Genomic DNA, 72,089 nt, shown 5'->3' on the forward strand with positions numbered 1-72,089 from the left:
AAAAATACGACAGTCGTGATTTTACGAATCTCAACTCAGAGATTCACTTCGACACGTCTGTCGCTCATAAGAATAGATCAATGACTGACTTTGTTTTGTTTGTTTGTCTAGTGTTGCCAAAATAGCAAACGTTGCCATAGAAATTTATTTTATTTTATTTATGTTCAGTGTTGCCGAATACAACTATTATTTTATTCTATTTTGACAGCATGTAAACAATACACATCAATCAGAAAGTGTGCAAAATTTGGTTGATTTTTATCCAATGCTAAAAAAGTTTTGCCCTTTTGAATATGTCGCATTAATTTCGTGTTCGCCCTTTACCTTATGAGGAAAATCATTCCAATTTAGATTAATTATCAAACTTTTAGATTCCTGGATTCTATACAATGCTAACGTTCGGGTAACAAATGAGTAAATTTCTTGATCATCATTTTTGGTAAGCCATTTCGGCCCACCAACAAAATTTTTCTGATTTATAACTCCGTTTTTTTTAAATATAATTCTAAAGATTTTTCACCACTAATGGGTAAAGCTGACCCATAAATCACAGGAGCATTTTGGAAATTCCAACTATAAGCGAGTCAGGATAAGGTTAATCTAACGGTATTTTAGCAAACACAAAAAAATAGGAAGCTCGAGATCTTCCGTTACAAATCGATTCGATAATTGGCAAACAAGGCGGTAGTGTCCAAATCGGTGATGATGATGGTGATCGGTCATCTTGGACGAGTTCTGATGACCCGGTTGCTGTCGGTAAGGCGCCTGGCCTCGACGCACGGCTCGAGTCGTGCGTCGTTCGTTTCTGGGCGGGCGACGCGACGTGCGCGGCCGATTATTGACAGATCACCCCCAAGAAGGGAGAGAACCGGAAGATGTCCATAAAAATTTCCTCGACACGACTCGACAGTCCAACGATCGATATTGTAAGAGAGCGGTAGCAGGCAAAACGGACAAAGCAGAAGAAAGCTAGACAAAATACCTACACACGACCGGATTTTATTTATTTTTGCTAAATCATTGAGATGGGCCTTTGGGATGCTGCTGCTGCCGTCAGGAGGAAACTGGGTGGTTTTGGTTTGACGAACCGATCTTCTGGGCTAGAATGGATTGTCCCGCCCGGATTAGAACGATCTGAACCAAATGGCGGTGAAGGCAGCTGAGGCGGATGATCATTAGGAAAGTGGTCCGTTTGATGGGCATTGATTCGCTTGTTTTGTCCATCAACGGTCGAACGGTCTATGAAAGTAGGTACCTGTTCTTCGTTCCATAAAATATCAATAAAAAAAGCCAAGTGGGGACACACAGAACACAACAAAAAGTGCAGAACATGGTATCGTAGTTTTCGTTTTACGATCTGCGACGTCCTGTGAGCTGGTGGTTGCTTTCGAAACCGGGATAGAAAACTAACCCCGGATGGGGCAGATGGATATAGATGGATGGATGACGGGCATCAAGAACTTAAGACAAGTGGAAGTTCATTTAGTCTGTGCCGAAGTGAAGAATAGCGAGCGACCTGCTGTTGGACGCAATGGTGATGATGACGAGAAAGAAAACCAAGCGACATGAGCAGCCAGCTAGCTGAACAACAAACGATGAGGCTTCATAAAAAAAGTAAATGTACAGTTAACCTGAGCTTTCGTCGTTGGGCTCTGACTTGTATGGTTGCGAAAACTCGTGGCATCTTCTTCAGATAAGTGCCGGATAAGAACCGGGGAAAAGAAATAGAACGGCTTAAGGTTGTCGCCGATTAATGATAGTTGTATCATCCATCACGACACCATAACTGGGCAGAGAGAAGTAACATAACAAGTTTTTGCCGAGCCAAGGTCACGTTCGATGCAATTACGTCAACATGTTCTGGAGATGAGCACAGACTCCCAGCTCAACAACTGCTAGATACTCTTGTTGCAAAGACAGACAGCTAGACGGAATACTTCTCGAAGAGAGATCAATTAAGTAAATGAACTCGGATTTCTTCTTATACTAATAACAATACTGTTAATAATAATGATTCTAAGATATTGTATATAAATTGAATTGATGGTAGCGGAGCAAAGGAAACGACCGCTAGATGAGTCCTTTACCCCAACAGCTTAAAAATATTTAGTTACTACATCCTTCGGAAAGGTTGCAGGTTTCTTTACCAATCTGTACTACTTATGTACTCTGTTCTACTTATGCCAAAAACGTGAAAAAACACGCTAAATAATGAAAACAAAATCTTTAAATCAGTTAGACCACCATTTCGTTTTGGCCATAAACCAATGTGAAAAAATTTGATCCCGAGTACTTAGTTTGTAATTTCACTACACGGAAAGAAGAAGTTTCAAATTCAATGCCGATCGGAGCTTACTATGTGCCAAAAATGAGCGCCAAAGATGGCATTAAGAATCGAGCTCTCGGACAAAATAAAGCTGAACCACAACATACAAATATTGAAACGGAACAAGAAAAGATGAAATAGAATTTTTGTCATTTTTGTCGTTATAGGTCTTTTTTTGTCATTTTTATCATTTTTATCATGTTTGATATTTTTGTCATTTTTATAATTTTTGTCATTTTGATCATTTTTGTCTTTTAAGTCACTTTTGTCACTTTTGTCATTTTTGCCTTTTTGTCATTTTTGTAACCTTTGTCGATTTTGTCATTTTTAAAAGTTTTTGTTATTTTTGTCATTTTCTTTTCGTAATCATTTTGGTATTTTTTGTCATTTTTGTCATTTTTGTCATTTTTGTCACTTTTGTGATTTTTGTAATTGTTGTCATTTTTGTCTTTTTTGTCATTATTATCATTTTTATCATTTTTGTCATTTGTGCTTTTTTTGTTTTTTTTTTACAAAATGTTTTTGCATTGTTGATGTCAGTTTTTTTGTTTTTTATTTTTGTTGATTTTGCAGTTTGATAAAACTTTTTAACAAAACCTTTTAAACATTTTTGTTTTTGTTTTCCTTGTTAGTAATTTTTGTCTTTCTAGCCTTTTATGTATTTTTACAATATATTTTTTGCATTGTTGTTAGTTTTTTAGTTGTTTTTCATTTTTGTTGGTTTTTTTTTAGTTTTATCATTTTGGACTTTTTTTTTTTGAATTTTGGTCTCTTGCACCATTTTGTACTTTTTAGTCATTAAATTCGTTGATTTTTTTTGTTAGTTTTGTAAATTTCCATTATTTTTGTCATTGTTATAGTGTTATAATTTTTTTCATTTTGGTAATTTCGACCATTTTTGTAATTCGGATAGTTGTCTAAATTTAGGTAATTTTTGTATTTTCCTATAACCGATTATATGTGATTTGGAGCAAGTTAAACTTTATTTGAGTAGTCAACTATAAAATATTTTAAACGAAGTCCTCGTTTACTCAAATAGTCCCGGACAGTCATTTTTGTGCATTTTTCTCTTCAAACCAATATTAGATCTCATTGTGTTATGATTTCAATGTCGTTTTCTCGAAACGAATGTATTTCTTCAAATCGGGTTTTATATTTTTTCAAGACTGCATTTTTTCGTAAACTTCAGCTTCATTTTCGGATACTTTAACTATGTTTGACAATTGAAACATGATCTCAAATGACTTTTTCAAGTCCGGTTGCATGTTTTACCAACAAAAAAAAAAGAAAAATGTTATGTCGTCATATCGCGTAAGTAGTTTGACATTTTTTTGTTTCCTTTCTGGAACTGAAAGTTGTTCTGCGCGTTTTACTTGTCGCGCACATTGCCAAAATCCTCGCTTTTTGCTTTCTGTGGCAGCTTTCGACCTGTAGACGGTGCTTTTTCATTTACTGTAGTTTATCGTTACCTTTTTTTGTGTGTTGTGTTGTTGCTCTTTTTCACTCCTTCTCTTGCGGTTGGATGAAAATTTCGTTGGGCCCGCGCTAAAAGTCAATAAACTCATAAACCGCGAATTAATCGAAAATTAACAAGATGCTTGCGGACGTGATAAGCTGCGGATGGACACCTCTTGTGGCCGGCCAAAAGCCTGGAGTGCTGGAGTAGATACCAGCACATGGGTATATGTTTCCAGTTTCACTTCCCCGGGACTCCAGGAGAAAAACCATGCACGCCGAAAAACACTGATGGATGGAATTCACCGAAAATACTGAAGGTAACAGATATTTAAACTAAGAAAAAACCTACTGCTTTGACAGACAATTTAAATTCATACAATCCTTTATTAAAATTGTCAAGCTTTTTCCCTGCGTGCTAAAAAGAAAACACTCTGTATTTTTTTTTTTAAATGGCGCTCTCCCCCTTGCTGCCCTCGTAAATTTTGGTGTTTTATTTTTTTCGAGAGCCGCCCGCGGTTTTCTTCTTGTTGTTTTATGGTTGCGATTCTTCCATTCCTCCGGGGACCGGGTGAGATTTCCAGGTGGCGCTTTGCCATTCCAAAATCCCGCTTTTTCGTAGAAAACGACGAAAGAAAAAAAACAACGCTAAATGATGAACGATCGTCTACTTCTGCCCATCACAACACTTTGTTGCGAAGGTGAAGGGGGGTTAAAATCATTTAAACGCGCCTTTTTACGAGTTTCTACTCTGGTCGTTATCGCGTGCATGAAGTCCCTTCGCCTAGTTGGTTGGTAGTTTGTCGACCGGCCGGCAGATTCCGTATGGAAATCAGCAAGAAGAAGGGAAAATAAACAGCTATTTGTTCGGTGATTTTTCAATCAAAATGTCCAAAAGGACAGGATTTCTAGGCAAATTTTCAATCAATTTCAGACACACGCATAGGGAATACTGATCGAAAAACAGGTGTAAGATGCTTGACAGGCAAGGGATGATGTCTCTGGAATGTTGATAAAAACCGTCTTGTAAATCCGGTCAGTAATGCGTGTTCCTGGACGTCTAATAGCTATAAAACACTCCATAAAATGGGACCTCATCCCATGAATGGCAAACGCCAATTCGATTTCGACTTTGGGTATGGCTTAAAATTCTAAATTGCTCCCATAAACATCCTCATTTACAAGGGAGTAACCCAGTTTTTATCATTTCTTATCTCAATAACATTTTGGAAGACTCAAGCTTAGACATCATCACTAAATTCGACTAAAAAAATCATCGGACTACACAGCAAAAATTATTTCCTGTAAAATTACGCAAATGTCCTGTAACAAAAAGGAGCAGGATATTTACCGTAATTTTACAGGTCGAAAACATGATTACGTGACATTCAATTTTTAAGTGTACAACTATTTTACAGGACATTTCTGCCGTGATATGACGAAGTGACGCATAACCATTTTTTCGATTTTGACTGTTTGGCGCTTTTTTGTGCGTTTTCCAATGAGCTTTCAAATGCTTTCAACAAATCTGGAATACGCCAAAAGTGCGATTTATACGCCGAAGTGACGCATATCCATGTATTTTTGAAAGGGATAAAAAACAATTTCAATAACTCGTATAATTATCAAGCAACATTTTTCAAATTTGGAATAAAATCATATTTTAACATGACAATCTGTTTAAAATAAAATAGAGAAGACCCCCTTCCCCCCTTTCTCAGAAGAAGAGGTCTCAAACAAAGAAGTTGTCGAGGCTGTTTGGTAAATAAATTTTGAATGCAAATGTCATCATCTACATTAATTTAAAACTTGAGAAATTATTTAACATTTCTGCAATAAAACTTATTTTTCATAAATTTTACGTTGTTTTCTATTACAAATAAATTTGTTTGTGTGATGAAATCAACAGTATTATTTATTTTTATAGCTGTACATTCGAATTTTATTAACGACCGGAAATTGTTTTTAATGTACAAAGAAATACATACATTGAGAAGTTTCTCAAATGGCATCACTCAAATTTTCATCCTCACTCGAATCCAACGTACTGGTCTTTTTTAACTAAAGAACGAAATTTGTTCCAATTGCACGACAAGATTATAAGTATAAATGTCACTCCGACGGAAAATCGTCAACTCAAAACAAACTTTTATACGCCGAACTGAAGCATATCCATTGGAAGCAATTGTACGAATTTTACGCAAAATGAAGAGTTGTGTTTCAAAAGGCTGCATTTGTCATCTATCTTTGCATAAATTCTACAGATCATATTTTATGAAAAGTTCCAGATAAACGAATAAAGTGGAAATAGAGAAAATCGCTCTTATTCGCTAAAAACCAAAATGTTTTATGCGTCACTTCGGCCCAACACGGCAGATTTGCTGTAATAATAAATGAATCTTCGTTGACTTTCAGCGACACGTACTAGTCAAAAATTTTTTTTGTGTAGTTTAGGCTCAGGAAAGTACAAATCAGTATCGAATGTCGACCTGTTCGTTTTTTTTCGATAGACACTAAAGAAAATTAGTTTTTAATCGTAAACAACAATCAAGCGTTCACCAAGGAAGAGAACAACTATTTTGCCTGACAACCACTCGTTCTAACACGCAGACAAGCGTCTCAGATGTCTTATCGGCTTCATCATTTGGCTTATCGTACATTAGGCCTAATGACCACTCGGTTTCACATGCTTTCGGTCTTGCGACCATTCGACCGCATTACCAATTCGGCCAAATACAAAAAAAAACAAAAGACTAAAGTGACAAAAAATAATTCAAAAATGATGGAGAATGACAAAAATAACAAATATGACAAAAAATAAACAATGCAAAAAAAACAAGAAAAATGCTAAATTATGTTGTCAAAATCGAAAGGGGTCTTGAGTCATAGTAAATGTTGATAAATGTGTCTTAGGGCACCCTTGAATCTAGTAGCAATTTTTTAGGACCCCTCTTGCATTGTAGCATTTGACGTTATAGTAATGATTTATTTTTATTTGATGTCTTGTTTTTGTTTTTCTAGTTCTTTGTTACAGTTTTTTTTTCTCTCGGGAGAGCTGGAGATCCTAAAGCGGGGGTCTTTTTGTCTGTTTTGTCTTTTTGTATTTTTTTAAACTTTTTTTTATTATTTTTGCTTTATTGTATTTGTCATATCAAACATTGTGTGTCGTTTAATATAATTTTTGAAATTTTGTCATTTTTATCACTATTCAGACCAATTTGTCAAGTCTATGCGTGTCACATGTGGGTTGTCTACTAGAGTGCCCCAAATGACCCGACATTTGAAAAAGCGTTGCGCTGCAGGCTTAAATTGATCCTAGGCCTAGCACAAGATCTCATGCCAAATCTGGGCCAGATCGCATCACGGGAAGAGGTCGCTCAACGAGCCTAAAGTTTGTATGGGATTTTGGGACATTTTGTTCGGGAGGAACACGAAAATCCCGTTTTTCATGAATAACTTTGAATTTCTTTTGAAAATGGTTTTTCTTAAAGACTAAACTATGACAAATATTTCATCCGAAGACTACATTTCGATTCAAGTTAAGACACAATAGTTATTAAGCTTCAAAAAATAGTTATCTATTTTAAGGGTGATATTCATCACTTTAAATAAGAGCCACTGTTTCGAATATTTTGACACAACATTAACAATGATGAACCCTTGAAGTTTAATTACATTTTCATCATAATTAGAATCGAAATGTAGTCTTTGGATGAAATATTTGACAAAGTTTAGGCTTTAAGAAAAACTTTTTTCAAAATATATCGGCCGAAGGGAACCAAAGTTTATCATGAAAAACTGGATTTTCATGTACCTCCCGAACAAAATGTCTCAAAATCCCATATAAACTTTAGGCTCGTTGAGCGACCTCTTTCCGTGATCCGATCTGGCCCATATTTGGCATGAGATCTTGTGCTAGGCCTAGGATCAATATGAGCCACAGGATCAATTTCACAAGCAAATTTCTCATACAAATTTGGGGCAGTCTAACTTAAAATTTTAAACTTGTGTTTTTTTTAACAGCTCACTGAACATTTCCCAGACTGAACATTTCTGATTGCTACAAATTGATTGAAGGTTAAAAAAAAATTCGGGGCACTCTCAGAGAAGGAAGTATAGGATATTTTATTAAAGAGCTCAATTCACTAATTTACGTCACTGCTCCGAGGTGCTTTCGGTTAGGAGTGAGTAAACGCGACACTTATTCCACAAGAAAAAAAGAAGGAAAAAGCTTTCTCAGCTACCTCTTGCAGCTAAAATCGGTGGTCTGCCAATATCATGGTTTTTCGTTATGTGATCTCGTTGTAAACTGTCAAAGAATTTTCTACGAAACCTTTCCCACTAAATTCAACTAAACAATCAAGTAGATTTTACTTAATTTTTAACATTAAATATTTGTCTATGAGAATTTTTCAAGCACTGGTTTCAGCATTGACATTTCGATGAGCAACTACTGGACTAATTCTATGCTATCTTCCTTCCAGCTGGAGATTTATTTTAATTGAATATTAACAGTTTCAGCTCAATATATTTATCAGCAGGCATACCGTTGTTTTTATCTACCATTCTATGCAAAGCAAATCCCATCCAGCTAAGTGAATTTTTGATCTAGAAAATCACTCATGTTCGCTGAATGAGACTAACAATGGACGGACAGGTTGAGCAGACTAGAACATAATTGCTTCGCGTAAGTGGGTTATCTATTTTCTCCTGTCTCCAGAAGCTCTCCACAATCCGAACTCATGAATGGCTTAGCCAAGCGTGTGAAAACCCCTCGACAGGCCTGCCTGGCTATTGGTCTTCTAAACGAATTGTTCAGTCCATCAGCCCCGGTGATCTGATTCAACAATCAACCCACGCCACTTCCGGAAGTTATTCTTGCTAGAGCAAACTACATACAGCCAGCCCATTAAGTCGGGTGCAATGTGTTTTTATTTTATTATAGGTTCGACGGTTTTTTGTTTGCACCTGAAGATTACTATTGTGGTGCTAAAATTTGACAGGTAAGACTGGTAGCAGAACAGCAGCAAAAAAAATAACGATAAATAGATCCATCATCTAGTTAGTGAAACATGACCGACCACCAGCGATGAGGACGAGAGATCGTCTTGCCATTAATCACAGAATTGTAGTGATCATCACTACTAGTGTAATGCAAGGTTGCTGATCTTCGCTCAGAATGGTTTTTCACCCCGATCCTAGTCACCAACGAGTTTACTCCTCAACATAGAAAGTCTGTTTTCTTTAGAAACGACGCTTTTCAGCATCGAACGACGCAAACCTAGTTTGTTTTTCTTCCCCTCTTTCGTGATTCGTTATTTTCTGAGTTACTATCGGTAACGATCAAACAATCATCATTCGCTTCTAATGAAAACATTGCGCGTAGACGGCGTCGAATTCTTCGACATCTACTCGACTCGCTGACGATCATGCTTCGCCGCGAACGCTTCATGAAGGAAAACGAGTTAAATCTTGGAACGCAAGAGATGCCCAAAAACCAAATTTATGCCAAAATGGCCTTATTTTTCTCTCAAGGTGTGTTAATTATTTTATAAAATATCGGTCTTAGTCTTTATCGCAGGAATTGATCCCAATTAGCATTCTTCCTTAAAGGTCTGATTTTGGGCATGAATCAACAGCATCGTCATCAACTCGCGCCGAATCAACTCGCAAACGAATTCATTCAGTAGCGAAGCGAATGATTGCTGGAGTAAACAATGACTAAAAATCGGAAGGAGAAAATCAACAAGGAACGCTAGGCAACGCAAACAGAACGAAAATTCATAGTACATGATTCACTAAGACGGCGTGCTTATGTTGTATGTTTTTATTCGTTCGCGAGTCAACGCTTAACAGCGTCGTTACTGTGGTTGCGTCGTAACAATTGGTAATTTTGAAGCAAACGAAGCGATTATCAGTAACCCTGGTGTAATGTAGAGCCCCACGATCATCATACCCACGTGTACTGCGACTGTGGACGAATCCTCGTGGAAAGAAGATTGTCTCAGACCCGGGGCAGGCCTGAAGGGGCAAATGAACAACACCCCACCACCACTTGAAACAGTTATAAATCAATCGAGCGTTGGCTAATGGTTACACTAAGTGGCACACGAATGCCTTCATTTGACCTGCTGATGATGATGAAGGTGTCTCTCTCTCTATTTTGCGTCCGACCCCAGAGGAAGATCGCCACTCCGATCGATCGATTGATCAATGAATGGGCCCGATGAGGAAGAAGGGCCCTCAAAATATCTGCCAAACCGTGCGGCCCGGTTGCAATTGCGCGGGAGTCTCCAGAGTTACAATTCATCGTCGTCATCGAACAGCATAGAAACAGTACCGAGAGGCAGCACATTTAGGTAATTGATGCCTTTCCGGTATTTTGCGTACGGGTAATGATCAATTGAAATCTCGTTTTTTTCCCGATGGTTTTTGGCCAGAAGGTACCCTTAGTGGTTTCTCTACGAACAAAAAATTTGAGGGCACACACTCGTAATGATCGGATGCCTTGAACCCTTTTTAATAGAAACTACTTCTTGAGGATTAATAGTTGCAAATTAAACGAAAACTGTATGTTTAGAGCGTAAGAGGGAGTTTGTTTTAAATCTACAATAAAACAACGGCTGGAAGGTATCAATTTCATGACCCATCTTCGGGAGGTTACCTTGAACCGGGAGGAGTGAATCACCGAAAAACTTATATTACATATTTACCGGTAGTCCCTTTAGGTTGGATAGATTGAAATTATTGAAGGGTAGCTCGTAACGGAACCGCATTCAAATCGATCAGTTGATGTTTTAGAAAACGTTATTTTTAGGTTCGTTAGGGAAAATTAAATATGTTGTTCTGAAAAATCAGCACCTTTCTTCTGTGGAACCGAGCCTGCTTATGTTTTTGGTGCCAATTTATAAATTCTTCAAAGGATATTTTCCGCTGAACAACTTCGTCCAAGACCGTTACTTCGAATTTTATTAGACATATGTTATTAGGTGTTGAATGGAGGCATGTCTTCGGGCATTGAAAAAACGATAAATTCAATTGACATCACTGCTTGGTACCTAGCGAGGTATTGCATAACTACTTTTCATGCGTTACCTCGCTAGGCACCAGCAGTGATGTTAATTGAATTTATTGTTTTGCAATGCCAAAATACATACCCCTGTTAAATAGCTCATAATTTTTTTTTTACCTAATAAGACACGAAGTAACGGTCTTGGACAAAGTCATGCAGCGGAAAATATCCTTTAGAGAATTTTTAAATTTTCCCCAAAAAACTTTAGCAGGCTCTGTTCCACAGAAATAACAAAAATGATGTTGATTTTCCAGTACAAAAAATTCAAATTTCCCATCCCATCCAACCTAAAAGTTCAAATTTACCCATGTAAACGTGACTTAAAAATTCTGCAAAAAAAAAATCATGGATGAATTTTGAGCCAAAACGAAGCTTTTTAGACCCCATGGTTTGAGAAATTCAATAATGATCCCAAATCGACTCAGTCTACGGGTCATGATGAATGTTTCAGGAAATACCACTACCGGTTCGGACACGTAGCCTCGCCATTCTGCCGGCCGGTGGTGACGCAGAGGAGACACCAGAATACGTGGTGTTTGTTTGTCCAATGTTCGAAGCGGCACCATACTTGCCACCTGTGGACCTGTCACAACGATTGATAAAATGGTACAGAGGGTGGGTACACTCGGATCATGATTGCCCTGCAAAGAAGCTGGAGTCAACGGCAGTCCGTGGACATGTGTAGGATACCCCACCGCAGGGGAGTATCCAGGAGTGTCGCTTCCTACGGGGGAATCTGCGAGGATAAGACAAGACCTAGATCGCTGCGGAAGGGGGATACCAACGGGTAGAGAGGCTCTCAATGCCAGACGAGCCTCTTGAGTCAGTGTCCAAGATGTCGTTTCGGTTGTTGAAAAAGTCCCAAACGACTGGCAGAAAGAAGCCGCGGGCCAAAAATCCTCGGGTCGCCGGCCAAAGGAAGAAACCCCATCGACGAGGGGCTGTCGAATAGAGTGCGTCCGAACCTGCGGTTTGAAGCTACAAAGATAAGGCAACATCTTCTGTGTAGTGGATGCCGTGGGAACGCCGAGTAGGATGCTTCACCTTTGCGATGTATCTAAGTAGTGCGATTCCCAATGATCGAAGCTGCGGGAATTAGACTATACCTTCTTCGCAGTGGAAACTGTTGGAAAAGGGTCATTCAACGATCGGGGAATGTGAGGGATCCTCGAGTCAATGCGAGCAGATTTCGGTTCTCGAGTCATTAGAGGGGAGTTCAGGCGTCAAATTGTAAAGAGGAGAGGTATTGCTGAAGGTTTTCCTTCAAGAGGTTAGTTGTTTCTTAATTGATCACACAAGCTGGATTCAATCAGAAGTTTGAAGGTTGTAGTTGAAATATCAGAATCAAAGAAGCAATAATATCGCAAAGGAGTCGTTATCGCCATAGCGCGTACTTCTTGGTTCAAAAGAAAGTCAGTCACGATTGCGCACTGCTCTTTCCGGAGCATAGATGGAATAGCGAGAAAGTATCCAAGACAGTCGATTTCATTTCGAAGAGCCTTCGCTACTAATAGGGCTTGACCAATGGAATGACGATCAGACAGCGGTTAAAGACCAAGTAGGGCACAACGTTGTGGATAAGACGTCAGGTTTAGAGGGTTCTTTCACGGTAGATCACGCAGAGCATAACGCACGAATTTACGTTTAATTGCTCAAAGCGTGCTGCCCATACAGATTCAAATAACCACTACACTAGATTTGCGGATTCCAATATTGAACGGACTAGGCAGGTGCACAGGGCTCTCAAGCAGACAGGATATGTAAATTCTTTGCTCAGACGTATGATAAATTCTAGCTTTCGCTTAGCCTATTCAAGTGTAGCACAATAATGACGCTTGAACGTCATATGACTATCCAAAACAACGCGGAAATCCTTTATTTCATTGACTCGCTGTAGAAGTTCGCCCAGGATATTACAGTCATGCAAAATTGGAAGTTCCTTGCGTTCAAATGTTATGATACAACACTTAGAAATAATCAAGGCCAGTAAGTTGATAGGCAACCAGTTCAAAACTGTATCAAGGAATCGTTGTAATATTTGTAAGCGTCAGATAACACTTTCATCGAGGATGTAGTGATTTGTGAGTAAATGTAGTTTTTAAATATTGCAGGGAGGGAAAATGATGGGTGATGGTTCAAAGCCGACGACAGCGCCACAAGCCACCTGTATGCAGCCAAGAAGCTTCAACACATAACAACCAGAGGGCCATTCACGGTAACCTGCGCTGCTTGGTAACCACCCGATCGGTAGCGAAGCCCGTCGAGTTGACGAAGGCGAAACGATCGTGTCCGCCATAATGGGAGATCAACGACCTGTACTCGCGGTTCAAAGACAGTCAAAGGCGACTACCTGATGCTGGCTTACTTCCAATAGTACCACAAAACTGCGAAGTACAAAGTGCACAACACATCCAACACATAAAGCCAGCTAAGTGTTAAAAGCAAGACACCAGATAAGCCTTCAGACGCCTAACCGCCATTTTGATCCCGCTGAAAGACGGAACACTTACGCCGGATTCTTACATACAGGATACAGGACCCCTAGGTCTTTGGCCAAAAGCAACCATTTCGATGGTTGTGGTCGATTCCGAACTACGAATCCTTCGAATCGACCAACCAGCCTTCCCAACTGGTTCCGCTGTCCTCGAAGCCGAGATTCCCGGAAAGATCCCGGTGGGAATATGACCGACTGAGCAGTTGGTCAGTAGCAGCGTCGCCCTCGTCGAAGCCTCGCCATCTTTAAAGGCAATCAGGGCTTAGCCCAAAAAGGTACCGTAACCATCTGGGGACTTTGTTAGTGGGTGGGGTGGTAGGTTTTAAACTTACATATTTGACAATCTGCTAAACTGTATATCGTCCGAAAATTTTTCAAGTCGTCCGCGTACAGGGGCGCTCCACATCCAGCAAGCAGCAAGTTTCTATCACTGCAGAACAGCGTAAACAGTAGAGGGCAAAAATTAGTACCCTGAGGTACCACTGAATTCGGAATAATATCTGGTACGTTTGATCGACTTATGATACATATATTCCATGTATAGTCTATCAGTAGAGTAGTAGGTTTAAAAGAGGCCCGTTATCCTGGGCCTATAGGCTTTGGTACAACCCCGAGTTTGAAATTGAAAGTTGGAGGTCACTTTAGCGTTTGTGCTCTTTCACGACCTTTCGTCTCAACTACTTTAAACCTGACCTCTCCACTATCGACCCTAGGACCTCAAGGGCGAGGCGTGGTTATGATTTGAGGTCCTCACTATGCTACCTGGAATCGACGGTACGACCTCAACGACCTGAAATCTACCATTCGCTCAACTAATATGATGATCACTTGAACCTAAACTTGGACATAAAACACTTGGCTGATTCCGTGCAGCTCACTGCATGCACTTGTATCGCATGGCGCGAAGTAAAGCCTTCCAATGGCCTGCGTTCGATGACCATGCACGGATAGCTAGCACCTTACTGGGTATTTGGAATTAGAAGGTTACCCGGCATATCGACCAACTCACTTCCACTCTACCAACATTAAGCGCTTTGACGAATGCACTCATCTTGCAGCAGCTGAGAATGCGCCACTTGTTTTCCGCTGTTGTTTGGACCAACTCTAAGCCGAAAGGTCAGCTCGAATCCCGATGTCCGTTATTTCATAGCACACCCGTTAAGTAAACTCCTTGTTGATGGCGGCTACGTCTACCCCATCTGTTCACTTCAGCAGTTGCGTTCGCTTTTTGGGGGCCTGGCCTGGTCTGGACCCGGACAAAACCTAGCTCAGGCGCAAATCGGCAACTGACTTTCCACTTTCCTATCCAGGGCACTCTCCTCACTCAGGCAGCATAGGGAATATCTGCTTCATAGAACATACTACGAAAAATCCGTGGTTATTTATATAAGATATAAGATCCAAGAAGCACTCGTGATTCAACGGATATTGACTTATACTACAGAGTAGGAACTTCATCCTGAACCACGGAATAGCGTAGCATATTTAGAGAACGATGCTATGAAGCAGAATTGCTATTCCTGAGCTCCCGAATAGTTCATCAAGCGGTTACTAACTAGTGCCGGAGTAATAGGTTTAGGGATTAGGAATAACTCAACAGAGATTTTGTGTCAAGGTAAATTTGAACCTTAGGGGTTATTTAAATCCTCTTTAAATAAACATACCACAACAACAACAACCTCATGGGCTGAAGTGTTTGTCAGGACGAAGAAGTCTACCATCGATCTTTTGAACAAGAACAGACAGCAGGTCGACATTTCTCCGAGATATCCCCTTGAACAACATATATTTACTGTCTTCGAGTTTTACAAACTTCTAACATTGTATGAAAACCAGTATACAGATAATGTACCTGAGCCAAATATGGTCGGAGCTGTGAGTCCAGGTTATAGATAATTTAAACTCTTCGTATTTAAGTTCTAATTGAGGTATTATAGCCAAACAAACATCCTGCGGGGAATAGAAAAAAAACTGTTGATCATTTTGAAGTTTTTGACGTTAAATAATGAGAAGCTTAGTTATGAGTCCTATTACTTTTCGCTCATAAGTCCCCCTTTACAAGGCTTTAAAGGAACAATTTTTAAAGGTATTTTGTGCAATTTAGACTGACCAAAAGCCGATTGAATGGAAAAATCACGATCGGTTATGATTACGTTTTTTTCCTCCTACCAACTATGTAGCTTACTCTCCAAAGAACCGCAGAATAAACGCTGAGTCGGCAAACCGTCCATTGAAATGGTAATTGTGTGTATTTTACCCATCTCCAGTATCCATCTATCCACATCCATCTATGGGGGCTAAACTATGTTCCTATAAATATCGGTGAAGATCGAGCATTCACCATTATTGTAATTGTTATTATTATTATTCCCCCTTCTTTTGTTGTAAATATTGCTGTTCTTGTGTGATGCTGTCGTTTTTTCTTCTCTTCTTAGCTGTCGCTATTCAGCCCATGTCGTTGTTCCTGCTGTTTACAGTGATTAATGGGTAATGGGTAATAGGAAGACCGGAGCGTATTCACCTGTTGTTTGGCGTATACTTCAACCCATTGTTGTTCCCATGCTCCTCGATTGCATGCGTCGTCTTGCATCTCTCGTCTTGCTCGATTGTTAGATTGTTTTCGCCGAACAAGCCCTTCGTCCTCATCTTGATCTTTTCTTCCCCTCGTCTTCGGCATCGTCACCCGCAATGAGGAAGTTCTTCAATCTCTAAACTAAACCTTCTGTTATCAGCAAACCTCCATCTAAGTTTGAGGTCCCATCGCATCATCATCATCATCGGGACGGGCGCTTCAATGCTGGCAAATAATCGAGAATGTGCGGTTTGGGCACCGAGAGAGAATGAATGTGTGTGGCGAAGGTGATTTGCTTGCAGTCCAATCCCCTTTCCCACCCTCAAGTGGACCCACCCACCCCTTTCTTCGCGTTGTTTTGTTTTGTTGCCGGAAAATGGACTCAACTCTCACCGAGGAATCTATCTATGTATGTAAGTAGGAAGTTGGTCGGTTTAGAACGGTTTCTGTTGGCAGCTCGTTAGCTCCTAAATTGGACCGATGGGAATTGTTCCTGAGGTCCGTCTGTCCCCTGACCACCTTACCCCACATCGTCGCTCTCTCTAACAAACTATTACATTTTTTTTGTTTTGCCCGTAGGCCTGCATGTGTGTGCTTTGTTTGCCCCTTCGAAGAATGGAAAGAGAGAAACGAAGGGCGGGAGGGCTCTTGGCCTGAGCTAGTTTTCCCTATGCTTAAACCCGGCAGGCAGACCGCTAGTTTTATGAATGACTAAATCTCAATGAAATCTGCATTGGTTTGGGGCTATTTGGTGTAAGTATGACGGGGTGCATGTGAGTGAGTGAGGCAGTCAGTCAGTCAGTAGTTGATGAAGACAGCAAGCAAATGAGAACAGGAGTATGGGAAATTTTTAGAATAAGCGAGATTGGAAAATCAGCTGGGAAAATTGCATTCCAGGGAACTGAAGAAGTTTTTTTTCATCCAGAATAACTGTTAACTAAAAGGCCGGGTGCAGTATTGTGTCCACTTCGAGGCAGAGACGTACACAAGAAAAGGGTGAAAATTTTACATATAATTTTGACAATTTTGACAATTCGGACAATTTTGACAATTTTGACAATTTTGACAATTTTGACTATTTGAAAATTTTGACAATTTTGTCAATTTTGACAATTTGACAATTTTGACAACTTGATAATTTTGACGATTTTGACACAAATAATGTGACAATTTTGAGAATTTTGACGATTTCGAAAATTTTGAAAATTTTGCCATTCTTGACAATTTTGAAAATTTTGAAAATGTTGCCATTCTTGACAATTTTGACAATTTTGTCAATTTTGACAATTTCGACAATTTTGACAATTTTGACAATTTGACAATTTTGACAATTGTGACAATTTGGGCAACTTTACAATTTTGACAATTTTAACAATATTGAGAAATTGGAGAATTTTGACAATTTTGACAATTTTGACAATTTTGAGAATTTTGACGATTTCGAAAATTTTGAAAATTTTGCCATTCTTGACAATTTTGAAAATTTTGTAAATGTTGCCATTCTTGACAATTTTGACAATTTTGTCAATTTCGACAATTTTGACAATTTTGACAATTTGACAATTTTGACAATTGTGACAATTTTGACAATTTTGACAATTTTGACAATTTTGACAATTTTGACAATTTGAATAATTTTGACAATTTTGACAATTTTGACAATTTTGACAATTTTGAAAATTTGACAATTCTAACAATTTTGACAATTTTGACAATTTTGACATTTTTTGACAATTTTGACAATTTGGACAACTTTACAATTTTGACAATTTTAACAATATTGAGAAGTTGGAGAATTTTGACAATTTTGACAATTTTGACAATTTTGACAATTTTGACAATTTTGACAATGTTGACAATTTTGACAATTTTGACAATTTTGACAATTTTGACAATTTTGACAATTTTGACAATTTGGACAACTTTGACAATTTGGACAACTTTGACAATTTTGAAAATTTTGACAATTTTTACAAATTTGACAATTTTGACAATTTTGACAATTTTGACAATTTTGACAATTTTGACAATTTTGACAATTTTGACAATTTTGACAATTTTGACAATTTTGACAATTTGACAATTTAGACAGTTTTGACAATTTTGACAATTTTGACAATTTTGACAATTTTGACAATTTTGACAATTTTGACAATTTTGACAATATCTACTATTGACAATTTTGACAAATTTGACGATTTTTTCCTCAATTAATTTATGTAAGTTATTTTAGAGGGACATAATTACTTCTAAACTTTCACACACTCCTCACAATAAGCCCTTCCACTAACAATCCCAGACTTACACGCGGGAATAAAGTTTAAAATCAATAGGAAAACACTCCGTTTCTGCAGCTACAGGGTTGCTATTCTTATTATGAAATATCAGTTATTCGTCTTTTGATAATTTGAAATTCTCCTGCTGGGTTCATATTATTAGCGGAAAAAAGTGTTTTTGCAGCTCTTATTTAGGGAACTACCCTCCAAAAAGCGGACGCTTCTGAGGGTCAGAAAATTATCATACACTTCAAACGAGAAAAAGATGGAGATAGCTGCTATCCGATGCGTATCCGATCGTCATCAGCAGAAAGATGTGCGAGCACTTGTGCTTGTGAGTTGTTCTTCGATCGTCGTCGGTCGGTGCAGATGGGAATTTCTGCAGCGATTTTTACTGTTATCTTCACATAGTTTATGCCACTTAACAACCTCAACCATGCGCCGAGTGTGTTGTCGTTGGCTTGCAGTTGAGGTAATATTAGCGACATGATGAACCTCTCCACCTTTTGGGTGGGAAGAGGCCGGGGACAGAACACAATATAAGTCAGCAGCAGCAAATCCTGAAGGTGTGGCGTGGCGTGGAAAGTTTGGAATTGTTTGCAGTAACTATGCAATGCGATGCGTATATGCGAGTAAAGTTTTGTAGCGGAAATGGTTTCTGGCTCATAAATACCACAAAATCATCTGGAGAAACAGCAGTTGAGCAACTGTGGATGGTTCTGTGTGGTCATCATCGCTCATCTGGTCGCTCATGATCGTTCCTTTCTTATTATTCTGATGTGGTTACTGCTAAACAGCAAGGGCACAAAACATTGCATCGTCGTGGTTGTCGAGTCTTTTCTATAATGATTGCACTTCCTCTCCCTCCCCCTCTCGTTGTTCATTCCTGGAATGGGTTTGCTGGAAACGGTGATTTCAGCGTTGCAACTCTTTCTTATCAACCTGCGCAATGGGAATTTGTCTTCTATTCAACGAAAATATGCACACGCATGCGGCAGGCAATAACAGCAACAACGATGACCTCAAGGCATTCAACGGATTTTCAATGGTTTAGACCAGACCATCGGAGAGTCCACAAATGAGTCACACACGATGGATTCTATGGGATGATCGGCTGAAACCTGTAGCCTCGCTGTTACTCCTAGATCCCAGTGAGGATAAATTTTCACAGCATCAGCAGCACAATTAGGAGCGTGTTAAGTTCTGCGATAATGGAATTTGACGGCTCATAGTCGGGTTTGTCACTAGAATGGATTGTGACCACCCGGCAGGGGGAATGCAATGATTGGCTTCAACTTAACCTATTAAAGACCTAGGTTCTAAGCATTGGCTGGAAGCGGCATCATAAGTATTATTTTTTGTTTTTTTACAGTCTTAGAGATGAAAGAAAATTACTCATTTTATTGTTCAGTTATGGCATAATATATATTATTTTATCATAACTATCAACTTGTTATATTTAGTTTTTAATTTTCTTTGCAAAGTTGTTTAAATGAAAGATGTACATACTTTCGTTGAACATCATAAGTACACCCACAGTTGATGATCTACTCCAATCGTGACATATCGGAATTTGCACGTAATTGGCACAGGATTTGAACATGAGTATGCTTTCTGCCACGGCTAACTTGTTAATTTTTGGAAATATTTTTTTTAGTGATAAATACGTAAGTTTCTCCAGAAACATAACGGAAATACGATCAAAAAGGCTCGAATTATATGTAACAGCCGGAAATCTGGAAACTAGACGAAGGAAAACTAGATAAACTTAGAGATGGAAAAATTAAGTGACCTCCAATGGTACTTTTGGAAACTAAACATGTTCATCCCCCGAAAATTTGAGCAGCAGATTCTCTGGCAGACTCCTTCATCATCCAGGATTGACATTTCAGGTGAGCCCGTTTCTAAATGTTACTTTTTTCATTTTTGTACACATTTCAACTATACTAGGAACGAGCGTATTGTGAGGTTTTACGAGGAAATCACAACCCAACCCAATTAAAATTTTGGGTTTTTTCAGTATTCAAAATAATGTATTTCATGATCTTCTAAAAAAAAAATTATCTTCAGACTTGCCGGGTTTATTTCATTCATAACCTTTATTTCCATTGAATTTTACGCGAAATCCATTGTTGCATTCCTATGAACGGTTTATTTAACTTTAAAATATATGCTAAAAATTTTTTTTAGAATTGCATCCTAGAACTCAAGAATTTGAAGGAACATCGGGGCATGATTTGTATTTTTTCGTAGTCGAAGACGGTATAATACCATAGAAAGCATATTTTTGCAAAACGAAGAGGGTTGTTGTTGGCATAGCACGTGCTTCTTGGTTCGAGAGAGCCAATTACTATTGCGCAAGGTTCTTTCTGGAGCATAAATAACACAGCGAGAAAGAAGCCAGGAACAGTCAAGCAGTCCGAAGAATTTTTGCCACGAGCAGAGATTGACCGATGATGGAACTATGATCCAACAGCGTATGAAGTCCAAGCAGGGCACAACGATGAGCGTATGGCGGTAAATTTGAAGGATTTTCCCAAGAAAGCTCACGAAGATTGAAACGCACGAACCGCCGTTGAATTGCTTCAAAACGTGCTGTCGATGAAGCTTCAAAAGGCCCCCATACTAAATAGGTTCTCAGATTCAAATATCGATCGCACCAGGCAGCAATTCAGAGCTCGCAAGCAGACTGGATGGGTGAATTCTTTACTCAAACATAAAATAAATACCAGCGTTTGGTTTCCCTTTTTAAGTACCACAGAGTAATGATGCTTAAAAGTCATATGACTGTCTAACAAAACGCCACGATCCTTTATCTCCTCAACACGATGCTACTGCTGGCAGAGAATATCGTAATTATGTATGAGAGGATTTTTCCTACAAGCAACGTAATAATACACAGGGTGTCGACTACCTGGAAAAACCTGGAAAATCAGGGAAAATCAGGGAATTCAATTTGCATCAGGGAAAATCAGGGAATATCAGGGAATTTTTCCACCAATCAGGGAAAAAATAAGGATTCAGATTTTATTTGAAAAAAATTGAAGCGTCATAGTTTATTATCTGCTTAAAATTTATTTCAGTGTAGGGTGACACCATCATCTACCATTCGAGATATTAACCAAACAGTAGCGCTACAAAGTGCTACATACAAGAGTTTAGAGAATTTGGGAAGCTTTTAGGAACAGGCATTAAATTTAAAGGAAATTAGCCCCTAATGTTATTTTTTAATGATTATTGGGCAAAATTTTGTCATGAGAAGGTACTTGCAAGACACGCTGACAGAAATACAAATGATTTTTGTACAAAAATCTCGAAAAATGTGCAAACAGTCCTCAAATAAGAGCAGACATTTCAGAAGTGCATTTTTCATAAATGAAATACAACTCTTCAATAAATCTATAAAATAATCTAAATCATTTTAAATCTTATTCCAGTACAAAAAACAACTCAAACACTCCGTTGATTCCAGAAAAAAACATCAAATTTGTTAATTTGGTTAACAGAAAACAGGATAAAATTCCAGTTTTTTCAACCAGGTTTTTTCCTCGTTAGAATGCTTTCCAAAACAGAACTTTCGTAAATTTAGCTTACAAATATCTCCAACAATTTTTTTGAATGAATGTTTTTGAGAAAATATCACTTTCATTCAAAAACTTTTCAAATACTTAGGTGTGTTTTCAATCGCAAGAAAAACACCAGTTTTTGAAACTCAATTTATCGCTTAGTAGCTATCAATATTTTTTCAAAAAATATTTAAAACACTAGATTAAGACCTTAAAGTTTATTCTACTTACTTTTTAAGAGATCTCTGAAGTAAAAAGCCGTAATAAAATGAGTTTTAAATTCATCGAAAATTTACACCCCTTTGTTTACCTTTTTTCCTAACTACAAAACGTCAAACATTTACCTGGCATCACGGATCGAAACACATTGTTCTCGGATATGACACTAAGAATGCTGGTGAAAAAATGTCCTAAGCTCAGCGAAAAGCAAGTTCTGCAATTCCGTATCGAATGCAAAATAATGCTGAAGGCAATTGTACTTAAGCTAATGAAGCGATCGCCATGAACTTATCCTCCAACCAATGCCGCCTCTTGCCTTGATCCGGCAGTTATCAGCAGCGATACCAAATTGGCCAAAAAACGATTTGAGAAGACTTTGACTATATTGATAGATACTGGACGCGTTAGTGGATCCTCGGCAGATTTAGCAGTACGGCAGTATTCCAGAGTGATTGCCAGAGGCGATAAATTTGATAATTATGACGGTAGAAAAGAAAGGCTGGATCATTTTTAGAGTGGAGTGCTAGCAAATGCCAAGTGTCCAGAATTCTTCAACATCGTCAAAATGCTCTGCTGTCTTTCACATGGCAACGCGAATGTTGAACGTAGTTTTTCAGTAAATTCCGAATGTCTCTTCGAAAATATGCGTGAAGAATCAGTGGTGGCTAAACGACAAATCTATTATGCTGTTTTTTATGCTGGAGGGATAAAATCAGTCCAAATTTCCAACAAACTTATTCAGAGAGTTCGAAATTCACATGCTCTGTATTTGGAAGACGAATATCGCCGCAAAAAGAAAGCTCTTGAATCAGATCAAACAAAGCTGATGAAGCGTCATCGAGAAGCGGAAGCAAAATCACTTGAGGTGAAACGGAGGAAAATTTTGGAAGACGCACAGAAGAAGGCTGATAGCTGAAATCATAATAATTTCTACAAGTGGATCCGAACAGGCTGACTTATCTTAAAAAATTTAATATCACAAATAATACTTACATTAAAATTATCGTAATAAATTAGTATTCGCGACTCAAAGCTTTCTGTGCGTTTATTTTTGGGGGAAATATATTTTTTATAACTTTAAGTTGCTTCCTCAGGTTATTTTTGAAACCTGGAATTTTCTGGTAAAACGACTGGAAAATCAGGGAAAATCAGGGAATTTTATTACCAGATATGAGTCGACACCCTGAATACAGCACTTCGCAACGCTCAAAACAAGTAAATTATAACCGCACCAATTCACGACTGTGTCCAAGAAGCGTTGCAGTTCATAACAATCAGCTTGACTGTTTATGACTATTCCAAGTAATCCGCATACAGGAGAACTCGACATTCAAAGAGCAGCAAGTTGATGTCGTTACAGAAGAGCGTAAACAACAAAGATTGCTGCTATGGGATACCCTAGACTTTTGAATGAAGCTCGAGGATTCAGCAGCTGCAGCAATGCAGTTGATTGGATAAATCAACTATATAAATATTTGGTTTACCAGAAACTTATAGTTGAATCTATTACATTGGTAGTTTAATCCCTAAAATGAGTCATACAATTGTAGTTGATTCTATCATATATCATATCATATATCATATTCGATTGCGTAACGTCAAACAGCAGTTTGTAGTTGAGTCTATTATATTTATAGTTGAATGCGTTAAAATCAACTACACTTTGATAATTGGTACTACCAGCTGAAATAATAGAAACAACATTCGTCTTCTTGCTCCGTGTACCTTACAGCATCTTCGGAAATTCTCTTTACTCATTTTTTTTAAATATTTCTTTAAGATATAACGGTGTTGTGGTGAATTTTAAATTTTACAGATTTTACAAGCTGAAAATCATGGTGTTGATGTCAATTTCTTTTTCAAATATTAACGATATTTGTGTACATTTAGTACAATGAAAAAGGCATCGAATAATTGTAAATGATAATTGAATCCAATTTTATTTATTCGTTAAACTCAACTAACTCATGCTTCATTATTAACTGAAAGTTTTCAATAGAACTTGAAGGACGACATAACTTGACGAACATAATTCCTAAAATTCACTCGGTTCATAGCAACCGTTCTCCAATTTCTCGGGCACCCCACGTTCGCCAGATCACGCTCCACTTGGTCTAACCACCTCGCTCGTTGCGCCCCCGCTCGTCTTGTTCCTACCGGATTCGTAGCGAACACCTGTTTTGCAGGAAAGTCGTCCGGCATTCTCGCAACATGTCCCGCCCAGCGTATCCGGCCAGCCTTCACCACCTTCTGGATACTGGGTTCGCCGTAGAGGCGCGCGAGCTCGTGGTTCATCCTTCGCCTCCACACTCCGTTCTCCTGTACGACGCCAAAGATGGTTCTTAACACTCGTCGCTCGAATACTCCGAGTGTACGCAGGTCCTCCTCGAGCAATATCCATGTCTCGTGCCCGTAGAGAACAACCGGTCTAATGAGCGTCATATACAGGTTACACTTCGTGCGAGGGCTAAGTCTTCTCGACCGCAGTTGCTTGTGGAGTCCATAGTAGGCACGACTTCCGCTGACAATTCGCCTCCGGATCTCACGGCTGGTGTCATTGTCTGCGGTCACCAGTGAGCCGAGATAGACAAAGTCTTCGACTATCTCCAGCTCGTCGCCGTCGATCGTGACCTTGTTATTACTGGACAAGCGGGTTCGGTCGGTCTCGGATCCGCAGGCCAGCATGTACTTTGTCTTGGACGTATTAATCATCAACCCAATCCTTCCTGCTTCGCGTTTCAGTTTGCGGTAGATCTCCTCCACCGCCGCAGATGATCTGCCGACTATATCAATGTCAGCAGCAAAGCAAATAAGTTGACTGGATCTGTTGAAAATCGTGCCCCGCATTTCGCCCACCGCTCGTCGAATAACACCTTCTAGCGCCACGTTGAACATCATGCAGGATAGACCATCACCTTGTCGAAGCCCCCTGCGCGATTCGAATGAACTCGACAATTCACCCGAAATCCGCACACAGCACTGCGTTCCATCCATCGTCGCCTTGATCGGTCTGATCAGCTTCCCGGAAAAGCCGTTCTCGTCCATGATTTTCCATAGCTCGTTACGGTCGATCGTGTCGTATGCGGCTTTGAAGTCGATGAATAGATGATGCGTAGGGACTTGGTGTTCACGGCATTTTTGGAGGATTTGCCGCAATGTGAATATCTGGTCCGTCGTAGACCGTCCCTCCATGAAACCGGCCTGATGACTTCCCACGAATCTGTTTGCTTGTGGCGTTAGGCGGCGGAGTAGGATTCGGGACAACACTTTGTAGGCGGCATTGAGGACAGTGATCGCTCGGTAGTTCTCACAGTCCAATTTGTCGCCCTTCTTGTAGATGGGGCATATTACCCCCTCCTTTCACTCCTCCGGTAGCTGTTCTATGTCCCAGATCCGGATTATCAACCGATGTAGGCAATCGGCCAACCTGTCCGGGCCCATTTTGATGAGTTCAGCTGCGATGCCATCCTTCCCAGCCGACTTGTTTCTATTCAGCTGGCGAATGGCTTCCTTAACTTCACTCATCGTTGGGAGTGGCTCCTCTTCGTCGTTAGCTACGCCGGCGATGTACCTTCCCCCACCGTCTGGATCTCCTGCATGTGCGCCGTTCAGGTGTTCATCGAAGTGCTGCTTCCACCTTTTGATCACCTCACGATTGTCCGTCAGGATACCCCGTCCTTATCCCGGCACATTTCGGCTTGCGGAACGAAGCCTTTGCGGGATGCGTTGAGTTTCTGATAGAACTTTCGTGTTTCTTGGGAACGATGCAGCTGCTCCAGCTCCTGGAGCTCCTCCTCCTCCAGGCGGCGCTTTTTCTCCTGGAAAAGTCGGACTCGCTGCCTCTTCCGCTGTCGGTGATTTTCCACATTTCGATGGGTGCCTCTCTGCACTACTGCCGCCCGCGCGGCATTTTCTTCGTCCATCACCCTCCTACACTCCTCGTCGAACCAGTCGTTCCGTCGAGATCGCTCCACATAACCGATGACGTTCTCCACCGCACTGTTGATGGCTGTTTTGATGGTATCCCAACAGTCCTCGAGAGGGGCTTCGTCAAGCTCGCCCTCTGCCGGCAGCGCTGCTTCGACCGATTGCGCGTAGTCTGCCGCGACCTCAGGTTGCTTCAGTCGCGCGATGTTTAACCGAGGCGGGCGCCGGTTTCGCTTGTTGTTCACTACGGAGAGTTTTGGGCGCATCTTCACCATCACCAGATAATGGTCCGACTCGATGTTGGCGCCCCGACAGGATCTGACGTCGATGATGTCCGAGAAGTGCCGGCTGTCAATCAAAACGTGGTCGATCTGTGATTGAGTTTGGTACGGTGATCTCCAGGTGTACTTGTGTGGGAGGCGGTGCTGAAAAAAGGTACTACGTACGGCCATTCGTTTGGAGGCGGCGAAATCAATAAGTCTGAGGCCGTTTTCGTTGGTCAGCTGGTGCGCGCTGAACCTTCCAATTGTCGGTTTAAATTCCTCCTCCTGGCCGACCTGAGCATTGAAATCCCCGATGACGATCTTGATATCATGTTTTGGGCAACGGTCGTATTCACGCTCCAGCTGCGCGTAGAATTTGTCTTTGTCGTCACCGGTACTTCCGAGGTGAGGGCTGTGCACGTTGATGATGATGATGTTGAAGAACCGGCCCTTGATTCTCAACCGGCACATTCGTGAGTTGATCGGCCACCACCCGATCACGCGCTTTTGCATCTTTCCCATCACTATAAAAGCTGTTCCAAGCTCGTGTGTGTTGCCGCAGCTCTGGTAGATGGCACGACCATCTGGATACGTTCGTACCGTGGAGCCCTTCCAGCATACCTCCTGCAGCGCTACGATGTCGAATTTGCGGCTCTTCAATTTGTTGGAGAGCATGTGGGTACTGCCCACAAAATTTAGAGATCGGCAGTTCCATGTTCCAAGTTTCCAATCGCTAGTCCCTTTTCGTCGCGTGGGTCTTTGCCGATTTCCATCCGAAATTTGTTGTTCGTTATTCGTTGCTTATGTTTTTTTAGTAGTCACAGGCTCGCTAGGCCCGCAGCTAACCCCACTATCTCGCAGGAGGACCGTCGTGATGTTGCTGTTTTGGGTCCCGAACACCACCAGGACGCTGTTGCACTCCGTACGCCGCCCCTGACATAGAGAACAGACGCGTACGAAGCCCCCTAGTTCAGTCTGCATGCGACCAAAGCATCCACCGGGGTTGGGTACCCGATCTCCGCTAAGGTTGCTCGCACCCCAGCTAGTACCACGGGGAGGTAGAGAATCGGAGTTGCAGACAAGAGGTGATATGACCACTACCCGAGGGTTGGGTGTATGGGGTCTCGAGTTGCACATTGTCTACTTCACTAGCCTGTGCAGTGTGAATGAGCTGCTATTCGCAAGCACCATTCATTTGACCTCTGAACAAAATGATGGCTTCAGTCAGTCACGGAGTAGCAACCATTAACGATGTGGAACTTGAAGTTGATTTTTTAAGGAGTTGTTTTTTCGAGATAAAGTATGGATCACGAATCTGGACGCATTAAAAAGGGTCTATCTCAGAGCTAGGTAAACGAAATAAAAATATTTTTTACTCAAAATGTAGGGTTTTTATTGCACTCTAAAGAAAAAATAAAAAAAAATTCAGACGTTGTTTGGATGAATTTTCGAACTTTTCGTCGAGTACCACTCATCATAGTTTGGACACCTTTTATTCGCTGACCTCAGCGACCATTTTGTTCCACAATCTCTTCATCTCTGTTGCATCCCTAGTCGAAGAATGGTAGCTTCTTCACCTGCTGCTTGACAATTGCCCAAAATTTTTTCGATAGAGCGGAATTGAGGGCAGTTGGGTGGGTTGATGTCCTTTTCGACAAAATCCACCTGTTGTCCCGATACCACTTAGTACCTCTTTGCTGTAGTGGCAGCTGGCCAAATCTGGCGAAAATTTTACTGGTCTTTTGTGAGATCTAATGTACGAAAAAAAAAAAACGTTTTTTTCAGGTAATCCTCCTTGTACATTTCGGAGTCCATGGTCTTGTTTTTCACAAAAACCGGGGTTTTCGTCCGCAGCTGTAAATACCTTGCCAGATCAAACACTTTCTTGCAAACTTATCGGCAAAAACGAATTTGAACTTCGCGAAGACATCACCCTGACCAGTGGCTTTGTAAGCCGTCCAAAATCCATCTTCACGAACGTTTCGTCATTTATGAGGATGCATCCGTACTTCGTTAGAACTTTGTTGTATAACTTCCGAGCCCGTCCTTTTACTTCTACATTCTTCTTCAATGTCCGGTTTGGTTGCTTACTGACCCGATAAGATCGTATTCCTTCGCGCATATGAATACTTCTGGCGGTGCACCGGTCGGCATTGAATTTCTTGGCGATGTCATAGTCCGACTGCCCTGGGTTTACCTTGATTGTTCTCAACACCCTCAAATGCAGTTTCCGATTCTTAGGTCTACTATAACCTAGAAGGTAGAAAACCATCAAGGAAGGCTATCATCATCGAGACGTTCATAGCTGATAGTCTGCGTCCTTCTTTACCACATCATGTTTTGCAAGAGTGTTTCAAATACAGGAGCGTCGTTGTTATGCATGATTGTTTTTATGGTTTGAATGGAAAAGAAAAAATTGACTACTTCGATTCTTTGGCTCAGAATGCAGTAAAGCATGGCTCAGGTAAAATGATTGATTTACGGAACATTGAAACCAGCAACGGTTTGGAAAAAATTGTATGCGGTTTTGCATAAAAAATGAGAAATATCTCATATTATTTAATCATAACGGAGATAAATAAACTTTCAGATTTTTCCCAACAAATAAGAAATAGAAAACTGTTGAATCATAGATAGGAACTCTCGTTCAGAAATGATCAGAAACATTTCATGAATCATTTTCTTTGCCTTTAAAACAAGAATCCTCTTTAAACAGGAATCCTGCCCAACTCATCGCAGATAGATGGATGAATCATGGAATGGAACTTCTCGAACTGTGCCAGTATCCCCGAAGTGACCGGAGCTTTTGATGAACATTGATGATGTGCCAGACAAAATACCTCCCATTCCTTTTGTTAGACTTTTCAACTCTAAATAGCAAATGTTGAAGCTCCTTGGGGCAGCAAAAAAAAACAAGAGCCGTAAGTCGTAATCCCGTGCGATGGTCGTGAAATTGTAAGTCTGCAAGGTCATGCGATTGCTCCTTTGTCGAAATTAGCCACGGTTTGCGGAAGACGACGACGATCCAACAGTCCGAGAAGATGAGCAACGCCCTCCGGAACGCGCCATTATTTTCTGGACTGATGGCCTGGAGGGGATTGATGGCAAACCTGAAGAGGAACAGTACGTGTCCAGCCAAAGTCTGACTAGGTGCTGGGATGAGAATCTTCTTTAATTTTTTTCTCCTCCGAGTGAACTTGATCGACTATCTTTTGCGCGGTCAAATTCCAGCGATGCCCATCATCATCGACCAGCAGCAGCAGCGGCAATTGGCTTCGGGCTTGATTGTGTTCAAATCGGCCCCAAAAGGCTTCAAATCGTCTGTCTGTCGGGTTTTGTGCCGCCTCAAGAAAAAAAAACGCGCTTTCCGAAGGCACCCACCAATTTATTCGGGAAGAACGAACTGAACTGACTATAACTGATTGCCTCATGGTGCCAAGTTCAAGAGTTCCGATGTGGCTCACGAAATGTTTGGAATTTGCTAAAAATACGCGCACGCATCAGCAATGTACGAATACGAGCCGAGAGAATCACCCAAACGGAACCTTACTCTTGATAGAAAGAAAAAAAAATCCTACCTCCAAATTCCGTTTCGTCCCAGCTGGGTAACAAACTTGCAAGAATTGAAAGCCGAATAAAGGAAGAAAAAAAAAACTCCCGCAAGTACCCCGACGAAATAAATAATTGATGATAGAGTCATTTTTCACTTGAGCGAACAAATAAAAACACTTCTCCGCGGGTGACGGAAAAAAGTGTGAATGATCCTTCACGGTCTTTTATCTTGCATGCTCGGAACCGCTGATTCGAGCAACAGCATCATCACCGTATGCACACGCGAATTTCATCCATCCATCCAACTGAACAGGAAGTTTATCTCCCGCTAGTTGCTCCCGACAAGAAGGAGGAAGATGACGGAAATCGATCATGACAAGTGCAATCCACACCGATTGATGCACAGCCAAATATTTGGACGAGTGGATGCAGCAGCAAACAATTCATACGAAGGATACCACCCAGCTTGATGCTGCGCTGCCTCTTGTGAATCGCTTCTGGTCATTGAAGTTTGGGTCCATATTACGGTGTCCATTCTTTTGATGGTAAGCTCAATTAATTTCTTGAGAGATGATTCTGTCTTGTCAGCATAAATTTTACACCTCCTTTTCAATGATTTCGAGATACTGAAAAATTTCAAATTTAAGGGATGCAACATATCATCAAGAAAGGAAACAAAGCATAGGGTTAAATAGAGTGACATACTGCTAATCCGTACAAGTACTCAGCTAAGTGATCCTGAACAGAATTCAAAAGAAAATTGATGCTACTGCTCTTCTGATGGTTAGTGTTGATTATAAAAAAAAACCCAATTTTATACACTTGATAGTGAATGGGAGCCTTTCTTACAGAGTGTAAAGTATCTTAGTAAACAGCTTAGCTTAGCTTATCTTAGCTTGGTTGACTATTTAAATATTAGAATGATGAATAATTTTCCATAAAATCTTTTGAAATCGTGAAGTGTGTTAGATGAAAACATGTAGAAAATAGATATCCAAGTCAAATTTGAACAAAAATACAAATCCAAACAAGTGCTCAAACGATATGTCACAGAGAATACCTGAAACGTTTGTTACATGGCGACCGTGACAAACACTATTTAAACCAGAGATTTATAACCAAGAGCCTAACTCGTGATAGAAATTTCAATATTTGGATTTTGAAACGATTTCTCAGTTTACTTTTTCTTTCTAACTCATCAGCTGGGTCGACAAAATTGCAACATTCTGTAATCTAAATAATTCGAATGGTTTTGTAACCGAACAAAAAATGTGTGCCAACCAGTTACAGTTGTGATGATACTCTTTTGAGTTCCACTAAATTAAAACACACTTCCTGAAGACTCCTAAACTAACCGATCCGATCCCGGAAAAATGACATTAAGTTGGGAATTAACACAGCCGCGTTTCTCCGTTCCCGCGATTCCAGCTCACATGATTGTGACCAGAACGGTTTGCGGCGCGTCGAAAGCAATTCCCCTTGAACTTGGCATAGGCACATCACCACCTTTATCGTTCAGCTAACTACTATTTAAGAAGTGTGACAACGATCAAGATATGACGCTCATGATGTCTCGCTTGGACTTTTTTTTTTAATATTATTAAAACCAATGGAAGTATGCTGGCTCAGCTATTAGAAACAACTATCGCTAGGATCGCATTTCACATTTCGCTTCCGTCGAGCCGTCCATTTCTTTGCAAGCGACCTAGTGGCGGCCGGCGCAAGTCTTTAGCGTTTTAAACTGTGAAATTACGATTCGGTCCCAGTCCCGAGGAAAGATTTAGTCGCCACAATTTTCTATTCATACCTTCTCATCTCGGTCGCCGTCGTCGTCTTAGACGTCATATTTATGCGTTTGCTCACTTACCGCGACATATTTTATGTTATACTGCTTCTGCTGGATGATCTTTTCTTTTCCGCTGTTGTTTCTTTTCTATGCTAAGCGGCAGCAGATCGTGGTGAATGTATGAGGTGGATTCGTGACCGCGTAGTACGCGTCAAATAGCAAATAAAATAACGCTTAAATAGCGTTCAATGATTTGCATATCATCGGCTTTTCTTCTTATTTCGGAGATTTCTATAGTTTGACTGCAGTGCAAATCAAGCGTGATTCTGTTGCATAGATTTTTATGACTTAGAGAATCGATTAAAAATGCAGTTCGAAGTGGAAATTTGAAAGAAGCTTTGAAAGTACCATTCTTAAATAACAAAAATTACAATACAGTGGTTTCTCGATTTAATCACTGTTCGATTTTATCAATACTCGCCAAATTCACGCTCGATTTTATCACGGTTATTGTTTAGATTTTATCACGTTTTGTAGGAAATCATTCAGAAACCGTTTCCAGGACCTTAGTTTTCGTTCAAAAGCGTAGAGCGTCTTTGTTCATGATATTTTAATGGTTTATGTTTTGGTATACAGGTATTCAGTAATATGAAAATGTCATTGAACTGCTTATTTTAGCTATATAGTGTTTAAAATTGTCTTTTGGAGTTAAAAACACTTGTAATAATCGACATTAGTATTTTAACGTCACGCTAAAGCTAGTGTTGTCACTTGTGCTTGGTTAGCCGCTATAAAAAAGTAAACTTTTTGGGTTATGTGAGTTAATTAAAGATGTGGATGAATTTAAGCGTTTTTGAAAGGAGATAATTTTTTCTGATTTCTTTGTTAAATTTATTTATTTGAAAGGATGGCGTGCGCAATTCTGATTGGACAGCCTTTAGTATTGTCTGAATGGATAATTTTGCAAGATCAAAATGAAATTCTGCTAGCTTGGCCTTGAAATATGTAAAAAGGTCTAAAATTTCTGTTTTTTTTGCATGTGAAAAACAAGGGTTATCTACCCCCATATAGCTAATTTCGAGAAACACATTTTAAAAGTCTAAGTTAAGTTAATTTGAAAATATTTTTCACAAAAGTAAGCTTTTAAGTTATTCAAAGCTGTGATGATTAATATATTAAAATTTGTAGAAGAAAAATTTTTGATGCATTTTTCTTTGAACTCTTCTTTAAAATCGAGATAAAAGATAACGACTGTTAAATTTACATAAAAACTAAATAATATACTTGATTTTATCAAATGGATATTCTATATGGTTTTATTTCAAGAAAAAATCTCAAAATTGCTATAGAGAAGAACAATTTTATCTGAAATCGATTTTTTGTGTTTATCAATCTTTGATTATAACATCGTATGATCAAAATTTATTGATACAAAACGTTTCCACTACTGAAAACATTATAAATTATTGATTCAAGACAGTAAAAATATTTTTTTCCACTTTGATTTTTAGTTTCGCCAAATTCACGGTTTCGTCATATTCACGGTAAAATTTTTTTGACCGTGATAAAATCGAAAAACTACTGTAATGACAAAAATGACAAAAATGACAAAAATGACAAAAATGACAAAAATGACAAAAATGACAAAAATGACAAAAATGACAAAAATGACAAAAATGACAAAAATGACAAAAATGACAAAAATGACAAAAATGACAAAAATGACAAAAATGACAAAAATGACAAAAATGACAAAAATGACAAAAATGACAAAAATGACAAAAATGACAAAAATGACAAAAATGACAAAAATGACAAAAATGACAAAAATGACAAAAATGACAAAAATGACAAAAATGACAAAAATGACAAAAATGACAAAAATGACAAAAATGACAAAAATGACAAAAATGACAAAAATGACAAAAATGACAAAAATGACAAAAATGACAAAAATGACAAAAATGACAAAAATGACAAAAATGACAAAAATGACAAAAATGACAAAAATGACAAAAATGACAAAAATGACAAAAATGACAAAAATGACAAAAATGACAAAAATGACAAAAATGACAAAAATGACAAAAATGACAAAAATGACAAAAATGACAAAAATGACAAAAATGACAAAAATGACAAAAATGACAAAAATGACAAAAATGACAAAAATGACAAAAATGACAAAAATGACAAAAATGACAAAAATGACAAAAATGACAAAAATGACAAAAATGACAAAAATGACAAAAATGACAAAAATGACAAAAATGACAAAAATGACAAAAATGACAAAAATGACAAAAATGACAAAAATGACAAAAATGACAAAAATGACAAAAATGACAAAAATGACAAAAATGACAAAAATGACAAAAATGACAAAAATGACAAAAATGACAAAAATGACAAAAATGACAAAAATGACAAAAATGACAAAAATGACAAAAATGACAAAAATGACAAAAATGACAAAAATGACAAAAATGACAAAAATGACAAAAATGACAAAAATGACAAAAATGACAAAAATGACAAAAATGACTAAAATGACAAAAATGACAAAAATGACAAAAATGACAAAAATGACAAAAATGACAAAAATGACAAAAATGACAAAAATGACAAAAATGACAAAAATGACAAAAATGACAAAAATGACAAAAATGACAAAAATGACAAAAATGACAAAAATGACAAAAATGACAAAAATGACAAAAATGACAAAAATGACAAAAATGACAAAAATGACAAAAATGACAAAAATGACAAAAATGACAAAAATGACAAAAATGACAAAAATGAAAAAAATGACAAAAATGACAAAAATGACAAAAATGACAAAAATGACAAAAATGACAAAAATGACAAAAATGACAAAAATGACAAAAATGACAAAAATGGCAAAAATGACAAAAATGACAAAAATGACAAAAATGACAAAAATGACAAAAATGACAAAAATTACAAAAATGACAAAAATGGCAAAAATGACAAAAATGACAAAAATGACAAAAATGACAAAAATGACAAAAATGACAAAAATGACAAAAATGACAAAAATGACAAAAATGACAAAAATGACAAAAATAACAAAAATGACAAAAATGACAAAAATGACAAAAATGACAAAAATGACAAAACTGACAAAAATGACAAAAATGACAAAAATGACAAAAATGACTAAAATGACAAAAATGACAAAAATGCCAAAAATGACAAAAATGACAAAAATGACAAAAATGACTACAATGACAAAAATGACAAAAATGACAAAAATGACAAAAATGACAAAAATGACAAAAATGACAAAAATGATAAAAATGACAAAAATGACAAAAATGACAAAAATGACAAAAATGACAAAAATGACAAAAATGACAAAAATGACAAAAATGACAAAAATGACAAAAACGACAAAAATGACAAAAATGACAAAAATGACAAAAATGACAAAAATGACAAAAATGACAAAAATGACAAAAATGACAAAAATGACAAAAATGACAAAAATGACAAAAATGACAAAAATGACAAAAATGACAAAAATGACAAAAATGACAAAAATGACAAAAATGACAAAAATGACAAAAATGACAAAAATGACAAAAATGACAAAAATGACAAAAATGACAAAACTGACAAAAATGACAAAAATGACAAAAATGACAAAAATGACAAAAATGACAAAAATGACAAAAATGACAAAAATGACAAAAATGACAAAAATGACAAAAATGCCAAAAATGACAAAAATGACAAAAATGACAAAAATGACAAAAATGACTACAATGACAAAAATGACAAAAATGACAAAAATGACAAAAATGACAAAAATGACAAAAATGACAAAAATGACAAAAATGACAAAAATGATAAAAATGACAAAAATGACAAAAATGACAAAAATGACAAAAATGACAAAAATGACAAAAATGACAAAAATGACAAAAATGACAAAAATGACAAAAATGACAAAAACGACAAAAATGACAAAAATGACAAAAATGACAAAAATGACAAAAATGACAAAAATGACAAAAACGACAAAAATGACAAAAATGACAAAAATGACAAAAATGACAAAAATGACAAAAATGACAAAAATGACAAAAATGACAAAAATGACAAAAATGACAAAAATGACAAAAATGACAAAAATGACAAAAATGAAAAAATGACAAAAATGACAAAAATGACAAAAATGACAAAACTGACAAAAATGACAAAAATGACAAAAATGACAAAAATGACAAAAATGACAAAAATGACAAAAATGACAAAAATGACAAAAATGACAAAAATGCCAAAAATGACAAAAATGACAAAAATGACAAAAATGACAAAAATGACAAAAATGACTACAATGACAAAAATGACAAAAATGACAAAAATGACAAAAATGACAAAAATGACAAAAATGACAAAAATGATAAAAATGACAAAAATGACAAAAATGACAAAAATGACAAAAATGACAAAAATGACAAAAATGACAAAAATGACAAAAATGACAAAAATGACAAAAATGACAAAAATGACAAAAACGACAAAAATGACAAAAATGACAAAAATGACAAAAATGACAAAAATGACAAAAATGACAAAAATGACAAAAATGACAAAAATGACAAAAATGACAAAAATGACAAAAATGACAAAAATGACAAAAATGACAAAAGTGACAAAAATGACAAAAATGACAAAAATGACAAAAATGACAAAAATGGCAAAAATGACCATAATGATAAAAATGACAAAAATGACAAAGACGCCAAAATTTAACGAAACGACAAGTATGTCAATAATAACAAAAATGACAAAAAATTGCGAAAATGACAAAAATGACAAAAATGACTAAAATGACTAAAATGACAAAAAATGACAAAAAATGACATAAATGACCAAAATACAGATAAAAGCCTTGACAAAAATGGATTATTAAACTTGAATAAGCTTGAATAAGAATGAGGCAAAATTTAGACAAAATTGAGACAAAAATTACTACAATAAGACAAAATATGATATTGATAAGACATTAGTAAGTCTAAATAAAGATAAAATGAAAAAAAAAAATTGAAGGTAAAACAGAAACGAAACATAATTTGTTGTTATCGTTGGACCCGAAAAAAGACAAAAGTCCCAACCTGAGGCGGTCTAGCACAGTGTTTAAAATTCATGATTTCCTTCCTCAACAAGAAAAAAGAAGCCAATCATCATAACCATTATAGGCGAGACGAATTCTGATGTTAGTCATTCGGAAACCCATTGCGCACTTTAGAACAGAACTGACTAGGTATTTTTATTTGATTTATTTAATTAACCAAGCTGCAACAAATCGATTTTTGACACATCTTTAGTGGTCATCGGAGCTGTGCGCTATCAATTCGATATAGAAAGAAAAAAAACACTGATCACATCCTCAACCTGTCACGGAGCCGTCTCTTATTTCTGATACTAACTAAGAGAATGATAAATTGGATAGCGACTGAGGGGTGTAAAAATACATTTATTTAATTATTAGTGAGGCTTTTAATAAATTCATACCATAACACGATACTATGTTTGTGAATTCTCTCAACTTTAAACAATGGAAACAAATAAAACTTCTTCCCTACATTTATTGTGTCAAAAATGCGAATTATTGAAAAAAAAATTGAAAAATCAAGCCCCACCATCTATATATACTAAGTTTTTATCTCTTTGCGAACTTCGCGTTTAAAAATATTTAGAAAAAAAACACAACACAACGATACCCGTCAAAGAGCCGCGACTAAGCACCAGCCATTTTGCTAAATGTTGATGCTAATGAGCGTACATTTAATCAATTTCAATGTAGCTACAACTTTTTTTCCCCTGTTACCAAATGTGTGCTGCTCCTCTGAAGTTTAGTTGTGGCTCCTCGCCATACTAAATATTTAATGTCGGGCTTGAGCGCGAGATGCTACTTATTTACTATCTTCTACCTGGCGGCTTGGGTTAGTGACTCGATGGGGCGGCTTGTTTGTTTATGATTGCAAAGGTGTAGGGAGGAGTAGGGCAAACCCCCTATTAGTTTAAAATTTTCTATTAATTTTTTAAGAAAATTACTATAGTCACTATGAAATCTACAAAGAAATTTCTTGACTGCTGCTTCTATCAAATTGGTAAGTTTGTTATTTAAAAATATTTTTTAAAGGGCGTTTTGCCATCCCTTCCCCACCACCCTGTCAAAGGTGAGGGATTGATGCTTAGCATATGGAGCCCAGCGTTAAGAACATCCGATGAACGAAGAAAAAAAATGACTGGGAAGGAATTATTCGAAGATGAGTCGCATCTGCTCAAGTCGTTAGGGTCGAGGTGGAACTGCCCACCTGTCAGCGGGGTCATATTAGTGAATAAATACCTGCCTGATCGTTGTTCTTTTTTTCCGATCTTCATTGATGCCTAACTATCTAGGCAGCGCTAAGAAGCGGTAAAGGCTCAATCGGTCAATTCATGCTGACGCTTGGGCTGGCTAGGGGCATAGGCAAATCTTTCCGGTATTTCCGTATGGTGGGCGAACTCGGAAGCAATTCGTGGCTATCAGCAAGGATCGAAACCGCGATCTTCATGGGGTCAAATGCGCGCTAATTGTTGGTTTCGATTACTGATGGACTGCTCAATGGTTTCGATATTGAAAGGGTTGGCTTGCTGTTTCTGTTGCTGGATTTCTGTTATAGTCAATACATTTTTTACACTTATTAAGCTACGGGGCATACAATGTGGTGATGTCAGGATTGTTGATGTTTCAATCAATAACTTTGTGTCGGAAATGCATTTATCTAACATCATTTGCTTCACAAATTTTTCGCTTTTTTCACTTTCAAAGTTAAAGTTAGATATCATAAATTCTTCCAAATTTTATCAAGGTATTCACAGCTAAATAATTATAGAATACTAAATTGTAGAAGATTCACCACAATCAACACATTCATACTCATTAGACTCAAACCACAGTCCGACAACAACCATGAAGAGGAGTAAACCGATTCAGAAGGAAGCCACAAAGTGTTCCAGAGCGCTCTGCATCCTTCTGACCGGTAGTTCCGGATGAAACGGCACACAAAACATTTTCTCAATTCTTCCGAGCGATGTGGGTTTGTTTTCTTTTTTGACCAGGAAAGATGTGATCCAACAGCACCCGGGGGAGTTTCGATGCTCATGTATAAATGTACGTGGGAGGAAATGATGCTACTGCTAGAGGCAACTCTGTTCCACCGAAGGTAAAGTTATGGTCCATAAGCAGGAGGACTGCTGGGACGCCACCAAATGGTTGATAAAGTTCTCTAAACTTTGTTTTGTTTAGCTCTGAGCTGCTGGTTAGGGTAACTGAAATTTCAATGAGGAAGGATCCTAACGTGAATTTTGCTGGTAGTAATACTAATTTTCCTCCTACATCTGTATCTTATTCCGATACAAACACTTTAAAAATTGTACCAAAACGTGATGTCACAAAATTTGACAACTGTAACAGTTTGTAATCCCTTCCAGATATTTTGCAAACTCATACGCGAAGGTTACATACTGGCTGCCCTTTATCATGGTGTTGAATTTAGGAGAGAGCACAATCCTTGCTATTATTCATAAGCCCTAGTTGCCAGCAGTAACGTAAATACTTCCCGGTTCCGATTACTGTCGCTTCCATAGAGACTCCCTTCGAAAGAACGGAAAAAAATCATAGAATAACCGACAGCTTAACAAAATGAAATCGTTCTTTGCATTTTTGACATTTTTTATTTTTAATTTATTTTAATTTTTTTTTTTTTATTTTTTATTTATTTTTGACATTTATAAAATTTTTGACATTTTTGAAATTTTAGATATTTTTGATAATTTTGACATTTTTGACATTTTTGACATTTTTGACATTTCTGACATTTTTGACATTTTTGGTATTTTTGTCATTTTTGACATTTTAGACATTTTAGACATTTTTGACATTTTTGACATTTTTGACATTTTTGACATTTTTGACATTTTTGACATTTTTGGTATTTTTGGTATTTTCGACATTTTTGACATCTTTGACATTTTGACATTTTTGACATTTTCGACATCTTTGTCATTTTTTTCATTTTTGACATTGTTGACATCTTTGACATTTTTGACATTTTTGACATTTTTGACGTTTTTGACATTTTTGGTATTTTTGACATTTTTGACATTTTTGACATTTTTGACATTATTGACATTTTTGACATTTTTGACATTTTTGACATTTTTGACATTTTTTATATTTTTGACATTTTTGACATTTTTGACATTTTTGTCATTTTTGTCATTTTTGTCATTTTTGTCATTTTGTCATTTTTGTCATTTTTGTCATTTTTGTCATTTTTGTCATTTTTGTCATTTTTGTCATTTTTGTCATTTTTGTCATTTTTGTCATTTTTGTCATTTTTGTCATTTTTGTCATTTTTGTCATTTTTGTCATTTTTGTCATTTTTGACATTTTTGACATTTTTGACATTTTTGTCATTTTTGACATTTTTGACATTTTTGACATTTTTGACATTTTTGACATTTTTGACATTTTTGACATTTTTGACATTTTTGACATTTTTGACATTTTTGACATTTTTGACATTTTTGACATTTTTGACATTTTTGACATTTTTGACATTTTTGACATTTTTGACATTTTTGACATTTTTGACATTTTTGACATTTTTGACATTTTTGACATTTTTGACATTTTTGACATTTTTGACATTTTTGACATTTTTGACATTTTTGACATTTTTGACATTTTTGACATTTTTGACATTTTTGACATTTTTGACATTTTTGACATTTTTGACATTTTTGACATTTTTGACATTTTTGACATTTTTGACATTTTTGACATTTTTGACATTTTTGACATTTTTGACATTTTTGACATTTTTGACATTTTTGAAATTTTTGACATTTTTGACATTTTTGACATTTTTGACATTTTTGATATTTTTGACATTTTTGATATTTTTGATATTTTTGACATTTTTGACATTTTTGACATTTTTGACATTTTTGACATTTTTGACATTTTAGACTTTTTGTCATTTTTGAAATAATTTTGACATATTTGAGTCATTTTTGGCACTTTTGACATTTTTGACATTTTGTCATTTTTTTTATTTCTTTCATTCTTGACATTTCTGACATTTCTGACATTTTTGACATTTTTGACGTTTTTGACATTTTTGACATTTTTAACATTTTTGACATTTTTGACATTTTTGACATTTTTGACATTTTTGACATTTTTGACATTTTTGACATTTTTGACATTTTTGACATTTTTGACATTTTTGACATTTTTGACATTTTTGACATTTTTGACATTTTGACATTTTTGACATTTTTGATATTATTTCATTTTTGACTTTTTAGACATTTTTGACATTTTCGACATTTTTGACATTTTTGACATTTTTGTCATTTTTGTCTTTTTTGACATTTTTGACATTTTGTCATTTTTGTTATTTTTGTCATTTTTGTCATTTTTGTCATTTTTGTCATTTTTGTCATTTTTGTCATTTTTGTCATTTTTGTCATTTTTGTCATTTTTGTCATTTTTGACATTTTTGACATTTTTGACATTTTTGACATTTTTGACATTTTTGACATTTTTGACATTTTTGACATTTTTGACATTTTTGACATTTTTGACATTTTTGACATTTTTGACATTTTTGACATTTTTGACATTTTTGACATTTTTGACATTTTTGACATTTTTGATATTTTTGTTATTTTTGACATTTTTGACATTTTTGACATTTTTGACATTTTTGACATTTTTGACATTTTTGACATTTTTGACATTTTTGACATTTTTGACATTTTTGATATTTTTGACATTTTTGACATTTTTGACATTTTTGACATTTTTGACATTTTTGACATTTTTGATATTTTTGACATTTTTGATATTTTTGATATTTTTGACATTTTTGACATTTTTGACATTTTTGACATTTTTGACATTTTTGACATTTTTGACATTTTAGACTTTTTGACATTTTTGAAATAATTTTGACATATTTGAGTCATTTTTGGCACTTTTGACATTTTTGACATTTTTGACATTTTTGACATTTTTGACATTTTTGACATTTTTGACATTTTTGACATTTTTGACATTTTTAACATTATTGACATTTTTGACATTTTTGACATTTTTGACATTTTTGACATTTTTGACATTTTGGAGATTTTTTACATTGTTGAAATCTTGAAACTTTTGAGATTTGTAGCTGTGTTGACATTTTTATGTTTTTTAAAATTTTTATCATTTTTGACATTGTTGACACTTTGACAATTTTGACATTTGTGGCATTGTTGACATTTTTAACATTTTCGGTTTTTTACATATTGATATATTTCCCAATTTCTTGTCAAAATTGTCAAAATTGTCAAAATTGTCAAAATTGTCAAAATTGTCAAAATTGACAAAATTGACAAAATTGACAAAATTGTCAAAATTGTCAAAATTGTCAAAATTGTAAAAAATGTCCAAATTGTCCAAATTGTCAAAATTGACAAAATTGTCAAAATCGTCAAAATCCTCAAAATTGTCAAAATTGTCAAAATTGTCAAAATTGTCAAAATTGTCAAAATTGTCAAAATTGTCAAAATTGTCAAAATTGTCAAAATTGTCAAAATTGTCAAAATTGTCAAAATTGTCAAAATTGTCAAAATTGTCAAAATTGTCAAAATTGTCAAAATTGTCAAAATTGTCAAAATTGTCAAAATTGTCAAAATTGTCAAAATTGTCAAAATTGTCAAAATTGTCAAAATTGTCAAAATTGTCAAAATTGTCAAAATTGTCAAAATTGTCAAAATTGTCAAAATTGTCAAAATTGTCAAAATTGTCAAAATTGTCAAAATTGTCAAAATTGTCAAAATTGTCAAAATTGTCAAAATTGTCAAAATTGTCAAAATTGTCAAAATTGTCAAAATTGTCAAAATTGTCAAAATTGTCAAAATTGTCAAAATTGTCAAAATTGTCTAAATTGTCAAAATTGTCAAAATTGTCAAAATTGTCAAAATTGTCAAAATTGTCAAAATTGTCAAAATTGTCAAAATTGTCAAAATTGTCAAAATTGTCAAAATTGTCAAAATTGTCAAAATTGTCAAAATTGTCAAAATTGTCAAAATTGTCAAAATTGTCAAAATTGATAGAAATATCGAAAAGAGTCGTCAATTGTATGAGGAAACGTCGAAAAAATCATTTCCTGAGTGCCTGAAATCTTGAAGAAAAAGGACGAGCCATTGCTTTTAGCTCCAAGTACCTGATCCAGAGAATTAGTTAATACTTGTAACATTTTTAAATTTTGACAACTGCTATCGATGAAATTCGTATTTCTTTTTAAATTTTTATCGGAGTTAAATATTTTTTTATTTTTTTCCTACTCTAGTTGATATGTCAAAATAGCAAGAACATTCTTTTCTCTGATGAACAATCAAATTAAAACGTCATAACTTATTGGTGGTGCCAATGTCCTTAGTTTGTTTGTGTTGTCAAATATTTAATCCATTATTGAGAAATTGTACATTTGCACATTTGTGTAACGTTCACCTTTCTTGTTAAAAATTATTAATTTAAAAAAAAAAGTTCAGTTATATAACATTTTATGCGATGCTGTTTATTGAAAGTGAAAGATAAAAAGTAGTCGCTAGGTATTGAACTTGTTCAGTAATATTTGCATGCAAGAACATTTTGGATGAATTGGTTTCAAATTGCAGTCGTTATTAAATCTGCTTGTAGTTAGAGTTATGTTTTTGAGCAAACTAAAAATATATTTTGACTGTATGGAGGCTATTCAGCTAGATGAACTAAATTATTTCAAAATTGCTTAGGTATATCACTTGTATTGCTTAAAAGAATATTCATTATTAAGTTTTTCAAATAAAAATGCAAATATAACGAATGGATACTATTTTATTCGAATATGCAGTTTTTAAATTTTTAGGTTCAATCAGGGAAAATAGTTAGGAAAACGTCTATTCAAAGGTTTAAATTGACATACCGATAATTATCGTTACATGCAAATTTGAGTGATTGTTAAGTAAACTTTCCACAATGATATATTCACAGATTTATTCCAATCATAAGCCCACTTCATCACTTTTTTTGTAAATTACTGCTGCCTCCCTGTCAGAGCTAGGTGTTTCAGTAGGAAACTTCAGGAGTATAGGAGGTGTAGGACAATTCATCACCCGCAATGCTGGCCTAGCATCTCCCAGGGTTAACCTTCTCCAAATTTACTAACAATGTTCCAAAACCTCCTCACGTTTATGGGTGGGTCGTAGAGATCTCTGCATCTACCTGTAAGTAAACGTTGATAACCATACCTTCCCCCTTCCCTACACAGTCCGCAGGGTTCGGCCAGGGCACCTTCAACATTCTGTGGGGGCATTTCAAGAGATTTTTTCAATCTAAGGCAACGAAATGGGAGACCATGTTTCTATTGGAATTAAAAGTCAGGAAGTGTATCACAATCTCGAATATGAAGTTGTTGCAATTCCGATCGGCTGTAATTTCATAAAACGGAGAGTTGATGAGTAGCGCCAACCGAAGTTTTAGGCGACTGTTCATGCGAATGCGAATGCGAATGCGAATTGATATATTTCCCAATTTCGACAGTTCAACAATTTTCAAAATTCCATTATTTGTCCATGGTAAGCGTTTGAAATTTTGATTAATCCCCTCATCTTTGGGTGTTTCGGTGTTATTATCCTGTTCCCTCTACGTAGGGAATGGAAGGGTCCGCTGCAGTTTGTGTGGTAAAACACTGCACTGGACATGTACATTGGTGTTATTGTAGGTACTCGTTTGTATTGTACAAATCCGAAATGGTCGTCGGAACCTCCCCAATCCGGCAGAGACCCTTCCGGCGGACAATAGAAATTTTCCAGAGGTACTCTTTGCCGTTTTACAAAAACAGATGACCAAAATATGCTTTTAAGCTTTTCCCTGGCATAAATCATTTTTACAACCATTTTGCATTTCCTTCCTTCCGGGGATTTTTCCCCGGGAGCTAGTTAATTCTGAGGGAGGGAGCACCAATTTTGGGGCGGAGGAGGTCGAACGGAACGTTGGGCGAGAGATTTTCTGTCTACCTTCACCGACACCCCAACACTTTTTCGTCTCTAATCCGGCTGGGATGCTGCTGCTGGCCAACTGGACTTGGTCTGGCTGGGACCATTAAAGTTCTTTCTCCTTTTTGAAGGTTGTGTTTCCTGGCAGCGTTGAGTGGAGTTGAGTTGGGTACACACTTCGGAAATGGTTAGGATAGTCCCGAAAAATTGAATTCCTGACATTAATTGTGATAAATGACTAATGATTTTAATGATTATGGATGCTCGTTTTGGTTAGGTTTTGTTCTGAACGCCTACGATGCTGGTTTATGGAAATTTATCCTTGAGCTTGCAGCTAAGCTCGATGTGTTTTTTTATATTTAATTTATTTTAATCAACTATTGCTGATACTGGTTTACTCCGTCATCTCGAACTAAGATGTCTTATTTTGGTCGTTTTTCACCTTAATTTTTAAAATGTAATTTCTATTTACAATCGCCCCTTTTTCATTTTGTGTAAATATGTTAACCTAAACTTGTCTTCTGATTCTAGTGTTCTCAATTGAATTTTTTGGTTCTTTTTTAATTGTTTCCAATTACTTGAACCTTTACTTTTCGGTCATTTGGGCTGTTAAAGAAGCATCCTTACTTCCGACAACAACCGTTAGTTTTTGTTTTCCTATCTTTCTAGTATTCCTTCTACTCCTCTTGTCGGGTCGATGATGCAGCACCCAAACAAGCCAACAAGTCAGTTTTTCGGCAATAGGTACTTGGTAGACTTCACGTAGAGGTTGCTATCGAAACAACTTGTGCAGGAAGAACACCAACCAGGTTTCACTCCCCCGATCTTCTTCCAAAGTGTGCAAACGTGCTTCCTTTCTGCCAACCGACTGATAGCGGCATTACAGTATTAGGCCATTCTGCCGGCACTAATCTTGCTATAAATTGATTGTTATTATAGTCCCTTTTTGCCCGTTTTGGGAGTTTTCTTACTACTCTTTGGCTGCTGGCTGCTGGAGTTCTCTGTGTTTTGTGTGTGGGAGTATCTGCCCAGACATTTTGTTGGTCCTTTTTCAGCTGCGGTCTGGCCGTCTCGCCTCTATTGTTTCTATTTCCGGAGCAGGCCGTATCTGATGATTTTCATTACTTCCTAGGACGTGTATTCCGGCACTGAGGCGGTATAAAACAAAATGAAATAAATTTCAACGATTTGTTTTGTGTAACAACTTCATAAAGCGATACTGATAACATCATAAGCTTTTTTATACTAAATTTTAAGAATCAATTGGAGTGATTTGAAAAAAAAAATCAAAATAATCTTAAGGATATTGTGCAAAAAAAAACCAGGAAACACGTATCTCATAAAAACCGTACACAAATAAAAAGCAAATAAAAGTAATACGAACAAGAATATCGAGCACGACCCCACGTTTCCCCCCAAGGGTCCTCAGCAAAAAATCAACAGAATGGCCATTTCGCTAAGTCTTTAATAGGACCTGGTCCGGAATAGAAGCACGTTAATTATTTGATTCCCAGAAACTACCCTCAATATAAAAATAACTGCTCTGCCTTCAGACAGGCGATGTGGGGCTTCTCGGCAAATTCTGTGTTGCCCCGCCCGGATCCAGGTCATTTCCGGTAGTTAGGGTTTAGTTAGGGTTATCAGTCATACTCTTGCGAATTTAAGCAATTATTGGCTCGTGCAAATAAAAACACCATTTAAATAACAATTTATGTTTCACTAATTGCTAATCGTACTTTCACAGCCAGAAATTATGTCCCGAAGAATGATAGAAGCATGTTATCATTCTTCTAGTCAACACCACCAGGACATGGAGAACAGACGTTTGCTGAGCCCCAAAGCATCCACCGGGGTTGGGTACCCGATCTCCGCTAAGGTCGCTCGCACCCCAGTCAGCACCATGGGGAATTGTAAGATAAGAGGTGGTTTGGCCACCACCCCTAGGCTGGGTCTATGGGATCTCTAGTTGAACATTATCTACCATTCGCCAGTTGCTCCTGAAAATAAATAAAACAAATATGTGGCAACACTTCCAGTGTTGAGAAGCTACAAAGTGTAAAAAAACACAAGTTAGTCATTGGTATAATCTTGTGAATGACAGAAGTGTTTAGGAAAATTTTGAATAAAGATTTGCAAGGCATATGCTCAGATTATTTGGAAATGGTTCCAGCTCCAGCAAATAAGACGGAGAGACTGGAAAAGCGTAGATTGTTAAGGCTGCTGCTATAATTATTCCTCCGGTGAATAAGACCGAGGGACTGTTTTGAATCGACCTCCGAGTGGACAAGACAGATTGGCTTACAAACTAGGACTCAGGATCATGAGCTCTTTATTACAGGAAAACGTCTTTAAATGACACTTAAATTGCTGGAAGTCCTAAGGGAGGAACAACATATTTGTTTCGAAGCATCCTCCGGCGGAGGTATGACGTCGATTTCAGAGCAAGTTAGTGTTTTTGGACCAGATTTTTAGGGACCGCTGCTGGGCACTAAGGTCGTCATTTACATTATCTATCATGCACGGGATTTGAAAGTATGTACTATTTTTGTAAAATTTATAGTGTATTGATGTAGAAATATCTAATTTGTTCGCTTCCGCAGATTTCATGGACAAATCGAGTGCTTGGGGTATCGTTCTGAGGAAAACACCTGCAGATTCTATAATAGACGATCAGCCGTCGATTGCATCTGTAGATGTGGGCATTAGCCTGGCCCAAATTTGTATGGAAGAATTTTTACAACATTTTTTTCCAACGCGGCACCCCCTAAGTTGGTGTCTTTAGCTGAAAAAATGACTATCTGAAAGTTTCAGATCAGTTGGCAGAAGCACAAGCTGGCGCAAAGGACTTGAAATTTGTATGGAGATTTTCTGCAAAATGTATGAAAAATAGACATACGTCTACCCTTTGTGTTCTAAAATATGTTTTCAGTATGCTAGAAAGCTCAGAATTTTAGGAATTGTAGTTCAAACTATGACAAACAAGTTTGTAGAAGATTGTGATAGGATACGGGTTGACGGTGATGAGTTATCCGCAATTAAATGTGTGATTATTTTCGCTTTTCATCGATATATCGTGAACGGTGTATAAGTGGGTTATAAGTACTAACTTGATCGCATTGTCACACAATGAGAATAACAGATAGAAAGTTTGTGTCCTCGGAAAAGTCTAAATGCCCCACAATAATGTTTGTCAGAGCTTTTTTTGCAACTTTGCCCCGGAACCCAAACTTTCTATATGTTATTCTCATTGTGCGGCAATGCGATCAAGTTAGTACTAATAATCTACTATACACGTTCACGATATATCGATGAAATGCGAAAAAAAAAATCACACATTCAATTGCGGATAACTGATCACCGTCAACCCGTATCTTATCACAATCTCCTACAAACTTGTTTGTCATTGTTTGAACTACAATTCCTAAAATTCTGAGCTTTCTAGCATACTGGAAACATATTTAAGAGCACAAAGAGTGAAAGTATGTCGATTTTTCATACATTTTGCCGAAAATCTCCATACAAATTTCAAGTCCTTTGCAGCTTGTGTTTCTGCACTTTCAGAAACTCATTTTTTCAGCTAAAGACACCAACCTAGGGGGTGCCGCGTGGAATATAAGGATATTTTTATATGGGCCAGTCTAGTGGGCATATTGCGTGGAATATAGTAGGTAAAGAAGGGTGTGTCGTTTTGCAACCTTTTTTGTTAATTTCAAACACCCTGTAGTCTAAAAAGCTTCCTTTTTGGTCGAGGAAAACGACAAAATTTTTCCAAAAAAGAAAACGGGAAAATTTGGAGATTTTTTCATTAATCTTTATCCCATCCCTGTAGTTTTTACTCGTAACAGGCCCCTGGAATGTCAATTTGTCACTCCAGACTAAATACAAAATATTTCTCTTGTTTCTCAACCGATTTTATAAAATTTAAAGTTTTGAAAACCTTGTAAAGTATGTAACTCAAATATGTTTTTCAGACATTATTCTGGGCACTTAAGTTTTCCGTTATCCAAAGCCGAAGAAAAAAAATCCGAAATTACATGCTACGGAAAAAAGAGTGTATATCAGCTACGAAATGCTCAAAAGAAGCTATACGTTGCATATAAGGATACATTTTTTTTGGAAATTTTTTGCCTGCACTCATTTCTATCTGAGCAAAAAAAGGCTTAACCTTCCTAACTTTTTTCTAATTTCGATACCCACGGATGAGCGAAAACAGTCAAATGCGTAAGCGTCCCACTATGGGGTTTGAGGCGGCAAAAAGTCAAAAACTGAACTTTATCGGATCGCTTTTTTATTTTAACTAGTTAATAACTGTTCTGGCATCACTGAGCCGGACAACTGTATCTGATGATTGCGATCATTGTCATTGTTCTGATGCCGAACCTGTCAGATTGATCGAGAAGCAAGACTGAAAACAGGAAGTTTAAAGAACACTATTCGAAAGGCAGAAGTGAAGTGAATATTTTCCCAGTTGAATTATATAATTAAAATCCCTATTTTGTGAGTATTATATCATTTATTGTACGAGGTTAAAAACTACATAAAACTTTCTTAGGCTTAGAGTTTGGATTACTCAAAACGAAGGCAGGATTTAGTTTAGAGGCGACAGAAAGATTTAAAGGTTAGTTGTACATGTGCCTAGAAAAACTCTGTACTACTTTGTAATAATCATATAATCAAATCAGGTTCTCGAAAACACTGTCCCGGACGCCTAGATTACAAAATACCTCTCGAACAGATGAGAGCGAGACAATAATGTAGGTATTCAATCTTATAAGCCTGAAATGCGATAATTGAAATACAACTTCTTTTTAGCTTTGAGCTACTGTCATAAAAATTGCTACAAAGAATCTCGCTGATCTATCCGAACAATCTCAAAGATTATTCCGTTGAATAATGGAATCTACTGAGCCGGGAGGTATACCCAAAGATACCGAAGATGGTCATGATTGTCGGAAATGTAACCAACTGAATTCAGTTGAAAAAGAGATGGTCGCCTGCGATTCATGTTCCGGATGGTGGCATTTGGCATGTGCCAATGTATCGCCTGGTGTTTCCAAACGTCCTTGGGATTGTGAGGATTGTGTGAAGCTGAAGAGCCTACCACTGACTGTAACTAAGCTTACTTTGGCGAGGAACAACGGAACGAAAAAAAAAGGAAACGAAAAAGGAAGTCCAAAAGTCTAAAACCGATCCTCGTAACACTATCGGCAAAATAGCTGGAGCGATAAAAGTACGAACTGCTGGTGGATCTATGAAATTGAAACCATCGAGCGACTCATGTTCGACCGCTGAGTCTAAGACGTCGGAGTGTGCTAAGGAGGCAGAAAATAAAGCGGTAATGCTGAAAGACACTTGGTCTCCTTCGAGCGACAACACTGTCAAACAAATCCCAAACAGCCAACGAAAACCATCGAGATCCGAAAAGTCGATCAAATCCAACGCCTCATCCTGTGCCCGGATGCAGCTTAAACTTCTACAAGAGGATAAAGAATTAGAAGATCGGAAATTAATGGAAAAGCGAAGAAATTTGGAAGAGGAAAAAGTTTTACGAGAAAAGGAGCGTGAACTGCGAGAAGAAGAGCTCAAGATTCAGGAAAAGTACTTACAGAAGAAAAGAGAACTTGAAGAAATAGTCGAAAGTGAAAATTCTATGAGTTCCGTATCCGTGTCCTGCAAAAGTAAAATGGCAGAAGAATGGATCAATAAGCAACGAAAATCGAACCAGACTATTCCAAATATTTCTGATGAATTAGAGTCTGACCACTTGGAATCAGACAACGAGAGTATGGGCAACAATCGCAGTCATCAAGAGCGGAATTTCAATCGTGGCCAATTATTACCAGTCAAAAATATGGATCCATTCAAGCCTGAAAAGAATTTTGGGCCAACGTTTGAACAATCCGCTGCAAGGCAAATATGGCCAAAGACACTCCCATCATTTTCCGGTGATCCCGAGGAGTGGCCAATCTTCTTAAATAGCTTCGAGGACTCCAACAGAGCCTGCGGATTTTCGAACGTGGAAAATTTGATGCGGTTAAGGGAATGCTTGCGGGGTGCCGCAAAAGATGCCGTGGCCACCAAACTGATGTTCCCGGAAAGCGTCCCCGTTATTATGGAAACTTTAAAGCGAATGTATGGGAGACCAGAGCTCATAGTGAAAACCATGTTAGCAAAGGTTCGGAGATTAGAAGCGCCGAAACCAGAGCGCCTGGATAGTTTGATTCGTTTCGGGACGTCAGTCGAACAACTTTGCGATCATCTAAAAGCTGCAAACCTTCGAAATCATTTCTCGAATCCGTCACTTTTAGCGGAACTGGTTGAGAAGCTACCGACCTCCAATCAAATAGAGTGGGTACGTTTCAAACGAAGTTTTGACGATCCAACGTTAATGGAATTTGGTCAATTTATGAAAGAACTTGTGATCGATGCTTGCGAAGTGACTACCGTTACTACCCTGAAGCATGACAATAGAAGTGAAAAAATGAAACCTAGAGAAAGGGGTCATGTGAATACGCACATTCAAACATCTGAAGAGTCACGAACGCAACACTGCGAAAAGAAGCCTTGCCTGGTCTGTGGGATGACCAATCATCGTCTGCGTAATTGCGAAAGGTTTAAAAAGTTGAGTCTGGAAGCGAGATTAAAGGTGGTCGAGCAATGGAAGTTGTGCGAAACTTGTCTCTACGACCATGGAAAGTGGAAATGTCGGTCGAGGTATTATTGTACAGTCGATAACTGCAAAAGAAAACATCATTACCTCCTTCATCCTGAAAATCGCCCAATAACAGCAACGACTGCGTTTTGCAATACCCACAGAGATGTCAATGCCTCAGTTCTACTAAGAATTATTCCAATCCTCTTGCGCAACGCAGATCGAGTAGTCGAGACATTCGGATTTATTGATGAAGGTTCGTCTCTGACCCTGATGGATTCAGAGTTAGCTGATTTCCTTGGATTGGAGGGATCAACAGAGCCATTACAATTAAGATGGACCTCAAACATCGTGCGTGATGAAAATTATTCGAAGCGTGTTAAAGTCGCCATTGCCGGAAGAGAATTTTCGAATAAGTACCATTTCATAGTAGCTCGTACAATTGCGAACCTTGATTTACCAGAGCAAAATCTACCGTACGAGAATCTGGTTGGAAAGTATGGGCACTTACAGAATATAGAAGTGTCTCCATATGTGAGAGCGAAGCCACAAATCCTTATTGGTTTGGATAACCTAGAAATGTTCGCACCTTTAGAGAGCCGTATAGGACATCGAGGACAACCAATCGCCGTAAGATCAGTACTAGGATGGTCGGTTTACGGACCTATCAGCTCCGGTTCTCAACACGGTGGCAGAGTTAACGTTCACTCTTGTAACTGTAACGCAGATTTTGAACTTACAGACCTAGTGCGCCAACAGTTCGTACTCGAAGAAAACATAACGTTTCATGGCACACTCCCACGATCAAAGGAAGATACTCGTGCTCTTGAAATCCTAGATCGAACGACCACTTTCAAAAATGGAAGATACGAAACAGGACTTCTTTGGAAGAAAGAAGAAATACGCTTCCCTGACAGCCGGCAAATGGCGATGAGTCGCCTGAAAGGATTTGAAGGCAAGCTGACGAAAAACCCAGATCTCCGATCTAATGTCCACGAGCAGATCAAAGAATATATACGCAAAGGCTATGCACACAAGACAACGGAACTTGAGCTAACGGAAGTGCCATCCGAACGAGTGTGGTATTTGCCACTGAACATTGTTAGCAACGCGAAAAAACCCAACAAAAAGAGGTTGATTTGGGATGCAGCAGCAATAGCTAATGGAGTTTCATTGAATTCAGTACTGCTTAAGGGCCCAGATCTCCTTGTCAATTTACCGTCTGTCATCTACAAATTTAGAGAAAAGATCGTGGGCTTTGGAGGCGACGTGAAAGAAATGTTTCACCAGGTTCGCATTAGGTCCGAGGACAAACATGCTCAGCGCTTTCTATTCCGGTTCGATCCTGAACACCCACCCGATGTTTACACGATGGATGTCATGATTTTTGGGGCCGCCTGCTCACCATGTGCTGCTTTATATGTCATGCAACTGAACGCCGACAACTGTCAAAAATATTACCCTGAGGCAACAAATGCTATCAAGAGCAATACTTACATGGACGACTATTTCGATAGCGCGGACACGCCGGAAGAAGCCGCTAACAGAGCAATGCAAGTCAAATTAGCTCTTGAGCGAGGTGGCTTCGAAATGAAAAATTGGGTGAGTAATAGCAAATGTGTTCTATCAAAGTTGGGTGAAATAGTTACCCCGGAAATAGTTCCTCTTCCGAATGATGAAGCAGGCCATTCTGAGCGCGTTTTGGGTATAACGTGGGACCCAGTAAAAGACAGATTTTCTTTCCCTATCCAATTCTCCGGGGAATTGACTCGATATATCGAGACCAGCGAGAGGCCCACTAAAAGAACAGCCCTTCGTTGCCTGATGAGCCTTTTTGACCCTCTGGGTTTACTGTCCCCTTATATGATACACGGAAAAATAATCATGCAAGATCTCTGGCGAAGCGGTGTTCAGTGGGATGAACAAATGTGCGATGCAGAATTTGAGAAATGGACTCGATGGACTCGCTTACTTAGAAAGGTGGACGAACTTACAATTCCACGACACTATTTTGGTGGAATAGCAGTCAACGACACCATTCAACTGCATATTTTCACGGACGCCAGTGAGTATGGCTACGGATGTGCAGCTTATTTCCGGATTTCCAATGGAGCTCGTGTCGTCGTAAACCTAGTGCGCGGAGTATCGAAAGTAGCTCCATTGAAACATCTATCTATTCCTCGAATGGAACTCCAGGCAGCAGTATGCGGTGCTCGATTGATGGCCAACGTTTGCGATGGACATTCGATCGAGATAAAAGAAAGATTCATCTGGACGGACTCAACCACTGTGCTTAGCTGGATAAAAGCAGATCAACGAAAGTATAAACAGTTTGTTGCTGTGCGTATCGGTCTGATACTATCGCTTTCCGAACCGGGAAATTGGCGTTGGGTACCGACCAAAGAAAATATAGCCGATTGCCTGACTAAATGGGGGAAAGATACGGAACCTGAATCGAACGGACGTTGGTTTATGGGACCTTCATTCTTGTACGAGAATCCGGAGATTTGGCCGAAACAACGATGTCATCGAGAAGATCCAACAGAAGAACGAAAGGTCCATGTTCTTCTACATCTTCCGCAATTTTCCTCGCCCTTGATAGACCCCGCTCGTATCTCTAAATGGAATGTTCTAGTGCGAACCATAGCAACTGTGCTCCGATTTATATCAAATTGTCAACGGAGAGTTAAAGGTTTGCCAATCGAATCCGTGCTGACCGAAGATAAAATGAAAAAGCTCGTCAAACGATTCGTTCCCTCAGTTGTTGTACCGTTGAAACAAACTGAGTACAGTCGAGCAGAAACCGTATTGTGGCGTATCGTCCAAGTGGAATCATTTCCTGACGAAGTTGAAATTCTTACGAAAAATCGTAATCTGCCCATGGCGAAATGGGCGAGAATCGAAAAATCTAGTCCCCTCCATAAATTCTGCCCATTTTCCGACGAATATGGGGTGGTTAGAGTCGAAGGAAGAACTGCTAACGCCAAATATGCCAGCTTCGATGCACGTTTCCCGATTATTCTGAACCGAAATCATATTATCACTCAACGACTTCTGGAACATCATCATTCAACATTCGGTCATGGTAATAGAGAGACCATATTCAACGAGCTTCGTCAGCGATTTGAAATAAGTAAGCTACGTACAGCTATCGATAGAGTTGCAAAAGGATGTCAGCGATGTAAAATAAGGAAATGTGAACCACGAGCGCCTCGAATGGCACCACTACCGCAGGAACGTTTAACCCCTTACATCAGGCCGTTCAAATATGTTGGGATAGATTATTTGGGGCCGATTGAGGTGACTGTAGGTAGAAGAAGAGAGAAAAGATATATAGCAGTATTTACTTGTCTTGTTGTACGAGCTGTACACCTTGAGTTAGCATACAGTCTCTCAAAAGATTCGTGCATTATGGCAATTAGAAGATTTGTACAAAAAAGAGGTCCACCTCTTGAGATTTTTTCAGACAATGGAACCAACTTTGTTGGTTCAAATCGAGAATTGTTAGAACAGGTTAAGCATTTACATGAATATTGCGCAGACGATTGTATCCCATTTACCCGAAAACCATTGCCCAGAATGAATTTTTCCCAGAATGACAAATACCCGAAATCAAACCCCAGAATGAACCATTTCCCAGAAAAAAATTCCCCAGAATGCACCATTTACCAGAAATTTTTTTCCCAGAATGGACCATTTCCCAGAATTTTTTTCCCCAGAATGGAACATTTACCAGAATGGCACAAATCCCAGATTTTTTCAACTATTTTTATTTGTTTTTTTTTTTTCTAATGTATTCTTGAATATTTCATATGATTCGAAATTAATTTTCTCAAAATGTTTTTTTGAATGAAACTACGACTTCGAAATTTTCCAACTAAATTTATTTTAGAACCAATATTGTGCTTTGTTTATGGTTCGGGTACTTTAATTGATTTAATGCTTACCATGGTCTTTTAAAAAACCGTTTTGGTATCCGACTCCTCACGCTGCGCGTTCGAACTTGAAAGACGTTTTGTCCTTCACGCTGTCGCGTGGCGGACGGGGCTAAGGGATCACACCTAGCTTTCACGCAGACCTAGGAAGCCCCGGCAGACCTAGACCAATGTATTGGGGCCGCCGCTTCCGACGGCGGGTCGGCGGCCTCCTCGGATTTGGGAGCTTCGGCGGCTTTGTGCCGCCTCAGCCCCTTCATCCTCGTTGGTTGCGGCCTTGCCGCAAAAGAATAAAGTTATGAAACCCCATTTTTTTTGTAACAATTTCTTTTTTTTTAATAATTTGTAGTAAGGATAAATGTTTTCAATTTTCTGGGCAATGGTCCTTCTGGCGAAAAAAATTCTGGTACATGGTTCATTCTGGTGAAAAAATTTCTGGGAAATGGTACATTCTGGCGAAAATTTTTCTGGGGAATGGTTCGTCGGGGGAAAAATATTCTGGGGAATGGTTCTTTCTGGCGATTGGAATTCTGGGGATTTTTCATTCTGGGCAATGGTTTTCGGGTAAATGGAGTACAACCTGCGCAGACACGTTTACCAACGCACGCACCAGCTGGCACTTCAACCCTCCCGCAACCCCCCACATGGGGGGAGTTTGGGAGCGGATGGTGCGAAGCGTCAAATCGGGTTTAGAAGCGCTCGACGATGGGAGAAAATTGAACGACGAAACATTAATAACTGCTTTAGCCGAAACAGAAGCGCTGATTAATTCTCGACCACTCACCTATATGCCTCAGGATTCCACTGAAGCCCTTACACCCAATCATTTTATTCGAGGATGCTCGTCGCAGGACCATGATCCTCAACGTGGTTCCATCTGCCTAGGAGAAGCGCTAAAGAGTAGTTATTTGAGATCCTTGTATCTGGCGAACGAAGCCTGGGCCCGATGGTTAAAAGAATACTTCCCTACACTCAACCGACGTCCTAAATGGTTCGAAGAAGCGGATCCTATAAAAATCGGAGACTTAGTTTACCTGGCCGAAGGTCCTCGGAGAACATGGGTGAGAGGAAGAGTAATAGAGTTACTCCCGAATCGTGACGGAAGGATACGAAGAGTTGTCGTACAAACAGCATCAGGAAAGCTGAAAAGGGCGGTGGCGAATTTGGCAGTGATGGAGATAAAGGATAGTGAACCTGGTTCCTATCAGGACGAGCTGGAACCTGCTTCACGGGGCGGAGGATGTTCTGGCATCACTGAGCCGGACAACTGTATCTGATGATTGCGATCATTGTCATTGTTCTGATGCCGAACCTGTCAGATTGATCGAGAAGCAAGACTGAAAACAGGAAGTTTAAAGAACACTATTCGAAAGGCAGAAGTGAAGTGAATATTTTCCCAGTTGAATTATATAATTAAAATCCCTATTTTGTGAGTATTATATCATTTATTGTACGAGGTTAAAAACTACATAAAACTTTCTTAGGCTTAGAGTTTGGATTACTCAAAACGAAGGCAGGATTTAGTTTAGAGGCGACAGAAAGATTTAAAGGTTAGTTGTACATGTGCCTAGAAAAACTCTGTACTACTTTGTAATAATCATATAATCAAATCAGGTTCTCGAAAACACTGTCCCGGACGCCTAGATTACAAAATACCTCTCGAACAGATGAGAGCGAGACAATAATGTAGGTATTCAATCTTATAAGCCTGAAATGCGATAATTGAAATACAACTTCTTTTTAGCTTTGAGCTACTGTCATAAAAATTGCTACAAAGAATCTCGCTGATCTATCCGAACAATAACTTTATATTTAACTAAGATATTCCCAGTTTTTCAACTCATTATCTTGAATATACTGAACGCACCCCAGGCATCAGACTTTGAAAAATTGAAAAATGTATATAATGAAGAAACAGATTTAAATCACATATATTTCTATGGAAAACAATTTTTCTTAAATTCAAAGTACACCATATGAAAGCTTATATTAAAAGCTATCATTTGAACCATTCAACATTTTTACACACTAAATTGATCCATGATAAAAATGAGTAAATAATTAGTTTCTTCAAAAGACAAAAACTTTAAAGCCTCTCCCAAAAAAATCCCCGCATTTCCCCATACTCTTTTCACTATCATCATCTAGTATAAAGTCCTAAAAAACTAATGAAAGAGGTTCCAGGCACCTTAAAGCACCGTTTTTTGAGTTATAGTCAAATAAAGCTGAAAATATCATTCAAATGGGTACTTTTTACCCATTAATGAGTATAAATTCAAGAGAGTTGATATAGGTTTGTCAAAAAAAAGTTTTTCTTGATTGATCAATCATTTCACACATTTTTTTCTTGAGTTTCATGAAATGTCTTGATGTTATTTATCATTTAATGATCAATTAGTCCAAATCCGGATTTCAAAAGAAATAAAAAGTAGGGTCAAAAATAACACCAAGCATCGTACTTTAAAAGTTATTTATACAAAATTTTTGTTAGAATTTATTTTAAGTTAGTTAAAATAGTATTTTTCATACAAAATTTTCAAAAATAACAAAATAGTCTAAAACACCTAATCATACTTTTTGACGCCTCATTGTATGAAACTGCCCCATAGTGCGTCAGCGTAAATTTTCTGGATTTAATTTTAGTTTTATATTAATCATATTTTTGTAAAGTATTGCACCACTAGAATCGGTATGAAAATTATTTTCTGATGATTATAAATTTATTGCGTAAATCTTAGGTTAATATACTCAAAATCCAGTGCAAAAATGAATTTTAATTCAAATCTGAATAAATTGAAAATTGACAAAAAATTCAAAAAACGGCTACCTTTGAAAATTTGTATTTTTACCATCTAAAAATGCAAAAATGTTTTAAATTACGTCAACTTTTCAATCCTCTTTTCAAAATTTATCTGGTGTGACTTAAATAATTTTTTCGGTTCATTGATTGAAAAAACTTTTTTTACACCACTTTTTTGCATTTTTTTATTTCAAATTTTTATAAAATATATCCTTGTATGAAACGTATAGCTTCCCACTTCAGCTTTCTTGGACACAAACTGAAATGTTTTAGGTGAATAATGTCCGAGACATATATTTGAGTTACTATACGAGGTCAACAAACCTTTAAATTTTGTAAAAATCGTTTGAGAAACAAGAGAGATATAGCGGTTTAAATCGAAGAGTATTCAATTGACACTCAAGGTCTGTTTAGGGTTTTTTTTCCAGGGCTTTTAGGTTGATCCATACAAAAAGTATGATGCAAAATTAAAGATTTCGGAACTTTATTGAGGGGTTAAAATTTTGTTCTTACGCAATGCAAATGAAATTCCAATGTATGGATCTTACTGTAAAATTTTCTGGCTACAACTTTGCTCAAGATGGCAAAACGTTAAGAGTGGCGAGAAAATAGCATTATTCTTTCATGAAAAGCACTAACAACACTGACAGATTTTCCTTCCATTTTACAGAAATATTATTTTAACATGAAAGTTATTGACTTTAGAGCCACAAAAACGATATACGTCTTGGGCAAAGTTGTAGCGAGAGATATTCCCAGTAGGCTCTATATTTCGGAATTTCATTTGCATCGCGTGAAAAACAAAAAAGTGAAATTCTCCAAAAAAAATCGCATTTTATCATGCAAAGTTCCAACTAAAAACCCGGGTACCTAAATCTCAATGGAAAAAATGCAAAACATCTGTCGTTCGCTTTGACCAAAAGGAAACTTTTTAGACTGCAGGGTTTTTAAAATTCGAGAAAGGTTACAAAGCTATCCACCCTAATGTTCATCGCAATTTAATGTGAACTATAAATATTTTCCCCTGTGGTCGGGACGATTTCCTCCTGTACTTTTAACAGCTAAAATTACAGGACGATTTCAGAACAGGAGAACAGCTCAGGAAAAGAACTGATAAACTGTCCTGAATATTCGAAGCAGTTTCCACTACAGCTATTTATATTTAAAATTTTTACGTTTTTTTGTGCTGGTAGTTTTTTTTGTTGTGTTCTGCCCTCTTACGGTTGCTCGATACTAAAATTTGAATTCGTTCAGCTTAGTTTAGAAAAAAAAAACAACCAAGAACGGTTGAAAAACACGAAGAAATCACCAGTCAGTTATCCAGTGACGTAATACAGGTGATTGTTGTCCTGAAATTTTTAAGTTCCTGGGCACTCGAACGAAAGCTTCTTCGAGTTTCAGAAACAACAGAGTGTCATGTGATTCAGGAGGCTATCCTCCCGTATCTCGGAAATTTATGTGCCATTTTATCAGTTTTCCTGTAGTTCGTTGGCTCATGGTCCCGAGCGGAATCAAATGCAATCTTAGTGTGTGTTAAGAAAAGTTGATAAACGTTTTGTTTTTGTATTTTGCAGGCTAATTTTTTTGTAGGTGACAAATTTTCGAAGCTGATGAAAATCTCGGATTGAAGCCGATTCATATCTACAAAAATTATGCGAAACCTCCTGCAAATTACAGGATAAAATCATTTCGAACCTTCAGTAAAATTAAACAGTTGTTTTACTGAGCTTTTTTTCTGTCCTGAGATTGTCTTCGAGTCTTTAAGTAAAGAGATTCTATATAATAGGAAGAATACGTTTTATCAAACTGAGATTTGTCATCCTATGTATATTACTGGATGCAGTTTTCAAATGGTCGAATACATCGAAAACGGTTATTAAATTTTTCTAAATTTTTTTCTTAACTTGAGATTGTAAAAATGAATAATTATTTCATGCTGGTGTTTGAATGATTGAGTTTAAGATCAAGATTATGTTCAATTGTTTCAAACATTACATAACGTTAATTTTACATCAAATAAGATTTTAAGCAAAAGAAAAAATCCTGGCTTTGTAACGGAAAACGAAACCAAAAAAGTTGAAGAACAATTCCATTTAGCGAAAGATATTTTTCCCGTATGTCAACCAGCTCTCTTGTAATTTTCCTGTTTTATTTGCTCCCAGATGAAACAGAAAAAAAAATCACCGTTGGGTAGTTACCTACTACAAATCTACTCACATTTGCTGCCATGGAGATCGTCTCCATGGGGATTCACTTGGTCGAGAAAAAAAACCAAAAACGAAAAAGGAATCGGGCAACCGGAAGCAACTGACTTCTGTTGCTTGGGCTCTCTCTGTTCCTCCGGAAAGGGAAAAACCTTGCTTCACATCCTTCTGGAGCAGCATCATATGTATCAGCTTCTCGGTTCGGTTATCGTTATTATATTTCCTAGGAGCAAAGGGCGAAAAGAATCCTTTCCGGTGCGCTTATTTTTTCCTCGAACGAAGTTAATTCAATTTGTTTGTTTCACTTTCGCTTGATGGTTTTTGGAAAAATGAACGTTGAAGGAGTTTTTTTTTTGGAATTGGGAGTCGTTTTGAAATGTAAATAAACTTTGTTTGGTTATTTCAAGAATGATTAAATTGGTAGTACGTCTTCTTTTCTGATTACACAATAAGATAAATTAAGTTAATAGGACATCAAAATAGGGACTCAAAAAGCAAGACAGCATTTTATTATGACTGTTGGTCTCTCTTGGGAACATATCCATAATCGGAGATCAAAGTACCGCATTGGGTTAATCTTGACAAAATTAAATCAGAAGGTAGATGATCCTTTACGACTATGTCAGCAGCTATTGGCTTCCTGATCTGATATCGATTATTTTAGCACGACTGGTCAATTATCATCATAAAGAAGTTCCATTCCAAATATTGAAGATGATGTCCAAGTTGTTATTGCTTACATGGCACATTAACTTGTTAAACAAGCCGCCACAATTGCTGTATAAGGAATCTGCTGATTGGTGCAAAAAGGATCGTAAATTGTCTGGCTACTTTGAATAGTTATTTTCAGCAGTAGGAAATTGAGCTCACGATCGATTTATACGATCAATTAGCATCAATTAAATTACGTCTCCGATTTTATTTATTAATCATACGCGCCCCATTCGTAACAACCGAGAGTAGCGTCTGATGTAACAATTCGTTACCCAGGTACTACTTACTCAGGGAAGCTGGATGAATAAGTCACCTGAAACCGGACCTTAGCGAGCCGGACCAATTGCTGTGAGCCCTTTTATTAATTTTTTTTTTTCGTTGTTTCCCATTCAATGAATCAATTCTACACACCACATGTGACAGGTGCCGCTGCAATATGTCAAGATTTTCCCCGCTCGCTCGCGTATTTACAAATATACAAACATGACTAGCGTCTAGCTAGACGAGCGCCGAGAAGATTCTTCATCAATGAATGATGTTAGTTATTGACTAAAAACCGCGCTTTCGAGATGATTAGTGCGCGATTGTCAGTCGTGATCGACGAGAGGCTTCCCCATTGAGGATTTCGGATGCATTCTTCAGCGGATTGAGCCTTCCCCTGCTATCAAGCTATTTCCATATACATATGTGTCATCTGAATGACAGCACAACTGAAATCTTAACTCGTCTTGGCCTAGTAAGAATCTCCGTAAATTTGTGTAAGGATTGTGCATCACAACTCCTTAATTTATTGCATTAAATCTGAATAGAAAAACAATAACCGCTGTTCAAGGGAATATGCGCCAAAGTTAGGTCAAATTGATGCATCATACGGCAAAGTTCATGAGCATATACCTCCCTGCATTCTCATAGATGGATGGACGAATCAAGTTGGATCAAGTTCGGTTCAAGGAAGAACCCATTTCGGTCATTTGAAAATTACCGCGCGCGTACAGCGTCGCATCATTAGCGAGTTATTTCTTGTAATTATTGTTGTAAGTGTGGTTTTTGTTTTTTAGCAACAAACCCTACTGCATTTCGCGGTATGATAATGTAGGATAATTTTGCACAAAAAATCCGCTAATCACGAGGAAACCGTAACAAGTGTGATGATTGCCTTTTGAAGGTATATACCCGTCATCGACTGCAGCAGCACTTGCATGTCATCTTCATTTTTATGATTAAAATAGAGCTGCAAACAAACTATTCAAACTTCAGACCTTTTCAATTAACCCTAGTTTGACTACAAAACATTTACGATCACTCCAAGTAATAAGCTGAGTTTCAAACATGACAAATATAACTCGGAAACGTATAACGAAAGTCCGACACGCTTCCGTTTCGTTATGATGGCTTCAGCGCTACTTACTTAAGGAAGACCACCCACCTAACGGGTGTTAAATATAAAATGAGAATTTTTTCAATCACATATAAAAAATTTTTAATTTTTTTTCATCGATATCAGTATTTTTTATTAATAACATAATGTATTTTCTTCAAAAAAATGTCAGTGAATGTTTGAGTAAGGGCCGTGGTCTGATGTTCGACGCAACTTTGTCACGATGCTCTCACAAGAACGTTGTACGTCCATTTTCCGGATACAATTCTGGATTCTTGTAGTCAGTTGCTTCGTGTCCTTGGCCCTCCAATTTTTTTTATACCCTAGGGCACTGAGCGAGCCAAAGAAATCCTCTATTCGGCGGCACAAGGGCAAGTTTGTTGGGTTACGATCTTTCGGCACGAACGGTATCTTTTACTCCTCAAGGTACGCCAGCCAGCCAGCCAGAACGAATGACGTCCCGCGGTATTTTTTGGTCATCCACCGACACTGTGATTTAACCGTCTCAATCTGCTCCTCCATGTACTCCGGCGACCTCGTCTTCTTCCTGCAGACGATTCCTTCCATCTTGAGGGTACGATGGATCAATACGTGGGAGCAGCCATATTTCCGACCGGCGTCACGCAGGCTGGTTGCGTCCTTGTTGTCAAACAGCTTCTTTAACGATGTCTTCCTCTGCTGCGTCATTATCGTCACCGGACGACCACTTACGACCTTCCGCTCTACGTTCAGGGAACCCAGGATACGATATACCGTAGTGACAGGTACATTTTCTTCCTTAAAATGTGCCACCGTGAACTTTTTTCCTTGCAGGAAATGCGTTTCGTAAAACCGTACAATGCGTTCGCGGATCACGTGCTGTTTCGACGCCATCTTTGCTTTGACTAAATTCAAACTAGCAAAACCAAACACGCCTACTGTTTCTAGGGAGCCCAAAGAGCAAATTTCTTGGAGAAAGAAAATTTTACGCTCTTTATTTGAGTTACTGAAAGGTATTGAAAACATTTTCATTTTTTATTTAACACCCGTTAGTCTTGGTTTGCCCAGCTGAATGAGCATTGGACGTGAGTCCCTCCTTTTCTTCGACTTTCTTCTGACAGCTTTGTAGCATTTAAAAAAGCCGCCGACCGTGGCCTAAAGGATAGCGTTCAAGTCTTCTAAGCCAGAGGCCATAAGATCGAGTCCCGGTCACGGCATACATAGTACACTTTCTGTGGGTGAGTGGTGAGTTTTAGCATTCATAAGATATTAGCCTTTTTATCCTTGAAAGAGGTACGCCTTAGAGTAAAGTAAATTAGATTTCTTCAAAGAAACATACAGGGTCCGGCAATTGAACTCTACATTACTTCAACAGTAACTATTTCGTTGCACACGAAACAGTATTGAACGACCCTTCGTCGCTTTGTTCACATTAAGTCTTAGCTATCATTTGGATGTAAGTGTTACTTTTGTAATCAGGTATTATCAGGAAAATGGATCTCGAACAGAAACGTAGCGCTGTGGTTGCCTTGTTCCTAGCTGACAAACGGCAGAAGGACATAGTTCGTGAGCTGTCTGATGTAAGTGTGTGCAGAAGTTTTGTATACCGTACAGCTTAAAAATACCTGGACATCAGAAGTGCCAAAAAACCGACCTACTGTGGTGACACCTGCCATGGCGAAGATCGTCAAGAAGCGCCTTAAGAGAAATCCTCGTCGTAGTGCCACAAAATTGGCTGAGGATCTCAACATATCGGATCGAAGTCTCCGTCGGATTCCGAAAGATTAACTTCAGACCAAGCCCTACAAGATCTAAAAGGTTCAAAATCTTACGGTGAAGCAGAAACAAGAACGAGTAAAAAAAAACGAAGGCGCTGCTGAAGAGGGCCGCGGAAGGAAGGTTGAAGAATATCGTGTTTACCAACGAGAAACTCTTCACCATAAAGCAGTTCGTGAATAAGCAGAACGACAGAGTTTGGTTGCCAGACAGATCACGAAGCCATGCCGAATCGCTGACGGCCGCCCGGCGACAGAAACCAGCATCGGTGATGGTTTGGGTCGGAATCACTCGTGATGGCGGACTCCGCTGGTTTTTGTCCCTGAAGGAGTAAAGATCAACCAAAATACACATCGAGAACTAGTTCTTCAGAATGTCGTCGAACCGTGGGCACGTCGTCATTTTGGTTCCAGGGATTGGGTTTTGTAACAGGACTCGGCGCCGGCTCACAAAACGAAGAAAGCCCAACTTTGGATTGCGTAACATTTTCCAGGATTCATTTCGAGCTCCGAGTGGCCGGCGAGTTCGCCAGACCTGAATCCTATGGACTTCGTTGTTTGGAGTATGTTGGAGGCTGAAGTCTGCTCTAAGAAACATGAAGGTGTAGAGGTCCTGAAGCGACATCTCGTGGCAACCTGGGATAAAATACCAGAAGAACACCTGCGGGCCTCATACGATGCGTTCCTCGACCGTCTGCGGCAAGTGGTTAAACTCAAAAAAATGTTTCTTAGGTTCTTGGAACAGCCAAGAATACATCTATCCAAAAAGCTATAAATATGTGGCTATAAATATGTGGGGGTCGTTCAACAAAAATCGTTCTTAAAACAAAGACATCCGATTTTGTCTTTGCTTCGCTGTATCTCATTTGTCAATTTCCTAAACTCAAATTTTAGATATTGATCGTTCATTTTCATAGAACATACTAGGTCTATGAAAAATCTCAGATTTTCAGTATGATAGAGATGTTTTGGATGAAGCAGAACGGATACGCTGAGCTGGACGACTGTCCTGTGATCACCTTCCCAACGTCCCAATTATGTCATGATCCCACGCTTACGTTTTCGCTTGATTTTGGTTAAAATTACCTGTGACGGTCTCAGTTTGGTACATACATTAGATTCCGGCCTCTACTGTATTGTTTTCAATTCACAATTTCATGCATGTTTCGATTTTCAACTGCTAGTGCTTGTGGTGGAGACGCTTTGTATTTTATTCATCGTTTCATCGATCATAAATGTTCTTCGTACAAATGAATTGAATTTTCTGTTTAGGGGCCGTTCACTAATTACGTAAGCACGATTTTGGAAATTTTCAAAGAAGAGGAAAGAGTCATTCAGCGGTAGTCGATAAAGTTTTAGTATTTTTTCGATAAATCGTTTGTTCAATTTTGAGTGTCTAGAAATGCATCATTTAAAGCGCCTTATATTGATTTTTGAAGATTTTTTCTGGTTGAAGTCATTTTAGAAACATGATGGATTCAAACCGTGGTGCAAGGTTGCTGATCTTCGCTCAGAATAGTTTTTCACCCCGATCCTAGTCACCAACGAGTTTACTCCTCAACATAGAAAGTTTGTTTTCTAGAAACGACGCTTTTCAGCATCGAACGACGCAAACCTAGTTTGTTTTTCTTCCCCTCTTTAGTGATCCGTTATTTTCTGAGTTACTATCGGTAACCATCAAACAATCATCATTCGCTTCTAATGAAAACATTGCGCGTAGACGGCGTCGAATTCTTCGACATCTACTCGACTCGCTGACGATCATGCTTCGCCGCGAACGCTTCATGAAGGAAAGCGAGTTAATTCTTAAAACGCAAGAGATGCCCAAAAACCAAATTTATGCCAAAATTGCCTTATTTTCCTCTCAAGGTGTGTTAATTATTTTATTAAATATCGGTCTTAGTCTTTATCCCAGGAACTGATCCCTAGTAGCATTCTTCCTTAAAGGTCTGATTTCGGACATGAATCAACAGCATCGTCATCAACTCGCGCCGAATCAACTCGCAAACGAATTCATTCAGTAGCGAAGCGAATGATTGCTGGAGTAAACAATGACTAAAAATCCGAAGGAGAAAATCAACAAGGAACGCTAGGCAACACAAACAGAACGAAAATTCATAGTACATGGTTCACTGAGACGGCGTTCTTATGTTGTATGTTTTGATTCGTTCGGGAGTAAATGCTTAACAGCGTCGTTACTGTGGTTGCGTCGTAACGATTGGAAATTTTGAAGCAAACGAAGCGATTTTCAGTAACCCTGCCGTGGTGTAACAACGAGCCATTTTCCTTTTTGTTTCGAAAAGCGACGATCTTTTTCAATAATGTGATTTAGTGTTTTTGATGGCATGTTGGTTTGAATTGGTTCTCTATAAGGTTATAGAACCCGCGATTTTTTTTATTAATTCAAAGACATAAAAAGATAAATAACATTGCATAAAAAATAACCAACAAAAAGGTAGTAAGTAAAAAAAACCTGAGTAATATGGTTTCGGATGGCTGTGGCTGTGATTAAATTTTAATGTAACATTTCTTACGTAAGATTTTTGGAAACCCCCCCTACCCCTCTAGTAAGAGATCGTAAGCAAATGTGAAACCCCCCCTCCCCCCCTATGTGCTTACGTAATTAGTGAACAGCCCCTTAGGCATTGAAATGGGCTACTTTTCCGGCTGTTGATTGCACGTTCTGAAAATGTCATTGGACGAATTTTGCAAATTGGAACGTTCAAAACTATGTCATGTACATAACAATCACTATAATAAAAGGTTAGATTGAGTACTCACGCTTCTTGCTTGTTCTAATGGGGCTTGTGATATAGCTCAGTTGGCAAGTCAGTTGCCTCCTGAGCCGATGTAAACAGTGAACATCACAGTACACAGTTGTACCGGATAATTTTTTCAATAACTGTCCCCTATCTGAACGCGTCGTTGGATCTAGAGCGAGATCCCATGCGTTCAGCACAAATTTTGGCTATAGACTGTTCCAGAAATTATAAGCACACCTCATGTTAACGGTCATTTTGAATCAATTTTTTTTTCGAATTCTACTGGCTGCGTCTTTTTGTTTACATATTTCTGTATGTGATAATATAAAAAAATATATATATTTACTGATTACATTTCAAAATGCGTGGTCATACTCCGGAGTATCGTGCACAAGTGGTGTACTGTAAGTGGAACTTCATTGAGAAAATTGGCCAAAGAAGAGGATGTGAGGGTCGGAGCGGTACGGACAGCTATTAAATAATATGGTGAACATTGTACATTTGAAAATGAACCGAGGAGTGGTCGAAAATCTGGTCCTATGAGTCCTGCTATCGACAAAAAGGTCAAAGAAAACAGAAAAAATCGGCTTCAGTTCGGGATGTGGCGAGAAAAGTCGGGATCTCGACATCTAACGTGATGCGTGATGCAACTTGGGCTCAAGACGTACCGGAAGCAGAAAAAACCTAAAAAGAACCCAAATCAAGCCGCTTCTGTCAAACCAAGAGCCCGGAAACTATATGATTCAATATTTTGCAAAAGTTCTGGGTGCATTATCAAAACGTATGTGAAATTGGACTATAAAACCTTTCCTGGGACACAATACTTCCCTGTACGTAAGGACAAGGATATCTCCGAAACAGAGAAGGCCATTTTCACCGAAAAATTTGGCAAGAAGGTGATAGAGGTGATAGTCTGGCAGGCAATTATCGGATGCGGCAAAATATCTAGCCCGTACGTCACATCGGATACAGTGAACACCCAGAACTATATCAAGGAATGCCTCCAGAAGCGTTTATTGCCGATGATCAAGCAGCATGACGGTCCCGTCATATATTGGTCCGATTTGGCATCATATCATTACGCCAAAGACACACTAGGGTGGTACAACAGCCAAAAAACATGAATCCGCCAAATTGCCCCACGGCCAGCACCGCCAATTGGAACTTTTTGGGCTTTGACCAAAGCAAAGCTACGAAGATAAATAAAACCAGCTGATTATATCGGAAAATTTCAAAAGGATTGGACAAAAGTGATGAAAATGGTGGATAATGCAACTGTATAGAAGCTTATGAGTCATATTCGAGGAAAAGTGCGAAGTCTGGTTTATGATTAAAGATTTTCATCAAATAAGAGTAGAGTGTTGGGTGGAAGTGAATTTTGAAAGTGTGCTTATAATTTCTGGAACAGTCTATAAGTTCCCCCGGCTTCCACTACTGGTTGAAGAACTTACACAATCCAACATTTTGCGGGGCGTATAGAAGAGCTGTTAAACGTTTTAGGGTTAAGGACTTTGCGTGTCGACGTGCGCATTCCGGAAGTGAGGTGTCAAATCGTTTGACGTTGCACAAGCGTTTTTTCAAGCTTCGTTTAAAACCGTTTATACGAAACTTATATTTTTTGTATTGTAGTTTGCGTTTTCGTTACTACTCAAAGTCCAAATTATGTTTAAGCGTTAAAAAAGTAGTAGACTGCTAATAAATCCGTTGCAAACAAATAAAACACAAAATGTAACTTTCGATGCCCATCTGAACTCTCGTTTATTAACCTTATTTTGTACTCTTGTGCAGTGCTGTAAATTTCGTTTTCGAACATTTATTGCCAATTGATGAGCGTAAATTATGCACAAGTCCGATAATCACCAAAGCAAACAAAACATTGTACACGTATATTTTTAAGTATGGCATCATTCTGGTCCAGCCGTTTGACCCTCAGATGAACCTTCCAGGATGATATGATACCCGATGATTGCACTGACTTTCCCAATGCACAAGAATCAGTCAGATTGGAAACAATAATACTAAAAAAAACGATGAGATTTATTTCCCTGTGACGAAGTTCGTTAAATTGTCCAGAGATTGCTATCGAATGCACGGAATCGGTCGGTCCAACATCAGCCACGTTGTTGATCATCAATTAGTCAGTGTATATCCGGAGAAGAGTCAGTTAATATAATTCTGGGACCCCACTTCTGGCTCACCTGTCTCATCCTCGGAGAATTCCCTCACCCACATGTTCAGACCAGTGTGAAACATCACGAGCTTGAAAGAAGAAAAAACTCATCTTTATACAATTTCAATGATAACAAATCATTGAGCAGAGCGAGCCCTCTCAACTGTTTGTTGCTACTTGCTGATGTCTGATGGCTGTTAGTTAATCAGCACCGCTATTTTTAGCATCCTACGTAAACATTTCGAAGGCTCCTTCCAGTCACCCAGCCATGCTCTAAGCAAGTTGAGGGAATCGGGAGAATTGAACTTATGACCGGGATCGGACCTTCCAGAATTATCATCCTCATATTATGAGTCAATAATGTGCGCCTTACTGAAAGTTTTTTTTCCCAACCCTCACACACTTGATCTGCGCTCTTCCAAGGATTGTTAATATCAGAGCGAAGCGTTTTTCCCCCTTCGTTGCATTGCGGTTGCTTAAGTCGTTCTTCGTTCGAAGAGTCATTGCCGTTTTAGACGAAATAAATAGCATTCAGATATCCGAAAACATCAACCTCATGAGATGAGTCCACCCAATAAAACCAGAAATAACTTGTTGTCATGATAGACATCACCCGTGGTCAGAAGTAGAAGTCCGAGGAATCCAACTATTATTGTTATTATTATGGTGGTTGGGTGGAGGAATCCCGCGCAAACAGCCATTAGCACCTTTAGCATCACCCGGTGAGGATGTTTTAGCCTGGAACCTTCCTCTAAGGTTCCTCCTCCCACATAGGACTACCTCATCCCAAATTTTTACCAATGAATGACGACGACGAAAACGACGACGCTGAAACATCTTCGATTCGTCATCATCAAAAGCCTCAGCTCAGTAGTAAACAGTAAGCAGAAGCATCCTACTCTAAGGGGTAGCCTTTCCGGGTTTCTGTCCGATGAGCCACGGGGCAGCATCATCTTCATCTTGTTGTGCATTCCAGCGACTAGTTACAAACATAACTATAAACACATATTGACGGGTATTGCTACAGGTGGCTTATTCCCTGGTGGCTATTATTTTTATTATTTCACGTTTTCTGTCAAACTTTGTATGGATTGTGTCTTGTTTCTCGGCCTTAAGCCACTTAAAAACTTGATAAATTAACATTTCACACTTAGGAAGAATTGCATCAGGTCTGAGTTTCCGAAGTCATTTTTTTAAGTCAGTTGAGTCTCATTTGGTATTATGTTTGTCCTATTTATGTTTCATTTTTGTCTTATTTAAGTCTTATTCATGTTAAATTTTTATTTATTTTTTGACTCAAATAGTCTCATTTTTGTTTCATTCCTTTATCTTTTTTGTCACATTTTTGTGTCATTTAGGTCAAATTTCTATCATAATTTATCAAATTATTTATTTTATTTTCTCATTAGTTTCTCGTATTTTTGATTCATTTCTGTTACATTTGTGTTTAATTTTTGTCTCACTTTCATCACAATTTAGTATCATATTATTTTTCTCATTTTTTTTTTTTTCTAATTTAGTCAAACTTTTGTCCCATTTTTATCTGGTTTTTTTTATATTTTTGACATACTTGAAAATTTTGACATTTTTGATATTTTTACATTTTTGACAAATTCGACATTTTCGACAATGTCGACATTTTTAAAATTTTCAACATTTATGAAATTTTTGACATTTTGGTTGAATCAAATTATTCAAAGCAATCGAAAGGTTCCTTTTAATTCAACCACGGTAAATGAAAAGTTCATATACCAGTATTTCGATAGCAACTTACTACCTTCTTCAGTGAACATTTTCGATTCGACATTTTCGTCATTTTGGTCTTTTTGGACATTTAGGACATAATGAACATTTTTGACATTTGACATTTTTGACATTCTTGACATTCTTGACATTTTTGACATTTTTGACATTTTTGACATTTTTGACATTTTTGACATTTTTGACATTTTTGACATTTTTGACATTTTTGACATTTTTGACATTTTTGACATTTTTGACATTTTTGACATTTTTGACATTTTTGACATTTTTGACATTTTTGACATTTTTGACATTTTTGACATTTTTGACATTTTTGACATTTTTGACATTTTTGACATTTTTGACATTTTTGACATTTTTGACATTTTTGACATTTTTGACATTTTTGACATTTTTGACATTTTTGACATTTTTGACATTTTTGACATTTTTGACATTTTTGACATTTTTGACATTTTTGACATTTTTGACATTTTTGACATTTTTGACATTTTTGACATTTTTGACATTTTTGACATTTTTGACATTTTTGACATTTTTGACATTTTTGACATTTTTGACATTTTTGACATTTTTGACATTTTTGACATTTTTGACATTTTTGACATTTTTGACATTTTTGACATTTTTGGCATTTTTGACATTTTTGACATTTTTGACATTTTTGACATTTTTGACATTTTTGACATTTTTGACATTTTTGACATTTTTGATATTTTTGACATTCTTGTCATTTTTGTCATTTTCGACTTTTTTTTGACATTTTTGACATTTTTGACATTTTTGACATTTTTGACATTTTTGACATTTTTGACATTTTTGACATTTTTGACATTTTTGACATTTTTGATATTTTTGACATTCTTGTCATTTATGTCATTTTCGACTTTTTTTTGACATTTTTGACATTTTTGACATTTTTGACATTTTTGACATTTTTGACATTTTTGACATTTTTGACATTTTTGACATTTTTGACATTTTTGACATTTTTGACATTTTTGACATTTTTGACATTTTTGACATTTTTGACATTTTTGACATTTTTGACATTTTTGACATTTTTGACATTTTTGACATTTTTGACATTTTTGACATTTTTGACATTTTTGACATTTTTGGCATTTTTGACATATTTGACATTTTTGACATTTTTGACATTTTTGACATTTTTGACATTTTTGACATTTTTGACATTTTTGACATTTTTGACATTTTTGACATTTTTGACATTTTTGACATTTTTGACATTTTTGACATTTTTGACATTTTTGACATTTTTGACATTTTTGACATTTTTGACATTTTTGACATTTTTGACATTTTTGACATTTTTGA

General features: G+C 37.6%; 1 protein-coding gene across 1 annotated transcript; it reads left to right on the plus strand.

Annotated features, from left to right (window-relative positions):
• Positions 1–38,698: 38,698 nt before the first annotated feature.
• On the plus strand, positions 38,699–56,482 carry LOC129747304 (uncharacterized). The gene is made up of 5 exons (XM_055741454.1): positions 38,699–38,752; positions 46,363–46,528; positions 47,219–47,338; positions 49,835–54,403; positions 55,794–56,482. Exons 1-5 carry the CDS (start codon positions 38,699–38,701, stop codon positions 56,480–56,482), a joined length of 5,598 nt encoding a protein of 1,865 aa, XP_055597429.1.
• The last annotated feature ends 15,607 nt before the right edge of the window (positions 56,483–72,089 follow it).

This window comes from Uranotaenia lowii, chromosome 1, assembly GCF_029784155.1.
Source record: "Uranotaenia lowii strain MFRU-FL chromosome 1, ASM2978415v1, whole genome shotgun sequence".
Taxonomy (NCBI): domain Eukaryota; kingdom Metazoa; phylum Arthropoda; class Insecta; order Diptera; family Culicidae; genus Uranotaenia; species Uranotaenia lowii.

Coding starts and splice junctions, on each gene's coding strand:
- LOC129747304 (XM_055741454.1), top strand. CDS start 38,699: ATGTACGTGGGAGGAAATGATGCTACTGCTAGAGGCAACTCTGTTCCA. Junction 38,753..46,362: donor GCAACTCTGTTCCACCGAAG/GTAAAGTTATGG, acceptor GTACTTTCACAG/CCAGAAATTATGTCCCGAAG. Junction 46,529..47,218: donor AGTCAGCACCATGGGGAATT/GTAAGATAAGAG, acceptor TCGCTTCCGCAG/ATTTCATGGACAAATCGAGT.